Source organism: Labrus mixtus, chromosome 2, assembly GCF_963584025.1.
Source record: "Labrus mixtus chromosome 2, fLabMix1.1, whole genome shotgun sequence".
Taxonomy (NCBI): domain Eukaryota; kingdom Metazoa; phylum Chordata; class Actinopteri; order Labriformes; family Labridae; genus Labrus; species Labrus mixtus.
The window spans coordinates 19872639-19944048 of NC_083613.1; the positions used below are offsets into that span (position 1 = coordinate 19872639).

Genomic DNA, 71410 nt, shown 5'->3' on the forward strand with positions numbered 1-71410 from the left:
GAAATCATGTGATCAGGGATTCTGCGCTTCAATTGCCCGCGGATCATACACTGTCTCCAACAGCTCATTGGAGGCGCCTTTGACACACACACACACACACAGACACACACATACATACACACACACACACACACACACACACACACACACACACACACACACACACACACACAGACGCTGATGGGCAGATACACAAAGAAATACGCACACACATTGGGTGGTATGTGCAGTCGCGATATTATTTAATGGACTCACATGGTCCGGAGTTAATCAGCTTTGCGTAAGTAGCTGCCAGGTCATCCATGAAGATTTTTCCTTGTTTTTTTTTTTATTAATCATATGATTATGACTCACTTTTTTTAAGAGTCTGGAAACTTTAGTGGCTCGGAGCATTTTGTTATCTCCATAATTATTATTAGCTTCATCATCATTACAATGACAAGCAGCAGCAGCAGCAGCAAAACTATGATCTATAATTTAACACCATGTCCACTCATATCATTGACAGTTCTTTATGCCGGCCGAGGCTACAATAATTACTTTAATATAGAAACAGTAAGATAAAACAAAGACCACACATACACACACACACACTCACACACACACACACACACACACACACACACACACACACACACACACACACACACACCATTAACATATTGACTGAGTAGTATCAGTCCTTCTATCTCAAACTAAAGGAATTATTTTTAATGAGAAGCACATGACTGTACAATCCTGGTTAAGATGACAAGGCTTCTTGTTGGAGCAGCCCAAGCGCGCACACACACACACACACACACACACACACACACACACACACACACACACACACACACACACACACATAGGCTACTGGAAATTGTCAAACATCCTGACTGCTAAAAGGGAAATGTCTCTTGTCTTTAGGTTTATTTGCTCAGGAGAAGAAACAGAAGGTCTCCGATGAAATATAAACATATTTCACTTTTAATAAGCCTCTGAATACAGTAAAGAATGAAAACAGGCTATGATGTGAAACACAAGCAGTGAACAAGGAGCTTTTGGTTGACCACACAGTTGGCTGTATCCTTCTTTTGTTCACTGTAAAAAAAAAAAAAGAAGCTATGATGGCGCAGAATCAGAGAGAAAGTGAAGTTCAGAGGTGTGAGATAATGAATGTCCGGGGCAAAAGTGAGAGGATTCAGAGAATTTCTAATAATTATAATAACTGTATTCATAAAGTACTTAATAAAAACAAGTTACACATTGCTTTACAATTAAAACATAGGAAAAACAAATACACGTGTCGATGAATAATCAAACAAATAATAGGCACATAAACTGGTAATTGAAATGAAAAAAGATAACTGTGCCTAATCAACGGACAAAAGCTCAGTAAAGAAATCCCCCTTCTCAACCAGGAAAAGAGAAGAGGGGAAAGCAGTGAGGAGAGTATACTGAGACAAGGCAGAGGGAGTAATAATAAGCACATGAGATTTGGAGTCGTTGAGCTGCAGAATACTTTTTGACATTAAACTCTGCTGAACAGTCATATGTGAAAGATTGGTGCCAGTTTTTAGCAGGACATGCAGTTAAGTGTCATCGGTGTAACAATGAAAGTCTATGCCATGCCTATGCAGGATTTGTTTGGATTTGATTTAGAAATTAACTGAGGATGAGAAGTGTAGGATGGATACAATTACAGAAAAATACTTCATCCAGATTGTCTCTATAAAAGACGTGTGTTTCTTATTGTCTGCCCTGAGAAGAGAAAAATCACTGCCCTCTGTTAATGTTCAAATTCTGTTTTCTCTCTCTCAAACACACACATAGTATTGTCTGTCTTTCACCGTCTCTGCCGCCTTTTTCTATTATGGTGCAACATCCAAAGAGGTCATGTGCTAAATACAGATTCCAACAGAAACATGTCTTTGAAGCCCTGATGAGGCCAGAAGGTAATGAAGAAGAAATGAATTGAGGTGGTTTTATCTGCAGGAGCTGTTTACAAAGTTCCTGAGGAAACTTCCAGTCCATAGTTTCTGTCTACTTAGAGGTCGAATTGAAAGTTACAGCAGTTAATGGGCAAAAAATAGTTGTTTGGACCTTAAATAACCCACAAGTGATGTTAGCCAGACTCTGGCTGTATTACTTGTAATTATTTCTGGAAAGAAATTGAGAAGTGTATTTTTCAAAAAGTGCAGCCATCCCTTAACCTACATTGCACGTTAGAAGTGTTTAATTCCAAATGTTTGCAACTCATCAATTGCCAACTAGACTCTACCACAGTTTATAGCCATGCTAACAACTCTGTGGTTGTTTCCTTAAGTAATGCACAATGTTACATTAAACTAAATGCTTGTGTCAATGTTACCTTCTTGATGTCTAGCACGTAAAATGTACGGAAATCATCCTAAATATTATCATCATTAATATCATTAAGTGCATATAGGTGTTCATGAAAGAGCTCGGTCTTTAATATTTATTTGAAAGTGCAAAGGGACTGCAGATTGGATGGAGTTTAGTAGTCTGTTCCACCACCATGGGGAGAAGAGTAGGTCTCTGTTGAGAAGGTTGGATCAGCGTAGTGGGCGGGAGGGAGTGTAGACCTGGATGAGACAGTTTTGGTAAGAAGGAGCCGATTTTGTTGCTGTTTTGTAAGCGAGCGGAAGTGTTTTTCAATTGATGCGACTAGTAACTGGGGGACAGTGTAGGAAGATGAACAGCAGAGTGAGGTGTTGTTTTGGGTATAGGTTGAAGACCAGTCGCACTGCTGTGTTTTGGAACCTCTACAGATGATAGTACATGCAGGAAGACCTGTGATAACATAACTGAAACGTACCTCAGAAAGTTTGCTGCTTCCGATTCTTTTAACCCCCAGGGGGCTCTGAGGCTCCAAGAAATAATCTGATTATTTAGCGGCAAGAAGTTTTTCCTGACATTAATGGTTTCCATGAGAATCCAATTTCTGTTAATCCAAGCTAACTACAGCTGCCGTCCCCGACAAAGAGCATTTGATTCATACTTAAAAGTAAGATTTTCAGTCAGGTTTCTTTTAATCACAGGCTCAAGAACAGATCAATGAAATGTTTACTGGTGTCTTTCCAACCCAGTAAAGCTTTAATCAATTTCTTTTTGTTGACCGGAATCCCCTGAAACTGACGCCATGATACCCACAAAGCTCTGTGTCAGTCTGTGACCTGTGACATATCACAAACTCCCCCTGCTCCTTCAACTACTTTCCACGCCCTCACCAAGATGTGGTCTCTGAGCGATCCTTTGCTCTGGAGAGAACAAAGGAAGGAAACGTCCTCGTTGTTTGGAAACCACACAGCTCCATGGTTCTTTTTTCTGCAGGGATAACCACACTGAATCAGCGCCTGATCCACTATTAATTTTAATGAGAAGATGAAAGAAATCCAAGAATATGTAGGCTTTTCTTTTCCTGTCTTTGTGTGTGTGTGTGTGTGTGTGTGTGTGTGTGTGTGTGTGTGTGTGTGTGTGTGTGTGTGTGTGCCTGCGCGTGTGTGTTGGGGGGGGGGGGGGTCTGGTTTTGCAGATCGATGAGTGAGAGGAAACCCGGGGAAAAGTCCTGACTTGAGGCTTGGAAAACTGTGACATTGCACTTTGAACCCTTCAACTCATTGACAACAAATACAAAAAGAGGAGAGATGCAAGGAGGGAGGGAAAACAAAGAAGGATGAACGAGAAGAGGTTTGAAAGCGGAATTCAAAGGGAAGGGGATTAAGCCAAGCTGAAAAAAAAACAGGGGATTTCTACAGATGAAAGAGAAGGAGATGGAGGAAGAAGCTCATCTGTTCTTGTATGTTACTGTTGCACATATCAAACACACTCACATTCAGCCAAACAGAATCATCATAAAGCTTTTAACACAGAAGAAAAGCCCAGTGAGCAATACAGGCAGAAGTGACAAGACATTCAAAAGTGGTTCAAAAGTCAGAGCTTTTCCCCCAATCTTTAAAGATGTTGTCTGACTCTTTAATACTCCATATTTCACAAGGATTTACATAACATTTGTCATCCTGTATAGTGTTCAAATAAATGCATGCAGTCATTTGACCGTAAACATTCATGACTGTATGCATAAAAGTCAGTGTTTTAAATTCTGATGAAATATGGTCTCAATGTAATATTAATATACTGTTGTGCTGGAAAATTTGTATCATTGCTGCGACTTGCTACACACTAAGATAATGTAACATACTAGCATGCCTGAACGTGCAGCTCTTTCTTCTTCTTCTTCTTCTTCTTCTTCTGCTTTGAGATTTAATGGAAGTTGGATTCCAAGTTGTTGCCTTACTGGCATCCTCAGGTGAGCACGGCAATTACGCCATTAAACCCAACATCCAAATATACATCAATTTTCAAAACTACACCCACGTCTTGTAACCTTCTAGTTGACGCCACACAGCCAATATAGGACCATATTACTTTCATATGAAACTATGAATGCACTAAAACAGGTCTTTGTGTGGACTACATTCTTCCCACTTCCCACAAGATGAATTTAGTGTAAAGAATTTAGTGTGAGACTGGATATCCCCGTTTCCTCAAAAATTTACAGGATTAAAGCCAATCAGCTTCTCACAAGACTATAAATAGAATCTTCTATCCACCACTATTCAAAAACCACAACATTCTCCAGACACACACACACACACACACACACACACACACACACACATAGCTCTAGCTCCCACTGTGGATACACTGGTATAGTTTGAGAGGAAATTAAAGCCATCATAGAGAGGGGAACTTGTGTGAGAGTGCATTGGCAGTTCAGCTGTTGTTCTCTTCACGGTCTCCAGTAGGATAAAAGTAAAGAAGTTAAGAGGTTTTCATGACAAAGCCAGACAAAGAGGACATACAGGAGAGGGAATAATGAGAGGTCTGGTTTTCATCCTCTTCCACTGATTCTCTTAATATGTGTCTTTCTGTATGATAACAGCACAATTCCTCTTTATGTCTTACAGACTACAAAATCTAACATGGAGATGAGGAAAAAAGAAACAAAGGGGATGTTTTTCAAGGCAAATTTTTATAGTCTCCAATAAGTCCAATTCCAGTTAATTTTGTTGATCTATTTTCAATTATTATGATTTATACTTTTGGGCCCACAGCTAAAATTGAATTAAAACGTATGACTTGAAGCAAACTTGCAGGTCATATGATGTCTTCCAAATACACACAGTAGAACTGCCATGACCTGCCTTAAGTAATGGGTTTAGGTCAGGGTTAGGTTGATCAGGTGGAATCCTGTGAAATCACCCATTTTAAATGCTGGGTGCTCATCAGCATGATGTTACAGTGTAACTCTATTATCCTAAACAGACTTCATGAAGTGTCTCTCTTAGTCACTCCAAAAGGCCTAAACTAACTTATTGGTGGAACTGCTTTTGCATATTTTCTCAAATGTAACACAACACTGTCAGTGTTTGAGGGATCAGCACAGATTACACAGCACAGACAAACTTCACATTATGAGAAGGAAAACATTCCTCAGATGGTTGGCTTGACACGTCTGTCTTTTCTGTTTGTGTAAGTGTGTGTGAGTGTGTGTCACTAGGTGGCAGCACTACAAACAGCCCAATGTCACGGTCATCTTTAACATCTGTCCTCTTTGAAACTGACTCACCAGGCCTCCACACAGACAAACTCAAGTACGTTTCGTTCTAACCAGAAACCAATTCCGCTTTTGCATCTTACACCACCTGTAATGTGTTGACACAGGTTCAACTTGTAACTCATTAAACTCATTAACTCATTAAATATCTGTTTCAAGAGTCCCCCTGTTTTTCTTTTAAGAACTACTGTTTTCTGGGGTCTTGACTCCCCTTGATAGTAGGCCTCAAAAACAAAGCACAAACACACACAAAGGGCACACAAACACACACAAACACACACAAACACACACAAAGGGCAGACCAAGCAACATGAAAGAAAAAAATGAATAGCCTATTAAGCAGATCATGCAACATACCGAGCACTAAATGGTTAATGTAGTATGAAAATGATGAATATATGCCTTTACAGTTACCAGTTTGTGAGATATTATGGTCAGAAATGTTCAACAGCACCCTCCATCACTGTCATGAAACACCCAAACAGTCCATGTGCAGCTCCCCCAAAGAGTAAGAAGGAGAGTGCACAGCAAAGTTGTGTTTTTTAGTTGGTTCAGCATAATGCAACCCTCAGGTATAAAGTAGGCTTTATGGTGGAATAGCACAGCGGTTGTGTCATGTCACATGTACAGAGGCTAAAGTCCTCATCATAGCGGCTGTGGGTCTGAATCCGACCTCAGCCCTTTGATGCATGTCATCCCCCAATATCTGTCCCAACATTGTTCTATATAGCTGGTCTATCCAATATTTGCAAAAATGGTGCAACAAATATTTTGGAAAAAAAACCAACACATTTTGTTTTTGTCTTTTCATGAATTTGTCCCCAATACACTATTTGAGTGCAGACCTAATGCACATCCCACATCGTCAAAGCATTTAAAAACATCTCTGTTCCTTCTGACTTTAAATGTTGTGGATAAAAAGCCTGTACTCATAATTTCCTTTTTTTTAATACCTTCATTATGCTGCTATTATTTTATGCCTGAATTCCTCTCGAAATATCGCCTCCACGCTTACTTTCATACGAATTCTGTTAATAGAAGTAGCCTTTAAGTTAATGTTCTGCGGCTGCCATGTGGACGTTCATGCGGAGGCCTCGCCGCCTCTGTTGGTTAATCCCGCCCACTGAGAGCGCTCAAGACTGCCATAGGATGAATGAAAAACACCGCCCCGCCCACTGGTGGAGTTTCTAACTTCACACACAGTTAAAGTAGACAATCACTCAGTGGGGTCACCCACTCCTGTGCCTAAACCATGAAGTTGCTGTAAACTGAAGCAGACAGTTTCTTAGACTTTCTTAATGGTCCATGAAGGAAACTGTAAAGCCTCACAAACAGACACAATGTGGAAACCCGCGTGCACATTCAGCTCCGCGGTAGAACCACGCGCCGCGGCTGCCGCAGTCACCTGCCTGCTCGTCACCGGGATGATGGTCTTCACTGTCGGACAGCCGGGCAGCGCTGACCCGGCGGAGCCTCCGGCAGCTGCAGAGGCGGCCGGCGGGAAAGTTTTTTCGGCGTATTTCAGGAAGTTGACCCGGGAGAGAAGAGCGACTACGGGCCCCTCGAGGAGAAGCGCTCCCCCACGGCCGATGGAGCTCTTGTTCCCGGAGGACGTGTTCATAGCGGTGAAAAGCACCCTGAGATATCACCGGCAGAGGCTGGAGCTGCTGCTGGACACCTGGATCTCCAGAAATATGCAACAGGTGAGCTACTGCCGAAAGGCTACAGACGACAAGATAGGACTACATGTCAAAGTAAACTAAAGTTTTTACCTCAGAAAGGCCTGTTTTTTTTTTTTCTATCTTAGAAATTCTTAGAAATGTGATTATAGCCTAACTTTAAAAGTATAGCCTCCCAAAACACAACAGCTGAAACAGTTTTAACCCTGGAGAGTCATAAACTACAGCGAGCTTTTTATAAGATTATAAGACAGTATAGTTCCAATTCAGTGTTGTGCTTTATTCGCTGTTTTCAAAAAAAAAAGGTCAAATTGTGATTTTGGATACATGTCAGTTCCAAAACTGGGGAATAAGGCAATCAAGTAGAACCTGAATTAACTTGTAACTCAATGTTGTAGTTGTTGCTGTTGTGTTAACGTGGTGTATTAGCTGATGACTGGTCACCTGAAGGAAAGTGTGAACCAGTAAAACCTGGACTGATACTTTTAAGATCACAGCTGTACTTCATCTGTCCTTGTGAATAGGCTACTTTCTATATCAGTGTGTGTCCCTCATCTCCTGCTGCAATTGCAATCAAGTCATAACTCCCCCCTGAAATGTTCTGGCCTCTTTGATCTCTCCAGCCAGTCAATTGTAAAACAGAGATTGAGGCCTTTTGTCATGCATGAGAGGGAGATCTGAGGGGCTTAAACAGAGCTGACCACACTGCTGCCCATGTGTTGACAGACCAGGGTGGGACATGTAGACAGGAAGGACAATACTTCAGGAGTCAGATGGATAAATGAATTTCAATAGACCCGCCTCTATGAGATGCAGATTTGTCTGTGGTCTGCAAAAACAAAACAATTGTTTAGTGGGGGAGATCTGACTGTGATTTTTGAAAAAAAAACACCCCCATACATCATAAAAAACGTGTAGATCTGAAATGTGAGAGGAGGAAATTACATTTGAAAGTAGTTTGCAATTTCAGAGTTGGAAAGTAAAAAAAAAAAAAAAAAAACACCAGTGCAATTTACATGCAGGGTCATTTTTCCACCAGTAGATAGGGAAGCAGCACTTACTACTCCCATGTTATTTCTGGTACATCTTCTATAAGTGCACTAAAATACCTCTCTCAATATGATGGTATAATCAACCCATTAATTTAAGTAATAAAGGAGTCATTCTTAAGTCTGAGCACTTTCAACCCTGGTACTTCACAGCTTATATTACTGTGTTAAATTGGTGATTTACACAAGTGCTTTGTGAGTGTCTGACTTTTATGTCTAATAAAGTGTTGAACTTTTGTGTCTCTTACACCAGTAAACAACCTGAATACAGCTACGACCAATGATTATTTTCATTTTTTTCTTGATTTATTGCAAATTGTGATATGGCCTATGACCAGTTCCTTGTGTTAAAAAATGCTTCCCAGGGTCTTTATCTCTCTGAAGGTAACACTTTAAAGGTAATACTGACACATTTGAAAACCTGCCCCTGAAATCTTTGTGAGTAGCTTATTCACAAACATCAGGACGTTTTCCCTGTCATCATGGCATTGCGTACGAGTAACAGAGTCTGCAGTTATGATGACAGTTTAATGCTATTATATCAACGTTACGTTGTATAGGACATATTCACTCTATCAAAAAATAAGAACATAATGCCTAACTAAAAGAGCGTGAAGCAGCTTTTAGAAGTGCAGGATGATCACACCAACCGCTGGGATATAAATGTCATCAAATCCCTCCCACTTAATTGTGGCAGTGAATATTTCCTACTGCGTTCACACATCGGTTCCCCAGATGCGGAAATTTTAGTCAGCAGCTGAGTAAAATTTGGATACAGTTTGGAAATTTGACTGTTTGTGTTTCCTCATGCAGCTCACCCTGAATATTTCAGGACATTTTCAGGAGTTGCAGATGTGAACAGGGCTTAACATTGTGTGAAAATTAGTTAAATATCACAGAAGATTTAAAAAAAAATAACAAATATGACCAATTAGAATACTTTTCTTTTTCTGGTTCAAAGAAATTCTTGTTTGATTTACAATTAAGTTGCTTAAAAATGTTTGTTTTGACCTATGAATGAATCAGAAAACCAGCACTCTCCTCCTGCCACTGATCATGTTTTCCAAGTTAAACATTAGACACAGTCTCATAGATAAATATTTCAGATCAAACAGTAGAACAGACAACATTTTGGGTCACTGTGGTGATTGAGTCAAAGACGAATCTGTTGCTACAAAACACATGGGCTTGTGGCAAGCTGCACCCAGCCGCTTCAAAGCTCCTAATAGAACACAGACGTGAGTGTGGCGATGACAGTGGTCGCTCTGATTCCCATTTAAACCTCTGAGAATCGTTCATGTTTCATCTGCTGCAACACACAGACGCGCACACACAAACACACTGTTGACATGAAAATAGAGCTTATGTCGGGGAAATCAGCTGGTGTGTGTGTGTGTGTGTGACGCATTCTTGCATCGGCTCTCACGGTCAGGTGTGTGTAACACTACCTGTTTCCCAGGCACACCTCTATCCTATAAGACTGCTGAGTAATGGAAACACACACACACACACACACACACACACACACACACACACACACACACACACACACACACACACACACACACACACACAAGTTCTCACAGTGTTACCTACACAAACACACATGCCCTGGGAACTCTAGGATTTCTCATTGGAAGTTTAAAATGCACACACACATGCGCACTCACACACACTTTCTCCTGCCCTGATTGTTGTTGTTGCTGCTGTTTCCTGTGTCGTAAAGCTGGTGGTCTACTGACCCATTCCCCCCCCCCCCACTCCTCGCAGCCACATTTTTTTCTTCACACACACACCCTCCCCACCTTCCTCCCTTCCTTGTACAACACAGACAGACACCAAACCAAGAAGCTGACTTCTCTCTAGAGGCTCAAGAGGCAGTAGTGGAAAAAAAAGGCTGACAAAAAATCACAGCTGTTTACCCCCCCACCCCTCTCTCCCCCTCTCTCCCCCTCTCTCTCTTGGAATACAAGACTTGTAGCCAAGATTTTTTTTTACCGAGTTTGTGCAGCTTGGCAATGAAGCTGCAAAGTGGAATCATCAGGGGAGTGTGTTCAGTGTAGTTAGAAAATGTTGAAAAAAAAAAGATTCTCTAGCTGCTCAGATTCATCATATTATAAATTAAACAACGCACATGAGGTTGCAGTGCAGACCTTTACATCTGAAGTGAGATTTATGAAGAGGGATAAATAAAATTGGGATATTTTTTATTGAAACAGCACCAAATCATAACAAGGACAGGACACTTATAAAAGAGCAAGTCTAGAACACATTCTTAGTTATGTTATTTAAAGAGACACACTCCCTTTTGCTGCAAACACCACATTACAGAAGCACAACCAGACTTCTGGCATCTTTCCCACTGATCTACTCCCAGGCTGCACTGCAGCAAACCATCAAGTATTGATCAGTTGATTTGCATGTTCAGAGTTCTCATGCAGTCTCACACTATTCATTTGATCATTTTAAATACTTCAAGGACCCATGCAGCGTTGCTGAAATGAACTTGACTGATTTAATGCCTTAGTGAATGACTTCCAAGCCCAACCATGGTGGTTGCCGTATTGTAAATGCTGTCTCAATATATCACCCCTTATCTATGGTAGATTAGCTTAATTAAATGTTCCACCCTACAATGTGTGCCAATAAAGACATGAGATTTTCAGACAAAAAAAACCATATTTTTTTGGCATTTCTGTTGTAAAAAAAAAAAAGGGTTTTTGGGGTGTATGTGATTCCCTGGGCTTTTGGAGCCAGCCTCAAGTGGACACTCGAAGCATTTCTGCATTGACTTTATTTTCAACACTGAAGGTTGTCTCTTAAAGGTCCCATATTATGCTTTTTCTGGTTTTATATGCCCTTTTAGTGTGTTTTCCAAGTGTCCTGTGCATGTAACGCTCGGTTCTAGCCCCCCTCGATAAAAATTTGTCAGTCCAACGTCATGGTCAGTGCGAGATCACTGATCTAAGCCCATTGTTGTGGCAAGCCCTGCAGCTCATGTTGAAATTTCCGAGACGCGTGCTGAGCAACTGACCAATAGCGACAGAGCGGATCGGCAGACCAATCAGAGCAGACTTGGCCCACGTGGGGTCTAACAGTGTGGGCTCAACAGAGTGTAGCTGACGGACTCAGAGCGTAGAGGGAGCAAGGAGGAGCAGTACATGAAAACAGACACTTTTTTTGAACTTTAGCTATTGTGAACGTACAAAAGTAGATACATAGATTAAATATGCGAACCCCAAAAAGGGCATAATATGGGCTCTTTAAAGAATACAGCTTCTTGTTATCCCAGCCAGTCTTTCTGATCAACCATTGATCAGCATCCAACTTGGACCAACTAAAATAATGACAACAAACTTGGCTCCTTCTTCCCTAAACTCCCTCATCCAGGTCTACAATCCCTCCCCCCCCCTAAGCTCTGCCAATAAAAGGTGCCTGATCAAACCTTCAGAACCAGGCCCCAAGTCTTCTCCTCAGTAGTCCTCCCAGTGGTGAAATGAATTACCAAAAATTCTTCTATTTTAGGACTATTTGTGGCCAAGGAAAAATGTCCTTCACTGTTCTAACAATACAGATTTAGAAAGTCTTACATAAAAGCTGAGATGCAATAGTGTAACCTCATTGTCTTTGTTTCATTTCACATCTATTGTCCTGGAGCCAACACAATATTTACAGACAGTTCTTTGTGTGCACCCGGGGTGTGTGTTCACTTCCTGTGGAAATTTGAGGGGTCTGCATGGCTTCCTGAGTGCGCAGTGACCCTCAACCCCTTCACTCATCACGTAAACACACTTCCACACGTGTGTGCGCACACACACACACACACACAGCTGCTCGGCTGCTGATGAACAAGATCAGAACTTTTGTCTTGGCTTCCATCCAATTTAGCGTCGTCACTTGCTAGCTTGTGTGGTGTTGTACGTAAGCATGTGTGTGAGAGACGGAACAGTGGGATCTTTCACCTGACATCATTAAAAACAATCGTCTACAATCGAAGACGGCGGAGCAATGAGTACTTCTGTGTGACAGTGCTTTTGTTTCCCTGCTGTTCACTACGGGCTGCTGGAATAACATGAACTGTGTTTGTGTTCTTTTCCATAGACGTACGTGTTCACTGATGGAGAGGACGAGAGGCTAAGGAAAAGGATGGGTGAGCAGCACACACACACACACACACACACACACACACACACACACACACAGAAAAAAACATAGTTTTAGCTGAGTAGCTGCAGTGTTATCTGCATAGTGCAGGAACCAGGCTGCTGACTGGGCAATACTGTGTTTCCACGAGGTGCAGGAAGTCAGTCTAATCAGTGGGCCTTTCCTCATCTCAGTAATACAGTTGTTTAACTTCCAATAAGGTATTCTTCTTGAATATCCACATTACAGATTACAGAACTAGATCTGTAATGTGGATATTTAATAAATTGTTATCAAGCAGTCACGCTATAATAGGATCCAAATGTCTGACTTGCTTGTGAAACAAACATTTATTCAAATTTTCTTCATCAAATCCATACAGTTCTTTTTTTAATATTTCCAACCCCTCTGTTTGAAATATTGGTTATTGATTTTGTATTTTATTGATTACTAGGAGCTCACCTCATCAACACCAACTGTTCAGCTGCCCACAATCGTCAGGCCCTCTCCTGTAAAATGGCTCTGGAATATGATGCCTTTATTACCTCTGGCAAGAAGTAAGACATACTTGACACACACGCAGTAACAAAGCCTTGTCCTAAACATACAAGTATTCTTTTACTAACTTTAAACAACCTCTGTTGCAGGTGGTTCTGTCACGTTGATGATGATAACTACGTGAACGTCGGCTCACTCCTGAAACTCTTGTCTCAGTACAGTCACACTCAGGACATTTACATTGGCCGGCCCAGCCTTGAGAGACCAATAGAGGCCATGGAGAGGCTCAGCCCCACTGAAATGGTAAGCTTTATTTGGTCATGTCTCCCAAAACTTCATTGTGAAACTACAATTTCTGGAACTACTGTATTGGATCAATTTGTCATCCCAATGGTTGCCTATATTTCCTTTTAAAAATGTGAATATGTTATTTAAGGGATCATTTCCCTGAACGGTGACTTAATCCTGTGATTAACCCCGTTTGGTAGTTAGTCCCTTGCTTCTGATGAAAGTGAAAGAAAGAAAAATAAAGATGTTTATCTCCTGGGTTTGGCTAAACACAAAGTCAGATCTTCACTGGCCCCGAAGAGAGACACAATACAAACAGCAAAACAAATGTTTACTGCAGCTTTAATAATAATAATAATAATGATAATAATAATATGTTGTCTGTGTGTGTGCAGAAGCAGGTGCGTTTCTGGTTTGCCACAGGAGGAGCAGGCTTTTGTCTCAGTCAAGGCCTCGCGCTCAAGATGAAGCCCTGGGCCAGGTAAATATTCACCTCGATGAGCGATGAGATTGTTTGAGAGCTATTATAGACTCTCCCCTAATGTAACTCTTGTTTTTCTCTGTGTAGTGATGGTTCTTTCATGACAACAGCTGAGCACATTCACCTTCCAGATGACTGCACTGTAGGATACATTGTGGAAGCTCTGCTTGGTGTGAGCCTCATCCGCTCAGCGTTGTTCCACTCCCACCTGGAAAACCTCGGACTGGTTTCAGATGCACACAGCCAGGTACACACACATTCACACACACACTCACACAAACAGACTCCCTTATCTGCCAAATGTTTAAACAGCTTGTGTATTTGTTTGTTCAACCTTCTTTAGGTGACACTCAGCTACAGCACTGTAGAAAACAGCAAAAACACGGTGAACCTGAGAGGACCTTTGTCATTAAAAGAAGATCCTACAAGGTAAAACATTTGTTTGGTGGAGCTTTGCTTATATGTATTTATGTAAAATAGACCGCATTAAACGGTTGAACACCCAAGGCTACAACTAGCATCATTTCATGGTTAATGATACATTTTGGGGGGGGGGGTCACAAAACAGCCAGACAATTTTCAATAGCCTTGGTTTTTTTTCTGACCATAACACAAAAGAAAGCAAAAGATACTCAAAGCAATAGTCAAAGCCTGAGTGATCTAACGACAGGCTGAGAGCTGAAGTTTTAAGCCTACAGACATTTTTTTTTACGTCATTCCCACCTGTCAATCAGGTAAGCTGCGCGCCTCCAGCTATAGATAACATGTTTCATTCATAAAATCAAAACGGATGTGTTATTAAGAAATATTCACCTCTCGTACAGTGGGTGCCCAGGAGGACAACAACTAATCAGACCAATATTGTGTTTTGTACCATGCTGTGAACATGTTAAGTTCTGCTGTAAAAACAGGCTTTTTTGAATGTGGTGTGTATGTGACTTTTGGGGATCTGCAGGGTTTTGCACTTCTGCATTGGCTTCATTTTTCAACACCGTATGTTGCTGCTTGGGGAAAGACATATAATCCAAAAAGGCAAACAAAACAAAACAAAGAAAAACCTGATCTTATCTCCAGGCTTCCTGATATAAAGCAGGTTTATTTTTTATTGGTCCCTTCTTTCTTCTGTTTGGTGTTGTTCTCTGTTCAGTCATTGTGTTATTGTGCAAAGAATCTGGCTAATTGTCATTCTTGCGTACCTTGACACTGATGGCATTGTGCTACAGGGAGGGATGGAGGGTGAGATGAGATAATCAGCTTGTAATAAGCTTGTTGACATATTGGCATGTAGGGGTTAATTGAAAAAGAAATCATTGGTACAATCAATAGTACACACTGTGTGTTTTTTTTAATTGTCAGTTTCAGGAAAGGCTTGAGTTGTGCAAACATGTACTACAGTCCTCCTTTATGTAAGGGCTTCTCGTTGTGAATGTTTTACTACTACGACAAGTTTCCTGGCTTTGTTTATTGTGTGTTTGTTGATGTATGCACAAGACTATTTGTATTCATGATCTAATGTTTGAAATCCCCAGTGGGCAGCTTCCAGGCATTGTGACACTCATTTCCCTCTTTTTCTCAGGTTCAGGTCGCTCCATTGTCTGCTGTACCCAGACACTCCTTGGTGCCCAAGATCCCAGTGACTTTAACACCCATCAAGAGAGACACACAGTCTGGTGGAGGACAATTATTAAGTGCGTGCCTTAACTCAATATTCTCTTATGCTGGGGGAATTCAATGCAGACTTTTAAAAAGAGAAGAGGCAAAAAACACAAGTGGGATTTTGATGGCTTTGTAGAATCCAGACTCCATATCTGAAGTTTTATGTTGTCAGTGTTCAGTATTATCCTTTCTCTGATATCATGATGACTGAGCACTTTGATGTTTTATTTCTGCTGCATGAAATTTATCATGTGATACAAAAACACACAAGAAAAAAACATTTTTTTTTTAAAGAAATGTTGAGAACAAGCATCTCAACATTTATAGTATTAAGCTAGCAGTTAGCTTTGCTAACAGGAAACAGTTAGCTTGGAATTTGTCCAACGTAACCTCCTGTAAAACCACATATTCATATATGTAAGTGTGTGTAAACTAACAATGCAAAACATTTTAATAAGTGACTTAAATCAGTGCTGGATAAAACAAGATAATCCAGACAAAACCAAGCTAGCTGTTCTCCTGTCGCCAGTCTTTTTGCTAAGCATTGGATCAAGCTTTGAAGCATCTAAGTTTTGATAAGAAGGCAAATAATGGTATTTTCCAAAAATGAACAAACTTTTTTTTAATCCTCAGGTTTTGCATTTTAAACCATACCATTAGGCCTCTGTGACAAAACATTCTTCCTTTATCAATTTAAATGGGTGGATTATGAATGTGTTATGCTGTTTGACATTTAAAGAGTTATACAGTAGCACTATAACAGATATAAACTAATAGGTTTATTAGAGAAATGACTCATGTTGGGTTGTCCTTAATCTTTCTGTGCTTTAAAAGCAGCTGTTACAACTGAACGCGAGACGTTGAGTTACATTCTGTACCTAAATAAATAAATGTATAATAAAATTAAGAATCTGAAATGTTCATGATCTTTCCAGTATCTGGACTGTACGTAGATATCAAATTTGGAGTTAATAAAAACAGTTTTTGGTCAAATACTTGATTGTGTTCCTGAGATTGTGTTCTTGTTACATTACATACATACTAAGAAACGGGGCTTTGACCTTTTGTCTTTGACCTTGTTTATGAGCTACTGGGTTCCTGTCTGGAGACAGAACCACCACTGAACTCATAGCCTTACAAATTCCAAAACACACACGCACACGCACTAAAACAACAGCAGTCCTCTTATCTGATCGAGCCTAAAACACGGCCCAGTAAAGATAAAGGCAAAACACTAGCTAACAGCATGACTTTCTATGTGTGGGTACGACATAGCCTACTTTCAAGGACATTTTTCAGAATAAAGACCAGTCGATTGGGGTTGGCCGTATCCCATCAGAGAAAAAACATTTGTGGACTTGTTGGTGACAGTAGGGTAGGGTTTAAGGGTCACGGTTAGTTCATGTTAGTTAATGAAAATCTTTATGTGGGCAAAAGTGACCTGAGTAATCAGTGTGTTAATGTGGGCTTGTTTTACTCTTTTATGCTGTGGGGACTCAACTTCCTTAACGGAACAGACTGAAGTCCCGATGTGTACATGTTTGTGTAATGGCCTCTCTCCCATTGTGCAAACCAAGTGTGACATCTGCTGGCTGCATGCAGTAGTGCACAGACTAGCAACAAACAATGGGTGTATTTAATACAGTTATACAGTGAGAGTAAAATGACACATGTATCTAATACAAGCAATCGTCAAGATTAATCCAAAAACAAGTTCGCTATATTATATTACTATATAGATTTTGTGAGCTTTTGCCATTGATTTGAAAGCTGAAGATCAACAGGGAATATGAGGAGAAATAGTGGGAATTATGCACCAATTACTGACAGGACTGGGAGTTGAATCTGTGCCTCTGTAGATGGGGTGCCTGTTTCACTGTCTAAGACTTGCTAAACCAGTGCCCTAAGATGCTGATTTTAAGAAAATTTGGAGAGGGAACAACTCAAAATATTATTCCAAGAAATGCTGGTTTCTCATCTGAAACATAAGTATTCTATATATACATTTTTTTATCTCAAGATACCTAACAAAAAGAGTGGGTATAGATTATACTCTTTATTATAATATTTATTTAAAAAGACCCAACATTAATCCACCATGAGCACAGCACTTGGCAATATTTAGCAAATTAACAATGGCAAACTAAAAAAGCCTTTCAACAGACAGAAGCCTGTTGAACAGGCATCAGTCGAATCTGTGCTGCTTGGAAAGTGGGATAAAGATGCCGAAAGAAAAGACGCATACAGTAGAGAATAACAGAGCAACAACAATAACAACTACTACAACAACAACAATGAATAAGATAGATTTATAGCTACAATGTCAGTGAGAACGTGTTGTATTAGTAGTAACAACAAAGTATGATAATAGATTGATAATTAACATCAGCAACTATAATGACTATGAAGTTGAAGTTGAGCAGCTCTTAGATTCATATTAACATTTTAAATGATAATAGAATAAGGCTGATATTAATAGGTGTAGCAGTTGGAGTTGGGCAGAACAAAAACAAGTAGTACCAGAGAAAATCATATTTTTGCGGTGGTCCTTTAACACTCCCCCGAGCTGTATGATCATTGCAGATTAAGAGTAATTGGAGCTTAATTGACACTTAGGAGCACTGCACCCTGATTGTGAATTACAAGTTACATCAAGACAGAAACCTCTTGTCTTTCATCGGAAAAAAACACAGCTTTCCTCAGTATGTTAAAGTTGCTTTAATTCCTTTTTTTAAAACATTTATTCCAGAATGATATCATAACCACAGTTTTGACATGTACATCATTAATATCTTAGTTAATTCATCAGAAAATAAAAACAGCCATAGAAAACATTGTTTGTCTGACACATCTGGACCAAGGTGTATTGGAAGTCCTGTAATACCACATATACACGCAAAAACATGACTTTCCCTTAAACTTGAGTGTTGCTGTTATTTAAGACACACTGTATCCGATGGGTTTCATCCCAGAATTCATTGCACAGGATTTAAAATACAACCTCTTAAGTCAGGTGTACAGACGACACTGGAATAGTCTTATTAAAACATTGCAAGACAGAGTCATTCACCATTAATAAGAGAGGAAAAACGCTGCCCTTGCCTTTATTCTCCTACAAAACAGCTAGCTATTATTTTATCTTTAAAGTTTGATTTTTACAAGACAGAGAAAAATAAAAAAACATGTTGCGATATGAAGTGTTGTAAGAGTTTAAAAACATTATGAAAGGCCATTAATCAGTGACTAGTCCCACAGATCTTAACATTGTTTCCATCGACGTTGCAAAAAAAAACACTGTAAAGTTCTAGACCATAGGTAGCATTGTTACCATAACATGGACATTTTCTTTCTAGTATAATCACACAGGTAAGATTGTCTCGCTAATACGAGAAGTGGTCATTGATTATTAATAGTAACATATTAAAATGCTGTACAGGAATGGGTGGTTGACATGTGTTTGAGAGAATGTGCTAATTTCTATATTCCAGGTTTTTCTGAAACGATGCCTCTACATACTACATCACCCAGAATGCAAACAGATACCAGTGTGATGTCACAGTTGAGTAAGGGGCTTGTAGTTACTACCTCTCTAGAAGTGAATGTAAACAGGTAAAAAGTTGTAAAGTTGTTGTGTGTGTTTTTAACGAAGATGCCTGTACAGCAGGTGTGTGTGTGTGTGTGTGTGTGTGTGTGTGTGTGTGTGTGTGTGTGTGTGTATCTGTGTGTATTATAATATGCGTGTATGAGAGCATGCGTAACGTCTGTGTTGTATTGACTCAGGCTAGATAGGCTGGCCCTTGCTTGCTGCCAGTCAGACACACTGACCACTGTACTTACACACAGTAACACTGAGATAGAGCAATAGCCAATCAGGCTGCAGTGATGTCACACACACAGGTTCACGGATACAGTTTTTATACACTGTACAGAGAGCTTTATAGCGGGAGGAAAAAAAAATCCACCGGCAGTGTCCCAGGCAGTGTGTTTTTACTTCTCCATCGTGCAGAGTCACCTTGAGGAGAAATTGTGCTTGTGGGTTAAAAAAATAAAAAAAATTATAGAAACAAATGAAATAATAGTGGCTTAGGGTCAATCAGAGGCCACCATTTGAAAAAAAAAACACAGGAAGTAAATAATAAAAACAAAACACTACAGTTTGTCACAGTTTCACATCCCGAATTCCAGCTTATGATAAAACGTAAAAAAAAAAAAACCCTCCTCTTACTTGACTTTCCCTGTAACACTTTTATGTAACATTATATACCAGGGACATTAATTTTTTTCTACAGTTTTCTGCACAAATGTTCCATTAAGGATTGATTACGTCTTTTCCTTCATCTGATTACATCCCTGAATGAAAACAAAACATTAAGGTAACAAAAGAAAATCTGCTCTCCTCAGACCTGATCATCTCAATGGACCTCAACTGGCTTATTTAGCACCTTGCAAAATGTGTAGTCGCAATATTTCTAGTGAGTCTTATTCCACTTCTGTCCATCGTTTTCCTGTTTCAAGTGTCTTTTCCTGTTACAGTCTGAGGGAAACATTCCAAGTCAGTATTTTTTTTCCCTTTTCTGAGACATTGGAGTAGGAGACGAGGACAGAATCAGGCATCTCACAGTTTTTTTAGAGTTTTTTGGCACAGGTTGAGCCTTCTTATGCCCTTTATCTCTCACTTGGTTCCCACAGTCCACTTCAGGATTCCTGGCTCTTGTTGGAAATGCGTTTATCGACTCATGTACTGCATGTGCACCTAAACAATTATGAAGAAACATGTGGGCAAACTTTTCAAGCTCACAATTCAAGTCAACTTAGTTCGACTACAAAGTTAGGCTATAGAGAATGTGTATGTGGTGATAACTTTTTTATCTAAACATGGCTTTCTGATTCACTGGCTTGTTAATTATACAGATGTGTGGTCGCCTGTGTGTGTGTGTGTGTTTGTTTGTGTGTGTATAAGAGATACAGCAAAGGTTTCCATGATAAACACACAGCTCACCACATCACCAGTAATGAATCAACAGTCTACTTTTTATGATATCAGAGTAAAGAACATGTTTACTATTTACAGCTCTGTACAATGTGTGTGTGTGTGTGTGTGTGTGTGTGTGATCTTGTTTGTGTCAGCGTGTGGTGGGAGTGACTATCTCCATTTGAGGGCAGTTTGCGGATCCCAGTGGACGAGATGAGCATTGAGGAGAAAAAGAAACTCGAGGCGGAGCCAAGGCGCTCTACCCACAGTGCATTGTGGGTAGGACGAGGAGAAGAAATTGAATTTCTTCTGTCTTTTTTTTCTTCTGATAAATGTGGTTGAGAAGTAGAGTTGGACCATCAAAGTGTAGTCCCTTGCTGAGGCGTTAGGTTGATGAGTCCTGTGTTGTGTGTTGACAAACTGTGTGTTGCTTGATACTCTCATCGTTGTTGAGTTGGACCTTGTGTATTGGCTTCAAGAACTTGATTTAGGCAGTACTGGGATGAACTGGTGCGACTCTGGTCTCTAGTGGACTGAGGACTGTGGACGGGCAGTGGGGTGAGGTCGGCTGGCAGGGTCCAGTTGGTCGTTGGGTACAGAGCGTCGGTTCTGGTCTGGTCGGTTGGTTGCCAGGTACTTTGCTCTCATACTAGAGGTGTACTGAGGAGAGGAAGGACAGTGAGGAAATAAAAGGTAGGAGAGGGTATAGCGAATGAGTGACGGAGGGGAAATATGATGGGGAAGAAGACAACGAGGGGGAGATATGAACGTGGGAGACAATTAGAAGCAGGAAAAATAGTCAACACCATAAAACAAGCATTCTGTATACAGAAGAATACACAGAGTAATGTTTAAACAGTCTCAATAATCATCGGATCAGAAAGTGAGATAGTGATAGAAATTAGAAAAGAGAGATAGAGAAAGACATTGATAGAGAGATATAAGGAGATTGATATATATGACATGGAGAGAGATAGATGGAGATAAAGAGAGAGACATATAGAGATACACAGCGGTAGATTCAGCTAGAGAGGGATGGAGAGATAGAGAATTAAAGAAAGACAGATAGGCTAGAGATGAAAGGATCGATAGAGAGAGAGAGAGAGAGAGAGATGTGGTGTGAGGTGATGTGAGAAAACACGTACACACAGGTACAGCAGAATTACTTTGACCAGTCATTTGGACAGCCGGGGGTTTGATTACAACAATCACTCAACAGCTGATTAGGTCTGGATGATGTTATTGTAAATTAGCAGGTATGGTCCAAAGTCAGTGGTTTGTAGTTAGTGCTCTAGTTCTGATGTAGTAGGTTAGCCTGGTATGAGTTAGTGGTCTCTCGTGAGCAGCTAGCTAGTTACTGTTGGAGGTCTGATGTGGTCTCTCTCTAGTCCACATCAGTGCAGACCCTGATGACGGCTGAGCACTGCAGCACAGGATGGAAGGCCAGGTCGACACTAACAATGATGAATTGTGGCCATTTTACAGTTCATCAGTGGAGGTGGGAAACATGTGCTCCTGTGACTGTTTAATGGTGAAGGGTGAAGGGGCAACAGAAACAGAGGAGACGTGACACCTTGACAAGAAAATGCAAACAGAGACACATTGTGGGAACAAGGGAGGGAGCAGGAACTTTAGAGGTTTGGGCTCAAGATTACTCAGGGACAGAAGATTTTTCAGCTGCAACCGCAAAGGACGGCCAGGTTACGTGGAGCAAGAAATGTATCGCAAAAGGTGTTAACATGTATTCATTATCATTCTAAATACATCTTTGGAGTTTACGGTATTTAAGTCCCAAATGCATGCAGTTGATACTGCATATAATATATCCACTGCTTCAGGCACAGAAGCAACTTCTCAAAGGTAGATTAATCAACCTGTTTGAGACAAATATAAAAAAAAAAATTAAAAAAAAGTGAAATACAGAAACCTGCAAGACTGGCAAATGTATGTAAATTGGTATTGAAAAAAATCTTCCAAGAGGTTTTGCAAATGACGCTTCTGAGCTGTTCCGTGGTTACATGTTCCCCTAAGCTCTACCCAACCAGACTTTTTACATCAGAAATAGAGGACAGCTTTGTGTCTACCATAGCCAAACAATCACACTTATTAGAAGAGGGGTGGCTCTCTTTTGATGCAAATTCATATAACATGTACAACAGGCTTCTTTTCAAGCTTCCAGTTATCCCAGGCTGCCAAAATGACCTTCATAAAGGCGACCCGTGATCACAGTCTAGTATGAGCACAGAGTACACTTGCAGTGGTGTAGGGATAGGGGGACTACCTTCCAATATCCACACTAGCATGCTATAAAAGCAAAGGATATAAGATCCAAGCACATTTCTCAACACCATGCTTCTTTCATTACATTTTGAGATAATAAAATGTCATCCCTGTGGGTTCTGCGTTTTGAATACCAGATGCATTGTGGGTATTGGAAGGTAGTGGAGGGAGAGTGTGTTCTAGAAAGTGTGCACTTACAGAGGGTGGAGGGGACTCCCTGCCAATCAGGGGGGTGTTCTCACACCGAGGGTTCTGAAAGTTTGCGTTCTGGCTCCTGCATTATAGAATAAGAGGTTACTGCATGTGGTCACCCTGCCACTGGTGCCCAGTTGTAGCTGCTGTAGTTGATCTGTGGTCTGGTTGTGATACGGTCTTAATGCCTCTCTGACAAATGACCTCAGTAATAATTAGAGATCAGAGACTAAAGCTCTGTGGTGCCTTATGGCCTGGGGTCAAACACCTCTGCCTCAGTCCAACATACTTAACATTCCTTCTTAACAATGAACAAAAAAGAAACATTTCCTCACACAATGGGACACAGAGTCAGTAAATAAGTAATACTATCAGTATAGGGATTCTCAGAAAACTGATATTGGACATTAAATTTTAAACCTGCATATGAGTTATTCAGCTGCCGAAAATATAATAAGATTTAAATTAAATATTTTTTATTAAGCTACAAATGTCTTTGAAAGGACAAGTTAACCAAAGTAAGACGTCATTTCCTTTCATTTTGCCATTTTTAACAATGCGCCTGATCACAATCCCTGGGTTCATATCAATAATAGAGCGGCCTGAAAAAACGCAGGGAATATTGCAAATTTACAGTATCAATGTAAAGAGATACAATATGAAGAGTATACTGTAGCAGGTAGCTTCATGTAAACAGCAAACATTGCTAATTTTTCAGTAAAAACTCTGTTTCCATTTAAAATATATTTGAAAAATTATATTTGTTTTAAAGTCTCCATAAAATCAAAAAAACATGTTCCCAGCGTATATATATTATCTGTCAAATGTATCTAAATATGGTCATTTCTACACAAAAAAAGCTTCTAAAATAAGCTATGCCAAAGTGAGGCTAGCAATCCAATCAAAGTCGTCCCAACATTATGTCCCGCCTTTTATCTTGTGATTGGTTCTATCCTGTTTCAGTGGGAAATACGTCAAGACACGGCAATTTAACACTCTCTAAGTTCCATTTCATGGGGACTTTAAAGACTAGTTAGTGGGTTTCTATGTTTGATCCATGAACTGTATATGTCTAGTTTATATTACTGCCAAGAAATGTTCTACTGTTAGATATTTAGCTAATTTCCAAAGAGATTGAACATCTGATCATTTTGCTGCTAACAGCAGACTCTTGATAATTAGATTCCATTAGCACAAATAGGACAATCATTTTCCTTCCTGAATAATAGCTTAACTTGGACTAAGAAGCTAAAATGACTTCAACTTTACTGTTAGGGAGTACCTTATCAAACTGACCAAATCTGACTACAGGGCCAAGGGAGGTAAATCTCTTTTAGACCCGTTGTACCCTTTAGACTATAGACAACGTACTGCCAAGAATGTAGGATTTGTTTATGCCCTTAAAAATAAAAAGTAAGTCTTGAATTGTCCAAAAAGACAAAAAAACAAATACTTAAAATGCCACAAGACTTTCAGAATAAAGGCAAGATGTATCTCCTTATTTCTTGCTGCAGAAGTGTAGTTACTGGTATTTCTTCAGCAGCACTAGCACATAGTCTATAAGTAGTGCTCAAACAGAAGCAAGCAGTGGCAGACTACAGAGTTATATATGATTGTTTCTTTTGTTTGTACTCATGGCAAACAAGACTGTGGCAAACTGTAACACATAGCAAGCAGGGTGAACATTTGACCTTACGGTATGGCGAGTGCAAACCTAAATCATCTTTAATATGGTTTTGGTCTAGATTGTGGACTGAAACAGGCAGGCAAGCTGATACAGCAAGCAAGATTTTTATCAGCATCAAAGGGACAGCTAGTGAAGGGCTCTGGCTCACTTAGTGAAAATAATGCTGACTGTGTCACAAAGGACATGCAGACTCTAGCGGAATACAGTAAAAAAAAAACAAAAAAAAACTAACTATTCTAACTAACAGTATCACAGGCAGTGGACGTTGCTATACTGCTGATCTGGGTCAAAGGGGCAAGCAGCTACCAATAGCAAGCAGTGTATTGATCCTGCTAGCCTCTAGCTAGCAGGGGATGCTAACTCACATGTATTCAGTGACGGGGGCATTGCTGACAGTGTGGGCTGTAGCGGGCAGGCTAGCTTCACTACCGTAGCTGGAGCCACAGCTGTAGAGACTGGGCATGTGAACACGGTACAGGTTATCGTGCACACCGCCCCGTGAGGCACCCGACTCGTCCTCTCCGTCTTCCTCATCCGTCCTTCAATCGATCAGGGTTAGGGCAGGGCACGAGAGGGCACGATGAAGGGGGAGGGGGAAAAGGTAGAGGGGAGTGAGATCCAAGAGAGACAAGAGAGTGTAAACAAGTGGCTGAAGAGCAGCTTAGGAGAGGGGAAGGTGCACTAGTACTATATGGAGTCCCCTGATTAAAAAGATTGTGTAAGGCCACACCTTCAGCCTCAAAGCAGCTAAACAGGAAGACAAGGACCATGGGCAGCGTTCATCTACAAAACAAAAACAGGTCCTTCTTTAACTCAGCAGAATCTCTGTTATGTCTACACAGCCTAGAGTGGACCCGTGAAGCTGTATTTTATTGTTGTGTACAGTTACATGTCAAACTGTATAAAGATAGTTTACTCTTTTATATCATCCTAAAGCTCTCCAGTAACGTATGAACATGCAATTATTTTCTTCATGCAGACAGCTTTTATTGACACACAGAATTTGCTCCCATTCATCCATCTAAATGTCCTTTTCAAATAGTCCAAAGAGAATCAAAAGTCAAAGGTCCATTTTCTTCAAAGTACTTCATGCATTACTGAGCGCTCCATGAAACTCAAAGCAAAAAAATCAGAAAAGAAGGTAGATAACATGGCTTGTTTAAGAACCATTTTCAGGCATAAAATGGTTAAAAAATGTAAAAAAAAACCAAAAAAAAAAACGGCCAGCAACGTAAGAGAATGAGGCATCAAATAAGATATGTGCTGATTTGGAAGGTGAATCTCTGGCTACAGAAATGTTTTGGCTTTTCAAATGCTTTAATAAACCATAAAATACATTAAATGTGCATATGCAGTTCTTATTGAGTACTTTTAGACTACTTTTGTTCTTCTTTGTTGTTTTTTTAAGTCTAATCCAGCTGTTCAGTTGCTAACAAAGTCCCAACAAGCTGGCCATGGTTCTTAGAAGTAAAGAATTGGGCAGGGTGTATGAAGAACACTTTAACAGAGCCCCTATGTTTACAGAGACAAAAGACACAGAGAAGTTATTGTATTGACTGGCCACTAGATGGAGATGTTTCACTCAGGCAACCAAAGAGGAGCGTAGCTGTGCAGCCCATTAGACACAGTCAGACTTATAGGCAACCGAACCCCATGAACATTTACATTGGCTTAATCCAGGGACTTTATTTGTTTACTCATGCTTGGATATACATAAACATCAGTGGTCATGCACACACAACAAATCAGTGTACAAAACGTGTCATTATGGCACCTTTATGGCAGCCTGGTTTCGTAACTCAAATCTTTCCCCCAACGATTAATTAAAAAATAAAATAAAGGGTTGTTTGAACGGGCGCTTGAATAGACCATAGGGTCCTTTAACGTCCGATATTCACCATCATTCGCTGAAGCCCAAAGCATTTTCCAAATCAGGACAGGGAGAGAGGAGGAAGGGACGGAACAGAAGGAAGAAGTGGGGCACACAACAAAAAATAGAAAAAATGGGGTGATACAAAATCTAACACAACACTGGTTCTTCAAGTCCACAGCGGAGAATAGAAAATAAGAGATATGTACAAACATAGAGTCAGCCAGACTGGCAGTGCTGACGGAAAAACAATAAAAGAAACAAAAAAGTTGCTGAGAAAACCGGATGGATGCAAAGATAGGCAGGAAGACTATAGAAGGATACAAAGAGCTCAGGAGGCAAATACATTTAGAGAGTGACATGCATGGGCACAGAGGAGATTCTTGATTGGCTTTCCCGGTGTTCTCGGGCCATAGGATGGATTAATTTAACCATCAAGGAAGTGGAATTAGCATCATGTTAGCTGTTAGTGTACAGATTAGCTAATCAGATAAGCGAATGTAACAGCTGTTAGAGTTTTTCTTGTGTTTGCGAAGGAAGCTGTGTGTGTGTGTTTGTTTGTGTGTGTGTGTGTGTGTGTGTGTGTGTGTGTGTGTGTGTGTGTGTGTGTGTGTGTGTGTGTGTGTGTGTGTGTGTGTGTGTGTGTGTGCTACCTCTTGCCAGGCCAGGTGTGTGGCACGCTGCACACAATGGAGGAGAACATCAGAGCAGTGACAAAAGAGAAGAGAACCAGGTAGATGACACCTTCCACACCATCATAACAGAGCCCGGTCAGAGCCTGGACGTAGTCCTACACGTCAGGAAATAGCAGAGGAGTGAGTTGTGTAAGAAAGTGTTGGATTTTAGGTTTTTCTTTACCACAACACTCAAAGTGACTCACCATGTGTAGGCTGCGACAGTCCACCAAAGCGGTCAGCTGGTGAAGGCCGACCTCAGTGGAATTGAGCACAGACTGGATTTGCTCAAGACTCCCCTGCGAACACAAGGCAACGCTTAAATATGCATGCTCAAATATCGATATCCACCTTCACACACACTTTATAAACACGTGTGTTTCTAACCGCCACTTTCATCTTTCTCCGAAGGATGCAGCTCCACTCATCCGTGAAAATAAAGACCTAAAGATCATTGCACACAGGAACAGCACACAAACCTTGGTGTTGGCATAGTCACGTGCTGCTGATCTCAGTAGCTCTGCCACATCATCCTGCATCTCTACCAATGCTTTGTGACTCCCTGACAGCCTCTACAGAACATACAGAGACACAAGTGAAACAAACAACACACACACACAGACACCAACACAAGTCCAACTTCTGGTTTTCAATTTAAAGGGTGCTGGTTTAATCAGGTAAATCAGCTGAAGCTGAGAAATTAATACAGAGAGCGGTACTTTACCTGCTGGAATGGGTTAATTTGGCCAGAGCTGCACCTCAGGTAATACTGCAGGATATCTGAGAATGCACAAAAGAATACTTATTAATATAATGATAATAGATTTAATATAAGCGGATCATTCACTATATGTATAACTTTCTAAGATCATTACTGTTTATAGAGCGGTGTTAAAAAACAGATAATCGTGTATGTGTGTTTTGATGTGTAAATGTGTGTAACAGAGGCAACATCTGCGTTCTACTGAGCGGAAACAACTGACAGACAGCAGGAGTCATTAGACAAGCGCAAAGAGGGAAGTGAAGGAGGCAGGAGAAGAACTGGAGCCGCAAGAGAAGTAAAGAGGGATATAAAAGGATGAAGAGAGAGAGAGAGAGAGAAAATCAGATAATGATCCTAAGTGAAAAGCGAAAATGTGCTCTGAATATTTCATTAATTAATTTACTTTTTTACATCTGGGAATGACAAGGAGGAAGAGCAAGTGGGGGGGTGAAGGGGGGGGGGGTGTAGTTGCAGGATTGCTGGTGCATTGCAGTCAGCAGAGACAGAGTAAGAGCTTTTGGAAACCAAAGTGTCAGTCTAACCCAATCCCCTTGGATACACACACACATTCATACACACACAAACACACACACACACACTGGTTTCTTAAAATAGAAGCAACATGTCAGGGTAAAGGCAACTGTCAGTGGGAAAAAGTTTATTAAAGATGCTTGTGCTTGTTTATAAACCTAAAGTTCCATATTAATTGCCTTATATTTGTTGTTTTTAATACTGATGCTTCTAAATTTTCTGCTTGCTCTTGCAAGATTGATGTTTCAAATGAAAAGTGTGTGAAAAATAAACGTTTTATTATTACTAATACTGAGATAATAATCACATGTGTGTATGCAGGTAGAGTCTGCTCTGTTTTTATGCTTCAAAGTTCTTAAGGTCTTCTTCGCCCCCATCCCCACCCAAAAAATGAAATTAAAATTAAAAAGGCAACTAGCAGTTCACTTGTCGTTCTTTTCATCCTTTATACCTTGGTTGATGACAGCATTTTCCTTGGTAACCCTGGTGATGTAGGTATCCGGGGAAACACAGAAGTCGCTGGCTGACTGTAAGAAGTAAGCACACATGACACATCAAGCTACAGCAACATTTGTGCTGCATACACTCACTCCCTTGCAGCAGTGGGAAAAAAAAAGATTACATCATTGCAGAGAGAGAGCCAGAGAGCCAGAGAGCCTGGCGATGTTGCCATGGTTATACTTACAGCAGCGACAGCCAGTTCCAGGCCCAGAGACCCCCAGCTGATTATCAGAGTCAAAACCCCAAGCAGACACACTCTGAAGGACAAAAAATACACGATTTTAAGTCCACATTCTGCTGAAAATCATGACGTGCAACATGCAGTTCAATAGAGTCCATAGAAGATATGACTCATCCAATAGGAGGATTTTTTAGGGTGTGATGTAGAGCACCTTACCCAATCAGAGTGCCTCTAGAGTTGCGTATCAGGCCGAACAGCACCAGAAGGCAAATAAGGACATCAAACAGCAGCAGGCTAAGATACCCCAACCACCTGTGAAAGGACACATTTACCACTGTTTTTATACAAATAGAGAATATTTCATGATGGTTTTAATCACCCTGGGAACAAACACTTACCGGTAAGCCAACAACAAGCATTGCCTTGTTGGGACAGTGCTAAAGAAACCTTTTACATAAAATATAAAGGATGCTTAAAATATACAAAAATGGCAGGTAATAAAGCAAAAAAGGAAGCTATCAGTTAATTTACTCAACATGTTTTTTGTTTCAGTAGTTTTCATGCTTAGTTAAAACGTTATGTTAAAACAAACGTAGGTGATTAGGTAAGGGACCATGTACAGTGAGTGGGATAATGTAGAGCCAGGGTACATGCCTGACCCTTTAAGGGATTACTTCAGCTATAATGACCTGTTCACTTTATATAATCCTGTTTAATATATATAATGATTTAAAGGTGATCTTACTTCTTCTGCTAGAATATCTCGTTAGATTCTACTTTTCTTTACTTTGTCCAATGCAATAATAATACATTTGCAACCTTCTTAAAATGAGCCCACTTTGTTACAACACATTTAATTTGAAGGTGAAGTGAGACAAGGTTAACAGGAGCTCAAACATGACTGTGACTGTGAATTTTTATCCTTATTAAAGTCTTTTATTCCAGCTTTTGTGTATTTCATCCCTGGCTTTTCTGCGCTTTCAAAATAAAATTGTGTTCTATTTTAAATTGCACTAGTGCACAAGTACTTTAGATTGGTATGATTAGACTTAGTTCTTCAGGGTCTGTGGTCATAGCTGGGTCCATAGCAGATCTAAATTATTCATAGTAGCGGTATACTAAACAGAATTTGCAGAAAAAGAATGTCATGATTGACCCAATCAGAATTGAGCAGCCAACACCGCAATGTAATAAATGTTAAGTTGAAGCCACTAGTAGGTCCCAGACCATCATACTATGCATATTATACAAGACCTACTGTACCTGAATATGTATGATACAGTAAAAAAATCAAACACATTTATGTAGAATAAAGTTACATTATTTTGTAAAGCTTCTTTGTTAAACTTGGCTTTCCTTGTTTAGGCTTGAGAGCTGTTTCTGTTCTTTCTGTTGACATGTTAACTGTTCTCATAGCAATGTATAACGTTGAAGGCCATTTGAAACTGGATTCTATTTCTTCTACACTTATTTGGCCAATAAGGCTTATTTTAAATATCTAGTTGATCTGCTTAGTTTCAGATTCTGTGTAGATACTCACCTGTAAAAATCAAAAGCCTCCGTCTTGCGAGCCAGGTCCTCCAGTGAGATGTCAGTATTGGACCAGAAGGGGATATCCCTCATCAGCCTCACCAGCTCGTCCAGCTGTCCCTGCAGCTTTTGGACTATAGAAACATAATCTGTCTGCTCCTGGAAGGCTGTTTCTAACTCGACCAGGTTCTCCTCCACTGTCTGGTTTAAGGCTAGGGCGCTGTCTGTCACCTGACATTCACAGGAGAGCAAAAAGTTAACAAACAATAAAAATGCCGTTTGACATATTTTCTTATTTTTTTCTTTAAGGCAAGTAACCCACCAGTTTCTCCACCCCAGATACTGTGCGGTTGGCATGACGGAGGGAGTATGCCAAACGATTGGCTCCATCACTTGACTCCCCGTTTCCATAGAATCCTACAGCAATACCAGCACTGGGTGGAAGAAAACATGAAGGGCCAAATGTTAACACATTGATTAATTCAACAATCAAATTACATCAAGTTAATTGAACATGGATGAATTTCCATGTTCAACACAAAGAGAAAATAAGAAAGTTGAAGAAATTCTGGAACAGCCTGCCAGAGGAGACCAGACTTGCAGAGTCAGTCCCTCGTTTTATTTCTCTACTCAAGGTATTCTTTTACAAAAAAGCTTTTAATCTGTGACTTTATATATCTTTCATATTTAATTCTATGTGTCTGATTGCTTTTATTAGTTGTTTCTTTTTATTGGCTGCTGTGGAGCACTTTAACTGTATTGAAAAGTTATTGAAAAAAGTTAAGTTATTTACGCAGTTACACTTTTAACCAGCAACAGGCAGCACTGAGCACTTTGTTCTTTGCATTGGTGTCACCGTGGGGCCTCAGGCAAGCACAGGACAACCAGGAGTGATTCACACACACAAACACACACACACACATTCACACACAGGCAGAGGCTACACAATAATTGGGTCACCAGACTGCACATAATATGATCCTTATGCAGCTCTGCTTCCACATTCACACACAACTCATGCTATAATATCTCAGGTTCATGGCCCCTTCACCCTTTTGTCAAAACAACAACTAATACCAAACTCTTCCAAATCTAACACAGCCACTCATTTGAAAAAATCTCATCTGCACCCCTTACTTGGTTGCATCCCTCCTCTCCCCCCCCCCCCCCCAATCTATGCTTTTATTTTCTCACTCACTCTGTAAAGCTCTAGTATCCCCCTCCTCCCTCTCTTTGTACTGTATGTGTGTATGTGTGTGTGTGTGTGTATGACTGCACTCTTTGTATTGATGATGGCTCCGTCTGCACAGTAGCAACAGACGGGTTTGTAGAGGGAAATTTATGGCCATTGTTAGGGCAATTCATTCTAGCCCATTAGATCTTGAGTACCCCCGTGTTACAGTGGATTTACACACATACAGTTCATTGTGTGGATGTGTGTGAGTGTGTCAGAGAGCTCTAAAGTGGACTTTATGTGCACATTTGTCTTGAAATAATAAATACAAAGAGGAACAACTTTGATAAGAGGAGCAGAATAAAGATGAACACACACATGGAGGTTGCCCATGGTAGATTCTGCTTTTATCTCTCCATTTTCCTGCCCATCCTTGCCTCTTAACATGTCCCTCCATCCTCCATGTCATCTCAGGGTTTCCAGTTAATCATCTCGCTCCTTTCCTGTTTACTCATCCTCTTACTCTCGCCCTCCCCCCGTTACTTCTCCCATACCTTTCTCCCTCCAATTCCCTTCATCACTATCATTTTCTCCATTTGTTTATTCCTGCTGGTTTAACACTTGCTGATACAATCATTATTTTGGTTCACGTACAAAAGGCTATAAGGGGAAAGTTTAGAAGTCTAAACAAATATGAAATTGTTAAGCTTCGACTGCTGCTTCAATCCATTTTCAGCGCTGGGCGGCAGTGGCCTAGAGGTTAATCCGTGCACCCTATGTGTGAAGCAGGCGGCCCGGGTTTGAATCTGACATGTGGCTCCTTTTTCATAAGTCATTCACCACTCTCTCTTTCCCTACTTTCCTATTCAATGATCTATTGTATTATTCAATGAATATCCATTCACTCCAGCGCCATCTATCTAATAGTTTTGATTATTGCTAGCGATGTCCAGGCAGCTGTGGCTCAGGAGGTAGAGCTGGTAGTCCACTAATCAGAACAATAGATCCCTGGCTTATCCAGTCTACATGTTGAATTTTCCACTGGCAAGAAACTATATCTCAAAGTGTGCAAGAATGTGAATGAGAAATATAATAATGTAAATCCACATCTTCACAATCAGTGTATGAATAAGGTGAATGGCAGTGCAAAGGCTTTGGTCTGCTGAAACTCTTACAGAGCATTTCAGAATCACCCGGTTAAACCTTTCTGTACTCATGACATGTCCTACCTGCACCCCCAGGGATCGTGAGTGTGGCAATTAAGAAGGATTAAAAAAAAAAAAAGAACTAAATGTTAGCAGTTAATTTGAGTTGATCACTACCTGCAGCAGAACAAGTCCTTTTTGCAACAGCATCCAATTGCCTCATGTGAACTCACATCAAATTTAATCAAATCAATGTGTCACAAAGAGTTTAAATACATTTGTTCAAATCAGTTATTCGGGTCTTGATTGATATATCCCCAATTATTTATATTAGGAAATTATTTTGAATTTTTATGTTTTGTTTTAATGTAAAAAAAATTGAAAAATGTCCTTTTTAAGTTCAATTGCACAGGTCTACTCTGAAAAGTATATGCATATGGTAAATGTCCTTTAACCTAAACAGACTAAACTGATTAAAGGCTAAAGCTATAACAATGATTTGGTTGTTCTTGATAATTTACTTATGTATTAATGGAACATCAAACATTTTTGGTGAATTACATTTTGTATGGTCTATATTTGTATGGACTTCATAACCACATTCACAACCACAGCTTCTTCTATTCCTTACACTCTGCACCTGCACACAAATGGAGGATGTCCACATGTGGTCGGTGTTGTGCCAAAAATAAGAAATGACGTCATATCTGATTGTGAACAAAGAATCACACCAGCATGCCTGCACTCACATTTACACAAACACAGGCACATAAACACACACACACACACACACAAACACACCCTCAGATTCATATCAAATATTCAATAAGAAATATTATAGCTAATCATAAAATATTAAAACCTGCAAAAAACACTCTTCAGTTCTGAGTCACGCACACACATGCACACAGCTCCCCCCCCCCCCCGACTGTATAATTTATTTCTCGTCTCTGCATCAAATCTGCTTCTGTCTCCATGGCAACCTTTCTAGGCCAGGGAGAAGGACAGAGAGAAATGATAAATAACAGAGGGGAACTCACAAAGATGGAGAAAGGGGGAGAGGAGAAGAAAGTATGAAGAGATGGGAGGCAGAATTGTGTATTTTTGTGGATGTTTATGTGTTTGTGTTTGTGTTTGTGTTCCAAAAGGAGCAGAGTCCATGTTGCCTCGGTATCACTATCCTGCAGAGCTCAGCATGTACTGTAGCCCTCAGTCACATTAACACAAACAGAAGCTCTCCTGCTTTAACCCAACTGAGTGAAGTGAATATAGATAGATTTAAAGTGTGAAGTGAAAACCTTGAGTCTGCAAAACGATGACATTGCCGTGAGAAAAGCAATAGAGAAAAGCCTTGTAGATGTGTCCCTGTTTACTGAACCAAAAATATACACAACAACACTTACTTAACAGATTGTCAGGAGGATAAATTATTCCTGACATTTCTTCAAAGATTGCAGAATTAACTGGGCTTCAAATAAGGGATTTGCACTTTTTTTTGCACAATTTTGTTTTTCTTTTTAGTTTGAATTTTTGTCTGTTATAAATTACAATCAACCTATATGAGCTTATTGCTGATAATATGAAAGAGAGAAGGGTGACATGAAACAAAGGCTTGCAGTTAGGCTCAGAGTGAACACTAGAATAAGCAAAAGTAAGTATGATGACATCAGGGCTTTTTCCATCAGCCATTAAGGCATTTTTACCTCACTGTTGAAGTGTGACTCTGGAATTTGAAAGGCTAAGTTCAGATCCAACACAAAAAAACACACAAAGGTAATGGTATAGGTTGACAAGGAAGTCCTTCAAAATGACAATTTTTGTCAATGGTCTCAGGTTGCTTTGAGGAAGGTAGGTACTATCAGCAGCTATGTCCGATACAGACATCACTTGGCTTATATGACTTTCTGGACCTGCGAAAAACATTGACACCAATAACAATACAGCTTGACGTTAAGTCGCAAATTGTTATGAATAATATCTGCAGGGATGTTCCCTCAGCTTCTCGTGCCGTCCCTCTCTCTTTTATCTTTTATTAGCTTCGTCCACCACTGTCCTCTTCTGTCTCTTGCCCTCAGCCTTTATATCAAACAGTATAGAGACAGGCTAACTGGCTAGTACCATACACATTTCTGGAGAGAGAACCGCGGCCTGCTGCCAAACTTACATAGAGCTATAAACAGGTGACAGGGCAATCTGTGGAAATGGGAGAGACGCTATTCTCAACTTTGAGAGTACTATTTTAAACTGGTAAAGTTCCATATTGATACATAAACAAAGCGGCTGAACACCTTTATCACACATTAATACTAGTGTATTGAGATGTTACTCTGGTGGGGATAACCTCTCACCTGCAGACGAGCGTGGCAATGATAACACACCAGGCGGTGCAGCAGCAGTCAGCACTGGGCTGCTGGGAGTGCGAATGGGAATGCGAAGAGTCTTCACTCTTGCGTCGCCGGCAGCAAAGCCAGAAAGAGTAGAAGAGGAGGAAGAGGAGGTCCAATCCCAGACACAGCACAGCCACAGCACCCAGCAGCAAAATGGACTGAGGACAAGAGGGATAGAGAAATACATAAACAAGTTAGTGGCAGCTAGACATGTATGCTTTCAATCTAATTTATGGTACACTTTCACTTTTGGCTTCATCATTCAGTAAACAAATATGAGAGAGGTGACCTTATCCTAGGGAAGGGGACAATTTAGGAAGCAGGATAGATATACAGGAAGTGAATTAGCTGATATGAGCAGAAACCAGATACACAGACAGACCACATGATGTGGTTTTTCCTGTGTAGACAGAAACTACTGATACACAAACTGTGTTCTTCTCTCCAGCTATTTGAGGCCAGAGAATAGTAGCTGTTATATTGGTGTCTGATGGATACCATGAAAAACACATTTGCACACCATCAAACACGCACACCTCCATGGAGTGAGCAGAAGCAATGCTGTTAGGGAGCAGTGTGCCTTAGAGACCCACCACACAGATCACACACCCTCTTAAAGCTTTGAAGTGTAAAAGAAGGGAAGGAGGGGTGGGGGCAGACAAAAAGAGGGAGGAGATGAAGATACATTTGGAACAAAAAAAGGGGCTGGAGAGACAGAAAAGGAAGAAAATGTAAAAGAAGATGAGTGGAGTGAACACTGAAGTGGGGGAATGGAAGAGAAATGACAGCGATGAGGCAGGCTGTTTCAGCAAATGCCAAGAACAGATTAAATCCGTTTTACGATGCACAGACACTGCAATGTTAGTTTTTCCTCCCCCCTGTGGAATTGTCTGGAAAAGTCATTGTACTGCAGGACCCTGGAGAGGCAAAAGGCATGTTTCTGGATCACCAATATCTCCACCTGCTAGACTACTTACAATAGACAAAGGAATACTACAGTTCTTCTGCACAGGCAGAAACAGCACCAGTGGGATTCTGGGGACTCCTCCGTGGATGATAACAAAATTTGGCTCCACCTCAAGGATCATCACAGACTTCTTGGCTTCCCAGGCCTTCAAAGAGCTAGTCTTTCGTGCTGACCTAAATTTTTCCTTGCTGCCAGCCAGCATTTTCCTCACCCTGCAGCAATCTGTGCACCTCCACTGTAAATATGCATGTGAATTCTAAGTGTGTATGTGGGCCAAAACTGACATCATATTTAAAAATGCATTACATTTGATGGTTTTTGGTTTCTTAAAATATATCAGAATGTGCAGTGGGTCCTATTTTAGACCCCTCAGTCTCAGCTGGGGAATGAATGTTCTTCTATTGTCTAAGGTCTAGGGGTACAACCCTGAAGATATGAAGTGCAAGGATTTAAATTCACTTTGAATATTTATACTGCCCAGGTAGAAATGACACTCTTCAATATGACAAAGCGACTTTTTCTCTATGCTGGTAAAACTTAGGTTTAAACTTGCACAACAATCAGACCTAAATGACCACATTTCTGTGTTTCTTCCATTACCAGAGTTTCACAGGAGGAAGCAGTTGGTAAATTAGTGCTGAGGGAGAGGAATTCAGTTGATTGCTTTTCCCCAGCTTTTCTCCAACAGGCTAAAGACGAAGAGCAGAAGCGAGAGGAGAGGATCCTGAAGGGAGAGGAGGGGGAGATAAGCTCTGTAGATGGCCTGGCATTATCCTGTGTTATTATCTGTGGACTTACTGCTAGAGACGTCGTGCTATGGTTCAGGAGGACTGGGCCTTGCTAATGCATTGTTTGATCTTTTGTGCCCTAATTCTTTAAGCTTTGTTTTATGAAAGTGAAACCTCCCGCTATAAAAAGAAAGGTTTTCATGACACCCTGTCATCACATATGATGCTTTCATGCTATTAGAATGCAATTTGGATGACCCAGATTGATATGCAGAGAGGTGAAATCTTTTCCTTTAGATACCAAGCTTTTATTTATTATATTTAATATTCATCTCTGTACATGTATGTTTTTTATAACTGTTGGTTGAATACATTAAGCCAAATAACCTTTGACTTGTAGCATGAAGGCATTAAAAAATAACAATTATTTTTTTATTCTAGCATTTTATGTTAAAAGAAAACATAACCTGATAATAATAACCAATAGTTAAGTTAACTGTTGAAGTCGTATAAACCAGTTGTAGTCCATTCATTTAACAATTATTTATGTATTGTGAATAAATGCTTATCATAATTTAAAGTAGAATGTTATGCCAATGGCAGCTAGTCACTTTGCAATTTACATCCATCAGTGTTTCCCATTGGATGAGAGTGTAGCTGTGGACTGGATGAGAGATATTTTTTTATATTTAAAATATCTGAAGGAATAAGTTAAGCTTAAAACTAAAAAGTGCTACTAGTAGGCCTGTATTGAAGAGAGGAGGTTGCACCACAATCACTCACAGGAGGAAAAAACACTCGCAAAGAACGGACAAAGGCAAAAAAAAAAAGTTACATCGGAGGGTAAAGCTAGAGAGATTGACCACTATTTGGATGCAGATAGTCTTGTTAACTAGGACTGAAATGTTTAGGTCATTAGATCACATTGACCTTGACTTTTGATCAACTATAAATCAGTTCATCCTCCAGTTCAAGTGAAAAGGCCCAATTTGAAGCAATTCCTTCAGAGCGTTCCTGACATATCATGTTCACAAGAATGGGACTGACCAACAGATGGAATCAAAAACATATTATTATATTATATACATGTTAATATACATAAAGTACTGGGAAGACTTTTTATTTTGCTTTACCCTGCATCTTTTATAACTAAAACAAAGACGAGGAGATTTGTTATTTTTACTGTACAAATGATTTTAACCATTGGTAGACACTAAAAACTATAGATATATACATATAAAACAAAAAGCAACTGATCCAGGACTGTCGATGGCCGCTTGATTAGCTGTTGGCTGTAGGCTGACAAACCATGAGTGCAGATTACGTGTGGATCAATTAGCTACTAATAAGCATGGTGAGCTTGGCTGTGGAGTTGTTTGTGTGTGTGTGTGTGTGTGTGTGTGTGTGTGTGTGTGTGTGTGTGTGTGCTTAGTAGTAAGTGAGTTTGTGTGTGCACATCTACACTACTGGAGATCAGCTTGCAGGCTTGGAGGAGGGGCTAAACGTTAAACACCCAGGCACAGTGATCTACTTTCAATCTGTCCATTTAAGTGTGTGTATGTGCGCGTCTGTGAATGCGTGTGCATGTGTTTGAGCTGACAGGATCAATCACTTCCACTTCAGCGGGTTGTCCTTGCACTCTCCCTGCCCGTGTGTTACTAGTCCGGCCTTGCCCACAATGATCTGAACTTATTTCCCGAGGTGCTGACTGACCTGAAGTTCATTCTACTGGTATTTATCTGTATCACAGGGTCAAAGAACAACCAAAACATAAATAACAAAATGCCTTTTTAGACGAGGGATGGCATGTAGTCGTTTTGGACAACAGTAATTGCTCAACTGCATCGCAACAGTTACATTTAAAAAAAAAAAAAGTTAAACTAAACAGCTAGAAACTTTGATCATTCTCAATCAGACATTACTTTATCCATCTTGACAGGCAGATTTAAGGATAACAGGCATCAGAGTGAAGTGTGAAAGGAATTTATTTCACAAAGAACACATATGATAGTGCCAGTTGAGAATCACTAATCTAAATGTTGCCCCTTTTTTTAAATGGAAAGGGTAAATAACTACCTTTTCTTTGTGTGAATGTGTGCAGTTATAAAACTTCGGGCCACCCCTGCAGAAGTCCGTGGCCTGGTTCAGCCACCCGAGTAAAAAAAGTCTGGCTACCCCACTGATGCTCACCAACGTTAAAATCAAGTTTATCACAACACTACTTACTACTTTAAAGATAAACTGTTCAATTATAAGTACATACAGCTGAAACAAATAACTGGCAACTTCTCACTTATCCCTGCTGACTAAGCATAAACCATTGTCATTTTTACCACCATGGTGAACAGCACAAGAATCCATCTTATCCACAAGAGAAGTTCAGATGATTACACACCACATTCCAAAAAGCCAATTTTAACAGAATTAACATGTTTACAGCCTGGTACAGAAAAAGGATACAGGTCTGATTATTTATTGTCCTCACTGGCACACACTGTACGGAGGGTGATTTTGTTTTATAATGCATCCGTTTGATTTTACAAACGATACGTGTTAGTTAGGCACGTAGCTGACCTGATTGACAGGTGGGCCTGATGTAACGGTTTGTCATGAGGCCTTAAACTCGCCTCAGCTCCAGCTTTTAGCCGGTCATGAGGTTGTCTGAAAGTTAGGCTGAGACAGAATTTCCAGCAAGGCGGCTGCCGCCGATAAACCTCCAGAGCCCCCTGCCATTACAGATGGGTGATGTCACTCAGGCTTCGTCCAATATTTACATTGTATGGAATTCACACAGTACTCACAGTGAGTGATGAGGAGAGGCTGCAGTATGAGGAAGCACCACCGTTCACTGTAATTCATAACTGTCGTCAAGCCTCGTTTTACATGTGTCGCCTACTCAAATAGAAACACTTTTGGAGTTTGGCCCAGTTTGCAGCAACAGAACTGTAGCAGGCTGTAACGTTAAGTAAAGTTTCTGATAGTTACACACATAGCCACCAGCTAAGACCTGCATGATGCAGACGGGGTGTGAGTGAACAGACAAAAGACGAATCAGTTGTAACAAAAGTTAATGTACACAATGAAATATCAATGCTTTACTGTTGCTGTTGCTTGCTGTTTCTGTCAAATTTGCCTAAAACTCAAAAGAATGGAATAAATTAACACTCCAACAACCCAGGCCATCAGAACTGAACCAAACTGAAAACCGTGACCAGAAAACCAAGGTTTTTATTTAACCAAGGGCTGACTGTATTGTTGCATCACTAGTCATGGACAACGCCACATTTTATCAAACCAGTAACTCCTTTTTGTGACTACTGGAGTACTCATTTAATCAGTTAGATCTCAACATCAAATGTGAAAATAACTCAAAATGCACATCCTTTGATCAGTAAGGCCCTTGATGAGATGTGGGCATACATTTTAACTTTAAAAAAAAAAAAAGGAAGAAAAAGAAGATTTCTTTAATTAATCCCTTGAGGGGTGATTCATTTACATTCTGTTGTTGAGACATGCTACACACACGTAGGCTCAAGTTCACACACACACACAAACACACACACACACACACACAAACAGGATCCTTTGGACATGATCCACTAATGCAAAGACGTCCAAGTGAGGGTTTGCACATGAAAGAAACTTTAAAGAAACTAAAACGTTTCAAAAGTAGCCTTTTTTTTCTTTTTGATCCTTTTCAAAATGCTTTGAGTTTATGTCTTCCATTGTGCAAACCATCCAAAATAGCAATTACAGACTTACTTTCCACAGCTCTGGATATATGTGTGTGTTATTATAGGTCACATGATTCCTCTGTAATGTTCTGCAGCTGTTTTAACTGTGGCTGGTCGCTGACTCTGCGATTCTGCCATAATACAAACACATGAATACACACACACACACAGACAGACACACACAGACAGACACACACACACACATGCACGCAGAAGCTACTCCATTGCCTTCAGACCCTCAGGATAAGAGCCCCTGTTTCAGCTCACTAGGAAAAAAACAACACAGTTTTCTTGAACAAAGCCATCGAGTCAGCATCCCCAATAAAGTCAGAGTCATCAGAGACCAGCTGCTCTCATGAATGAATGCTGAACAGTTTTTCCTCATTTGGTTTGTTGAAGAGAAAAGCTTCTTGCAGTGAGTGTACAAGTGAGTGACAGTGTGTGAGCAGAAAGTTTTGAGCAACTTCAGAGCTCCAGAGTTGAATACAAATGAACCTGTGCAAAACCACATCAGAAAGAAAAACACTACACAGAAGAAATGTCCCTCTATTGTGTGGGAGTGTGTGAGAGTGTGTGTGTGTGTGTGTGTGTGTGTGTGTGTGTGTGTGTGTGTTGCAGTGACGGACTTAGTGCACTGAAGGACACTGTTTAGGACCTTGTTTGTGTGTGCGTATGTGTGTGTGTGTGTTTCTCAGCTGGATGAGTGGATGCATGAAAGCCTTTGAGACAGATATACTGAGCCAATCTAAAGACGGGCTCCAGTGAAAGAGTGAAAGAAAGAAAGAGAGCATTCTTTCACAACAGACTACAGGACCCCCCCCCCACACACACACATACACACACTCCTTCCAACTCTCTCTCTCGACCCCTCCCCCTTCTCTCACTCCTCCCTAGTTCGTTCCTCCCTCCCTCCCTGCCTCAATCCAATTCAACCTTCTTCTTCTTGTTCTTCTCACACACAACCCCCCCCCCCCCCCCGTCTAGCCAGAATTAATGATTTCACCCTGAATAGAACCCCTATATTCACTCTCACACACAAACATCCCCTGAGGGAGATCTGTGACCTCACCTTAACAAACAACACTAAGTTCTAAATACGCACTGACACAGAAAGTGAATCTGCTGTATGTGGCATATATACATACAGCTTATAGCACAACTACTGCACAACCAGATAATGTACAAACAAACATGTGATCATAGTGGTGAATGCTCAGTGACATAGAAACAGCCCCATCTGCTAAAACATGTCAGGATGTAATTAGTCCTAAATGGGGGTCCTTAAAATTCCAGTGGTCACACACATTGACACACACACATACAAAGGCCCTTAGTTAAACATTGAATAGCTCGCAGGAAGTGGCTATTTGGCAATTTAAAAGCACCTCCCATGGCTCATGGAGCCTTCTCTCTCTCCTCTCGCCTCCAATCAGTCCCTTTATATCTTTCTCACTCGTTGTCCTCCTCCTCCTCTCTCCCTGCTTCTCTCTCCGGTTCCCATCTCCCTCCCTTGTTCATGGCCGTGGGTGCCTTCCCACGCTCGGCTCTTGAACTCGCACGTCCTCCCTCCTCTCCCCATACATGTCAGCAGACTGCATTGACGGGTGAAAGCAGTGCATGAATGCGGGGTTCTAAACGATGTGTATTGGCTTCATGTGTGTTCATGAGGCTGTGTTTTTTTTTCTGGTGCAGAGACCTGAAAGTCACCTTGTTTGAGGATTCAAATGAAATGCAGCAAAACTCGGCCAAAGCCCGTCTTTTAGATGGAGCTAGCTCTGCCGACTCAGCCAGTGTTTCATCACACAAAGACTGCAATTTCTTTTTTGCTTTTCACTTGTTTTTTTTCTTAATTAGTATTCTTTTCAAATAATAATTTATCCAATGACACCAAAGTCATGAGTCTTACCTTTAAATAGGCTAAGATGGAGTCCTCAAATTACTTACTTTGTCCATTCAACACTTTAGAGCCAATAGGTATTACATTAACAATGATAATCAAGTGAAAAATCAGAGAATGACTAGTGTATTACTAATCAAATCTTTTGACTGCCATTTTCTGTTCACTGAAAGTACATTTGTTCCCCAACTTAGAGACTGTGACCTTTTCCCCACATGACACATTTCACATGTCCAGAGGACATATGCAGCACTACATCCCAAGATTGATCCCCCCCACCCAGACTGTGTTTGTTTGAATTAAATAGAGTTCTATAAATCTATCCGTATCCTGTCTTTAAAATCCAAAGCCAACTTCAAAATTATATTATGTAGTTAAAAAGTTGTCTTTTAACTGGATTGCACTTTCGCAGACCTTCCAAGAGAGCTGAGTTGACACTTTGAGATTGTGTGGTCACAATGCAGACCACTGATTGGTTGAACAGGATAGTCACTGGAATGGCAGTGCAATGAAAAAACAACCTCAATAACCAATCTCACCATTTTTTAAATTGGTTGAGCAGTCTGCACAACCAACTTTGCAAGAAGTGAAATAGACATACTCAGCTCCTTTATACTGTTCATGGAGTTAATAACTTCATGTAAAGTTTCTGCCTTTGTTTGTGTCACGTTGGAGACACAATCATGGGTGACACTTGGCATTTTCTCAGTGTTGCTCTGTAGCTGACCTAAGGAACTGAATCAAGTGAGTAGGTTCTATGTGCGTTGGAAAATAAAACAGTGTAAGTAAACGCACCAGTTCCAAATGAGTAGTGTCGAGTAGAGACAATAACTTGCTGTGTGGGAAAACAGCTTTTTTCTTATCTTGCTAGAAATGATTTCCTTAAGATTTATACAACAACCATTAGGGATCATGACTTCTAGGTTGCTAACCACATAACTAATCCATAATTTGACTGACGGTTTCTTTAAACACTGTTCACCTATAACGATGATGGAGCAGGCAAGGGGTCAGTTACTTGATTCAAGGACATCTCTCTCTCTCTCTCTCTCTCTCACACACACACACACATAGTATTGATCGATGCAGAGAGGGAACCCACAACTCTGTGGTCCACTTGGCCACTCTGCTGTGAAATGACAGTGTGGGCAGGTGGCAGGAGGTTGGATATAAGGTGTCTCTAAACGCTGAAGAGGATGAAGAATCCTGAGTGGGATGTAAATTATTCCCCTGTACTTGTCTTACCTTCTGATACTCAGAGTCTTCTGGTCTGAAATCACTGCTCACGAGCTGGAATTCAATGTTGAAATGAGGCAACCGATGGAGCAGATTCACCCACCAAGGCGGGGAGTAGTTCACTACGGCCGCCATCCCGATCCAGCGACCTGCCGGCTGTCACTTCACTCCTTAACCAGTTTCCTGACACAGGCACTGTAGGGAAATATACAACCGTTGTTTGTTAACAGGGCAAAGAAACTACTTCATGAACAACAACACAACAGTAAGTTTGGATTCTGGATTTCATGAAGACTGACACTGAGTATAACAGCACTTGTTGTCAGAATCACACCTGCAGCAAAGTATCTGTCACATGTCACAGGATAAAAGTTTATATGAACATAACACAATATGGCTAGTTTTGGGTTTGAGGAAACGTTTTATGTTGTTGAAAAAAGACCAACTCAAGTTTCACAATTTCAAGTTGCACAATTTGAAATTTGAAAAAATGGAATTAATGATAAATCAATCATTATTGTTGAGGTTTTCAACTTTGAGCACAGAACTGTGTTATAAAAGCAATATCACATCAAGGTCATGCTGTTGTACTGATTTCAGTCCGACTGTTGTGCATTTTTGCACATATTACAGCAACTGTCCTGTTAAAATATTACAATTGGCTGAAAAATGATCATGTAAAATGATTTACCGTATTGTTTATTAAAGGTTTACTTACTACCCTGAGCCACATACCTGTTTTATAAATGCAATACCACGCTCAAAGTTGTGCTGCTGTTCTGAATATAAGCATGGATTTTGTGATTTTTTTGATTACAGCAACTGCAATGACTGGCAAGGTCAAAACATTTAGTACTGATGTCATTTCATTGTATGTTTTAAACCAGATGAGTTTCTGCAGTCATTGCTGTTGATGCTGGTTGCAAGCACAACTTGGACTGAAGGAATTACTGAGGACTGGTTTTCTGATAAAAAGAGGGTTTCCTGTGTTTAGTCAGAAACATGTCCTGAACAAACTACAATAATAACACATCAACATGCCAATGTACACTGCTTTGACATTTGTTAACAATTCACATAGGACATTGTTTTTAAAGATTGAGTAGCCTACGAAACATTTTACTTACTGATTAGCCTTTTTATTTTTTTGCCTTTCAGCAGTATGACATCCCCAAAATTATGTTAAACTACAGGTCTGCAACAAGGAATTTGTTTTCCATTACAATTCATCGTGAATTGTTGAATTTTCTTGTTCTGTGTGGCGTTAATGTGCTCGCCACTGACTCCAATAATAATTAAATGCCATGTAAATAGTCCATTTAGTTAGCAAATTTGAAAAGAATGAGATGAAGATACTGAATAAGAATGACGGTATGACAAAAGCATGGCTGACAGCGACCCCGCATCACCTCACTTAACGCCCATACCGCAAAACAGACTTCACGGGATAAGCGTATTGTTGGGGAGTGAAATGGCCGTACGCACGACTATTTGTATTTTACTGCCTTTACTGTACCAATACATGTAGGTCAACCAAGTCGAGCGTATCGTCGGGAATTTAGGTCTGAAGCCTTATTTATTCTCACAAATTGAGCACATACACTGTAAACATAGGTTACCATTAACCTGCTTTGTCAGTTAAAAACTACCGCAGTCTCACATAGTCGTCAAGGCAACAAGGAGGAGAAAAGGCGAGAACTCGCTTCAGGACTTCGTGTCTGTGGATTTCAAAGCCTCCGTTTCAAAGGTTGGTTATAGGAACAGTGTCGCAACCTACCTAGTGCGAAGCCGAATCGGATTCAGACCCTCGTCTAGTGTAGTCTTGGGAGTCCAGGCCGGCGTATATTTTCACCTATTGTCTTTCGAGATCCGGTGGTGGATTTTAACCCCTCAGCCGTGCGCTGCTGCATCAACGTAACGAGCGAGCTGCAACGACCGAGTCCCGACCACATTGAAGATAACCGAATAGCGGTCACATCTCACCGAGTCCCCCCGCTTGTTTTGGTTACCTTCTCCGTGAGCGACAATGCTAAAGCAGATTAGGCGTCAGACTCAATGACCCCCAACCCAGTATATTTCTATCGCTTTTTTTTTTTGACGATGCCTTCGTTATTTGTAATTTATACCATAACAGCTGGTGCTCCTAGGCGCTGTTCCCACGATGACCGTCGGTTCAGTGAACTCAGCGTCGCGGCTCTTCGGTTGGATGATATTGTTAGAGCGTGAAGCAAACACGGTGTTAAACAAGCCTTGGAGGACGGGGCTTTGCGGCAGCTCCAGCTCTGCAAGTGTGTGTGTGTGTGTGTGTGTGTGTGTGTGTGTGTGTGTGTGTGTGTGTGTGTGTGTATGTGTGTGTGTCTCAGAGAAAGAGAGAGGGATTGTGTTGTTGGGGGAAGAGAGCGCATTCTGCATAGAGGACGCCCCCTAGTGTTACAATGATGGAAGTGCATGTTGCAGTAGGCGGCAGCTTTACTGTCCTTTAAAAGCAATGATTGAACGAGCATTTCGACCTTTAGTTCGAGCCAATATATCATTTTAACGTTGTTAAATTCCTGCAGTTCAAGTCCTACATAAAGAGTGGTTATAAAGAATAGATCACTCTAAATAGACTCTGGAAAGTTTACCTTAGAATGATTACACTCTATACTTCAACCCTTTTTAAAACATGTCATTATTTGGTTATTGATGTATAACAATAATAATAATAATACATTTTATTTATATAGCACATTTTTTTTGTTACAAAGTGCTTCACAAATAATACATAAAATGAAAAGGTAAGTAGATTTGGTTCAGAAGGCAGCAACTTTTTTCCTAAATAACCAAAGATATATTTATGATGTATAACAATCATTAAATATAAATCCATGGAAAAAGCCAAGCATAACATATTATCGACAGAAGCAACTCACAACTTCAAAATCTGAATCATTATTTATAAAGTAATTAGCAGTTAGTTGCACCTGGTAAAAACAGAGTTATTTGGGAAAAATTGGCGTAACTTTGACAAAGCATTTGATTTGAAAAGCTTATCGTAATGTTTTGTATGTAAAATCTTCATCTCGTAGTGCCCAAGGAAATCAGTCGGGTAAATGTTATTGGATTATTTCCAGCATTACATGCAGAAAAAAACTGACAGGAGAGGGTTTTTTCTTTTATCAAAAAGCATTTTTATTATTGAAGCCTCATGTATTAAGTAACACACATCATGTGGGAAACCTGCTCTCAGCCGTTCACTTTGTTTCCATGTGCCTGTTTACACAACATTGTCATTAGACATACTGTGTATCCTCCACTGAACTGACTGTGTGTTCTGTATTGCTGCAGACTGATCTATAATTTATTCACAGTTTGGCTCAAAAGTGCATCAGTTGAGAATCAGCCCTTGATCATACCTTAGAATCAGATATAGTTTACTAAGCATATATGATGGATTAGTGATATGTATGCTATGTATTACAAATCAAGCATGTCAAAATATCATTCATTAATTATTCCAAAGACTTAAATTTAGAGCAATTTGCAGTGACTGTTCATTTAGCAGAGTCACATTAAGAGAAATATTACGGTTGTCTAAATATCCATGCAGAAGGCACTTTTTGTAAACAACAGAATGACGGGATTCACACCACTCATTGAAAAGGGTTATTTGGCTCAAATTATAATTCATAAAAATTATGGCTTTAAATTAAAGGTAATTTCAAAATTATGAGCATGTGAGGAAATATCGAAGGCAAATCCGAGTAGTCTCTTAAATCAGATTTTTAAGACACTGTCCACACTGCAAGTCATGAGATTGGAATTGTGTAATCAAAGTGAGGCGTTTAAGTGCCTCTTAACTTCAACTCTTAATGTCTGAAATGTGTTTAAAGACCCTGCAACCACCTTCCGTGAAAAAAATGGCCTGACAAGTGCAAAAAGACAAACAGCGAATATTGTGTGTGTTTAATGTTATCCTGACTACAATGGAAACACCCTAGCTGTCGTATGCAGGTTCAGTAAGAACCCAATTTATTATGAATCAGAACAAACTGACTCTCACACACACACACACACACACACACACATAAACACACAACCTAGAAAGTCTATAAGAGTAGGACTTCTCTGCTCCTCATAGGCCGAGACGGAGACACAATGATGTCATCAGAGTCGTCAGAATCACCTGCAGCGGCTCCACCAGACTCAGTTGTGCTATGAAGCTCTGTTTGGACTGAAGGAGATAAACAAGTACACACAGGTACACAGGTTGAGCTTCATCATCTTCACATCATTATAAGCTACAGTTGGCAACCTTTTTTTATTACAACTTATTATAACTAGTTTTGGTAATTGCACATCACTGATAAACTAAAGCAAAACTTTCTTTTAAATAAGTGTGTGTCTGATCTGTGTCTGCAAACCCCTGCCCCTTTGGTTGTTTTGTATTCGGACTATATTCTTAAAAAAGTACATTGTTAATTTGCACATCATCAAGCTTCAGGCACACAGAGTTTCTACTTTAACTTCTTTTTTCAGATGTACAGTATGTTGATCGACTGTTGGTGTTTTTCTGCATTGAGAACAGACTGTTACAGTGACAGCAGTTTGCTTGTATGTGTGGTGGGCGGGGCTTAGCTTAGCTTTTCCATTGTAATGTTCCTTATGGCCACTTTTATATTTATCTTAGATTCAACCTTAATTTAACCAGGTTCGTCCCATAGACATCAAACATCTTCTTTACAATGAATACCTGGCTACGAGTAGCAGCAACACACAGTTTCAACAGTAGTCAAGCAAACGCATACAGTAGATTTATAAACCATTAAAACTGATCATTTATACTCAAACAGATTGGACTCAGAAGATTTAACTTTCACGAATAACGATTTTGGAAGATTTGTTTTTTATCCCATATTATTTTTTCCTTCCACTAACAAACATCTTAGGATATGGATGAAATCGACCAGAGAGCTTGTGTTCTTTCAAAAGACAAATGACATGAAAAACTATTTGTCTACTCCTTCTCTTACCTGTTGTGGGTGTCTTCTTAGAGGAGTCAATCCAGGGGTCTTCTACCTCACCCTGTTTTTCCTCACCTTTATTGAGCGATTCAACAACACACACAACAAAAAAATGTAGTCATTATTACTCAACCATTAAGACACATCCTCGAAATGATATGTCTTGATGATGATCCAACCTTTGCCAGATCATATTTCAAGCAATTACACTGTGCCATGGAAAGGATTGAATATTTTAACCAAAATTGCAGCAAAACTTTATATTGTCTTGTAAAAACCTTTGAAAAAAGATCAGCAATTCAAGCTGAAAATTCGCCAGCCTGAAAAGACTTTGTGAAGCCCAGTACTTGAATGCAGAGCCAGTCTTGTAAGCATTCTTTCGAAAATAATGCTGACATTGCTGATCTGCTCCATGCACCCATCTGCTGTCAGCTTGTTAGAAAGGCAGGAAGACAGAGGAGAAAGTTATGGGGGAGGAGTCGGCGTCTAACGGGGTCATTTAGGCGAGGCAGACGTTCAGGATTAGAGCTCCTGAAAAGCAGAAACTTCAGATCTTTTAGGGTCATGTGAGGTGGTGAGTGGCATTATTGTTCCACAGAGAGGCTGAGTGTCCTCATCAATCTCTGATACAACTTTGTCACAGCTCTGTCTGCTGCAGAGCACAAGGGCATCCAAGAATTTGATCAGTGTGCCTGCAAAATCCATCACCACTCATAAAGGCGTCAGGGGGGGACACGATGAGTGATTTGGTCGTTGAAAGCAGGGCGATGCCAACGTGTTGTATAGCCAACAGACATCAAGCCTGAACCTCCTTAGACTGGCACACTAAGTGCCCTTACCAAGGCTTTATAAGATCTGAAGTTTAAAGAAGTCCCACTGTCACAAGCTCTGTGTATCTGACAATTAATCAGGTCGTAGTTAAGCCCCATATTTGAATATTTAGTGAAGACTTGCTGAAGAATGTGTAAACTGTATTATTAAAAAAAAAAAACAGAGGTCGACACTATCTGGATTTCAGTGAATCATTTCCAGTGATAAACATGTAGGCCTTACTTGAGGAAGCATCAGAGTCGATGCTATGACGACAGTTTTTGACTTTGTATCAATGCTTTGTCTAATAGGATATATTCACAGTAAAACGTAAGAGCGGAGAAGAACACATTGGATAGCAGGAAAAACGGAACAATTTTTGTTACATGCACGAAGATTACACTTCTTACAAGCGAGTCGTAGGATATAAACACAATCAACTGAATGCATTTTCCTAAATATTACCTGCTGCTTTCACTTCCTTCTTGTTGAAATTTTATTTCGGGGCTGGAAGGAAAAATTAGCGATAAAGTAGCTGTAAAAACAGTTGTCTGTTTTTTTGTTAAAACATTTTCAGGAGTTTTGTGCCTGTGTGAAAAGGGCCTTAGGATTCTCCACTGAGACATAGCATTTAAAAGAAGTGGATAAACATGACGTCCATGTTTGCTTTGATCTGTTTTTGATCTGTTCTGTTTGTTCTCAGTAAAAACGCAACTAAATACACAAAAAAAAAAACTATGTTAACCTCACCTGTTCTGCTTGGTTTGTGTGCTGATCGAGCTCTTCTTGGTATCAGTATGGGCAAATCTCTGCCCAGCAGAGAAGGCACAGACAACTCGGAGCTAAGGAACACACAAACACACACACACACAGACAATTAGACAAGACATGGTGCATGATGAACAAGATTGGATATTTTTAACATTTTTCTGTGGAAACGTGTCTGTGTCATCACCTCTCTTTTGCAAATTCACAGCGTGCCAGGTGTCCCCTGAATGCAGACTGTATCTTTGTTAAGGCAACTGCATCCAGCCCTCCTTCTGTGGAGGATGCGAGGCTGTTTATTGCTTCTTCAGCCTAAGATGAGGCAATGAGCGAGAGAGATAAAAGGGTAAAAGGATAAAAATATACATGAGACATAGCGGATGTTCCGAGACAGAAAAGCAAATGTGGAGTGTGTGTTTTTACAGTCTGTTAGGCAATGAGGCTTGGATCTCATTTGTTTGGAAGTACACAGAAAGTGCTTGATGTCCTCACAGGTTCATATTTGTTCAAAATCTATCTTTAATTTTGTCATCCTGCTCTTTTCATACAACATTTTCAAAAATAACTTGTAACCCCATTTAAGAATTTTTGGTTGTTATTTTTCCATTCAAATCAAATGTCTCGATGGACCTGACCGTTTGCATCTTTTACTTCAAGAATAAACTAAAAAGAATAAACCAAGTAAACAGCCCAAAACAAATTCTTATATTGACCAAATGTGGAAAAAAAACACCTGTGATATTGATGCACAATGATTAGCACAGCTGAACAGGATGATTCAGTAACAGGACTCTTGCTGATTTTAAATTAAACATCAGAGTGACTAAGTCAGTATGGAAGTGTTTGTGTGTGGGTGAAACCTTTTTCTTTCTGTCTTTTTGCAGGTCCTTGAGCTGTGACTCTCTGAAGAGGTGGCCTCTTAACGCTGACTGCAACATCACAATGTCCTTAAGATAGAAGCAGAGGGATGCAGATATATAAAGGAGACATCTGGGTTTATGTCAACTTTTCTCTCACACATCAATAACTTCTTTACATAATCGTGCTGTTACACACCCTTCTCCTGTGCTCCCTCCAGCTAGTCTGGATTACCAACGCTGCTTTCTCTCTCGCTCTCTTCTCCTCATCTGTTCTTGATGCTTCCTCTTCTCGCTTCTTTGTCTCGTCTTTACCTCCAGTGTCCCTCTCTTCTTCAGAAACCAGACCTGAAGCAGCAGGAGTGTCCTCGTTGTCCTTTTTGTCCTCTGGTGATGTGGCGGAAAGAGCCAAGAGCTCAGCCTGTGCAGCTTTACTTCTGTCCTCCAGAGTTTGGATCCTCGCCCACAACTGATCCAGCTCCTCTCTGTGAACCCGTACACAGATGTTAAAACATGAATACAGAACAAAAACAAAGGGGAGTATCTTTTAACAAGCTGTGGCTTTCTAAATCTGGGGAAATTATTCGAGAAAAATTAAGTTGTTACTTTTGGGGAGGTTCGAAGTAGGATCTGATTTGGGTTTAGGCTATTGCAATACACTCCATTATCACAATAGTAATAAGGCAGCATGCTTACATATTATCCACTGTATGTTCATTTCAGGAGGAATATCAGTTTCTTTGCATATATTCGGTAGAGTAGTTGGCTAGTTTGTTTCTGTCTAAAAATTGAAAACATGACATTTTATTAGCTAGACATTGGTCACTAGTGTGATGTGTAGGCAAAACTACATTTGTATACAACTCCTCTTCATGGCTTTAGTAATTCTGATTCGGCCATCACCCACACTGCCACTTCTCTAACAGGTCTTTTTTTTCACCCCTGCCTGTTATACATAAATATCTCCCGTTGATTATTAATGATGTCAATGATGATGCCAACAGTGTTTACTGGGATATTTTTTTTAAATATATAACCACAAAGAACCGTTATAGCTGTTTCACACATGCACTCCTGAAAATGTCATGACAGCCAGCCCCTGAAACCATCCTGAGTTGCTTATTCACAAATATCTGAAGTGTGTTTTCCCTGTCAGACTGGGGGATGGAGTCGGGGGGGGGGGGGGGCTCAGGAGGATAGATATGATGTAAAATAGATGCAGATTTTGAGAACTTTCAGGAGTTATGTGCATGTGTGAAAACAGCTAAAGACAGAGGCATCACCTGGGCACAGGTAGATTTCCTTTATATATTTTCAGATATAAATCAGTTGATGACAGAATGTGTCTTTAGACATCTTCTGATTCAAAAACAACAACAATAAGTTATATATAGTTCTATATTAAACTCACAACCAGGAGATGTTTTGGTGTTACACACATATTTTGGTGTGTTGAAAAGTCAAATCAAGGATGCGTCACGACTTAAACATACTTGTGCTGCTCGCTCTCTTTGTCCCGTTCTTTTGTCTGCTCAGCTTTCCATAGCTCGGCCTCTTTCTCCAGTTCTTCTCTTCCTGTCCTCAGTTGTTTTAACTCATCACTGAAAACAAACACAAAACACAGATGCAGGCCTAAGAACAAAAATCACCCCCAAATTCAATGGCTTTGTGTCTACATCTCCTGTCCCACAGATCACAGATGTGCAGCTCCACTTACTGTCCAGTAAACCATCTTTCTTTTTTCTATTTAGTGTATATCATGAAATTAAATAATATACATAAGCATGGCATAAAAAAAAAAGATAAATACGTATGTCATGTATAATACTGACTCACTCACTCATTACTTGACAGCTTCTCTTGAAGCTCCGCCTTCTCCTTCTCTAACTGGCTGACGGCCCCTCTCAGATCAGAAACCTCCTCCCATTCCTCAGTTATCATTCCCACGGAGACCACTGCCTCTGTTGCCATGGTAAACCCCAGAATCTCCGTGGGCGAGGCCTGCACCTCCTGATCCAATTGGCTGCTGCTCTTAGGCGAATGGGCATGTCTTCTGCTGTCCTCCAGCCTCTGATTGGAGGAGAGAGGAAGTCAGTCTGTGATGAAGCTGCTGTCTGTGTTTAAAGATGACCCGACACACATGACCACACACGTTTAACAACAGTTACAGTTTCCAGCTCACCTTCTCCACTTCCAACAGCCGTCTCAACAGCCTCTGTTTACTCCACTCTCTGTAACCTAAGACACACACAGACACACACAGTTCTCACCAACATGACAGCACAGATTAGACACCACAATGAGTGTTTTTAATGCAGAGAAAATGCTAAATCACATGCGAGTTAGCTACCTTTGAATGGTTTTCTAATGCTGTGTTTTTTATTTTGTTTTTTTATTACTGAAGTTGCACTGCTCATGAAATACATCTCACCCACTACCATTTGAAATATTTCAGTATTTGTTAATGCAGCAAAAAAAAAGATATGAGAAATAAAACCCTTAAATACTCAATAGTTTCTCCTAAATTCTTAAGATAGGGTAATATGCTGTTGTATAAAGACATACATTTGTCAAGAGAGAAGAGGTATATACTATTTCTGTGGGTTGAATGTAGGTGTATCTATTGGAAGATATTGTGTGCAAAATTCACAAGAACTCTTTAATGTATGTATAATTATCCCCAGTAAAGAAGCAAAGTGGAGCTTTTGTAGCATTAGCACATAGCAGATGAGGGAAACCAACAAAGCTGTAGAGGTTTAAGCAAAAGGCAACAAATACATTTCTTTGAATTTGTTGTGGTTTAGAGCAGTAGGAGAACAGTGTGATTGTGGTCATGTTGTGTGATTAAAGACCTTTGACTCCACCTGCAGGACTGTCCATGTTGAGCTCCTCTCTCAGTGCCATGTTCTCCTGCTGCAGCTGCTTCAGGTCCTCAGACAGACGGTGAACCATGGAGCTTAAAGCTTTCTGCTGCCTCTGTGAGCATTTACTCTCTACTCGGTTACTGTGGGCACAAAGACAGAGGGACGGACTTCAGGATTTTGTGAGGAAGATGGAGAAATGAATGCACAGATGAGAATATTTATTTATTTATCCCAAAACCTGAAATACTAAACTTACTATCCTCTAACGAATCGTTTTATAACCTTGTGAAAAGTTAGGGAAATAATTGTGTGAACCAGCTTAGTGAATCATATTCCTGAAGGTTTATTCAGGTTCAGCAGTTCACCTTTTCTCTGCAGCTTCTAGAAGAATCCTCAGCCTCTTGATCTGAAAGACGAGACACACAACGCATACACTTTACAAGTTGGATGAGAATTCCCTTTCTTACTGCTAAGATCACACTCTGTTTCCAAAGTTAGCGTGACAGTAACAGAGTTTATAACAGTAAGGAAACACAGTCAGAGATGTTAGGGAAAAAGTCCAAACATCCCTCCAAACTCTTGGAAGATTTTTTTTTCTCATTCCATTTGGTTTTTGTTTCAGTTTTTTCACTCTGGGAAGTCTGTGTGCCCCGACATACAAAAAAACAACTCCAGTAAAAAAACAAAAACATTTCTGACTTTTGTTTCCAGAGGTGAAGATACTACCTCTTCAGAGTAGGTTTCTACTGAGATCTTTAGCTCCTCCAGGTTGGTGGTCCTCAGCTCACTTTGCAGCTTACTGTAAAAAAAAAAAAAAAAAAAGGCAAACAGCATGGACAGAATGCTAATTAACACATAAAACAATAGGGGGTTTATAAAAATATGTGAACTATCTTTTACCTCAGGGCATTTTCTTTCTCTCGACACTGCTGCTCCAGCCTCAGGATTCTCTGTTTTAGCCCATTCACAACCTTCATAGACAGAAAATAAAAAGTGACTTCAATCCTGCTGAAGGTTCAATCCGGAAAAAAAAAATACTTTAATCAAGCTTTATTCAACAACATTATCGACATACTCACCATACCGCTATCTTTTTTCTTATCCACAAAACTAAGACAATACTGAGATCCCTAGAAAAAAGAAAGGGGGTATTCTTAAAATGTGTTGAACGTTTCTATAACATAAAAAATATGCAATGTGGTGATCATACTTTAGTAGGATCCAAAAGCTCTTCTATCTGTTTCTCTCTTTTTGCGTTATCTTCCTCTAAGCGGCGTAGTTTGGCTTTCATTTGCTGGTTGTCACACTTCTGTGCGTGCAGATTCTGCAGAAGGAAGCAGTAGCAAGTATTGACGCATCAAAGAAGTATAAAAGGAACATTTCTACTTATTTAGAATGCACATGAAAATCCTGAGGTGATCATATTTTATGAAATGCAACGCTTTGTCTGAAACATACAGTAGGTCTAAAAATCCTCTTTTTCATTTAACAGAAGAATAAAAGATTAAAAATTGTATACATTTGGTACTTTTCTCAAGGCCTTTGCAGCAGAGATGCACATGTCATTTTGATTTTTTTTTTCTCAATACACTGCATTCATGATGTAACTCATCTACCTTCTTGAGGCGAATAATCTCATCATACATGTCCTCCTTATCTCTGTAGTCACATGCATGCATGGAGAAGCCTGAAAGACAGAAGGACACATGTGAAGATGGTACATTATCAAAAAAAAGTCATCTACATACTCATCTTAAAGGGAGGAATTGTCAGATGGGATCGCTATCATACCCTGGTTATCCTCCAGCGTGTTTTGTGATAGTGTCTCCCAATAAAGAAGCACTCTCTCTGCTCAGTTCAGCAGTTTTGTCTGTCTCTGCTCTACCACACCTACACACACATTTTCTTACCATTGGATCCAGAGTTCAGATGTTTGTGTTTCTTCGTGCTAAGAAGCTCGGGTGTGACTTCACACTCTGATCTCAGTTTCTGTGATGCATCTGAACGAAGACACAGACAGAGAGAGAGAGGTGATAATACAAGATAATTAGAAAACAAAGTCAACACTTCATCTGACGCTTTCATTAAAAACTTTTAGGGATAACTTCCTCGATGTATTTTTTCTAATCTAATAACAGAATGCATAATGCTGTTAAGTACAGAGGTAATGCATTTATGAGTTTTCTCAACTGCTCCATTGATTGTTTGGTCTATTAAGTCACAAGACTATGAGACATGTCATTCAGTGTTTCCTGTGGGGCGCCAGTGCACTAGTGGTTGGAGCGCGCACCCCATGTGAGGAGGCTGCAGTCCTCTAGGACATGAAGTCCGCATGTCGTTCTCCACTCTCTATCTCTTCAATAAAGGCATAAAAAGACAAAAAATTAACCTTTTTTAAAAAATAAAAATGTATTCTCTAAAAACAAAGATGACTCGCTCAAATGTCTGGTTTTGTATTATACTTAAAAATATTCAGTGAACTGTCACACAGGAGTGAAGAAAAGAAAATATTTCCATTTAGGAGGTTGTAATCACATTGTGTTGACTTCCTCGCTGTTATCGAAATGGTCAGCTTTTCATGTAAAAATTGACCACAAATCAAATAAGCAATGACTCTTCATTCTTCAAGACTTGTCAGAAACAGCAGGCAGCAGTTTTTTCATAAACTCTGTTGTGTTTGAATCAAAGAGGTGGGCTAAATAATCAATCCCCCTCTAAGTAATCATAAAACTAAATCAACACCTCAACAAAACCGGAACATTATCACCTTCCTAAAGGGAAGAATAGTAACAGGAATTCTGTGTTAGACTGAATACGTTTTAGCTACGTATACCAAACAAGAACCTGAGGTTTTTTGCAAACATGATAGATATAACAATATTGTCTGCTGACTGGTTTTATGCCTCCAAAAATCTATTTTATTCACCTAAATGTTTTGAACCAATTTTCTCCCAATTTTTTTAAGCTAAATGGAATATTGTTCTAACAATTTCAGAGAAGCTTCTCGTTCTAAAGATGTGAGCATTGATCAGAACACCTACAAAATCAGTAAACTAGTTATATCAGAAGACAAATCTGAGTCTGTGATTTCTCTCTCTCTCTCTCTCTCTCTCGCTCTCTCTCTTTCCACCTGACCCTCTGCAGCCACTCCCCCCTCCCGAGCAAAGACTATGACTATGGAGCTTCAGCTGTGTTTGCACGTTTCCTGCTTACCATGGCCGTTGCTGAGGGATATGAGGCGAGCTGAGACGCCCTCCCCTGGAGTGTCCCCTGTGGTGTCCCCAAGGGAAGCCCGCGGCAGCTTCCAGGCCGCCACCGCCGCTTTTCTGGCGTTCACATTCAGACTCGAGAGGTATGGAGACCCTACAAATGTACATACTGTTTATAAACAATCATTGCACATGGACAGTGTCTGAAAAGGCTAAGAAGGTCTTACTTGGAGACGGCGGCGGCTTGCCAGTGGTTATCTTCCTCCTTGTTTTCTGATTGTAAACAAAGACAAGGGAGGTATTTTATCAAACTAACCCAGTGAGGCAAAACATATCTGTAAAGAAAAAATGAAGTATAAAAAGATTTAACTTCATCAATGAATTTCTTTACCTTTTCAAATATATCAGCAGAGAACGAGAAGCTGTCATCAACCTGTGGACAAAGGAGTGTGTGTCAGTCAGAGAGAGATTGTGTGTAATGTTGGCAGGAAGAGAGAGAGGACATTCAACTGTAATATTTCAAGAAAATGCAAGTTTGTGACAAAGGTTTACACTGTATTAAATAACGTGAGATAATTTACCCTCACAAACCATTGGCTTCTCACCACAGTCATCGATCACTAATTATATCCAATTGGCTTTAAAGGGATAAAACTAATAACTGTTACACAAAATCTTTTTACACGTTTTTTCGTCTTGACTGGTTTTTGTGAGTCGGAATCTGAGACAGACTTATTGTCTAGTTATTGCTTTTATCTGTGAACCCAGGGGAGTGGAGAATCCGACACAATACAGTATAAGAAAGGTAGAATATAATATGAGCCTAACTTATGCACATTTTTTATCCATGTGGAAAACATCCAGAGAGGATACCTATACCTATATACTCTACTACACCTCAAATGTATTCAAATGGGTAAACTAAAAGTCAAACAAAAAAGGATTTGTTTTGAACACATATCTAGTCTCAGAACTTTCAAGTAGACTTGTTTTATTTAAGTTTAAAACAGCTTTGAGTGATCAGGACAACTGCTATGAACTATTTGTTAGCTGCTGTTTAGGTTTAAATGCTCTACATAACAACACATAGTGAAACATAAGAGTGCTAAATTCGAAAAGAAAGTCTAAACAAATCAAATATAAAGACTTAAAGACAGAAGTATTCTTGACCTTACTGAAGCTAAAGACTCACCAGCACCTCACAGTCTTCATCTGTTTGTAAATCACTCGCCTCCTGAGATATCTTGGTGGTTGCGCTGAACATAGCTGCTCAGCTAATGTCACATTAAGTTACAACGATTGACTTTGACCGTGTCTGATCTCAACATGTTCTCCTAGTCAGAAGGCGAACTTCAGGTAAACCCTATTGCTAGTAACGTAGAAGTAAAACATGGGAAAACAAAAAACGACGTCCTCCAATTTCTGTCCCCTGCAGAGCGTAATGTCCACAATATAAACCCTTCATGCGTTTAACAACAATGCTGAACAAAGCTTCCTGAAATCCGTTGAACTATTATTGTGTTTTGAATCAGAGACACTGTTTTCACATCAGTGTTGCAGCTTGAGTCGTCTAGCAACCAGGCAGCTGTTAATGAGCTGTTAAACATGCAGGAGAAAGTCAGGAATCAACCGGACACTGTCATAATGCCTTCAACATAAAAACATAAACCGGATAAAGGAAAGGTAGAGTAAAGTGTATACAACTTTTAGTAGTAGTTTTAGCAGCAATATAATTTACCATAATTTGCCTTCACGTGAAAATTAAAACATTCAAATATTTGTATTTCTTCAATTATCATACAGCGCGGTTTTTTAAATCAATAATTTATTTTGAAATGTGAAGCCGGATGTAGATTTTTTTTTAGCACAGTTAAGCGCGACAAAGCTAATATCCAAGCCAAAGGTTGAGTGTCAATAGTTTCCTGTCGATTGGTTGAGAGCAGTTTAAAGGAGGGTTTTGAAATGTTTTCCTCCAGTAGCATTAGAGTAGGAGACGAGGAAAGGGAAGGTAAAGGAGACTTGTATAGGAATATTCCATGTTCAGCTCGAATATCGCAAATGTGGGACCATGTTGCACATATTAAACATGAGAAGAATATAATTGTAAATGTACATTTGCATATAAAAACAGCATAATAAATGGCTAACAAATGTCTATTAACAAGTAGAAGAACCATATATTTTAGTAAATGTAATATGAACTTTCTCCTTCTCTAATGTCAAGTGCTCTTCTCTCCTTTTGCTTTGTTCGTCACTCTCTTCTTCTTCCAGTCTCTGTAGGGAGGACCTTGTGTTTTGGTATCATATTCTCCTCCACACTGACACTGTTTATACAGGTGGTGGACCCTCAGAGCTGCACAGCCAGGAATACTTTTCTTCAGGGCAAACAGACCCAATGCAGATCTCACATACAAAAACATACAGTTGTCCATTTTCTAATAAGAAGTTAAACTGTTTCAACATTTTCTGTGAGACTATCTAAGTCAACACCACTTTCTCTGTAGGCTTTAAAAAAAAAGGAGGATTTCATCACATATTTGTCATGCAAAAGTACAATGTATGAGTTCATAGGCCTTTTTAGACCTGGTTGTGATGTATGTGTGATAAATAAAATCATCTTAGAAAACATCAAATATTTGTGGACAATGTTCTTTCATAAGAAATGGATTGATTGTATTCAGAGGAAGTTAGGCAATGTATTTCTCTGGGTCATCTTGAAACACTCATGGCCATCTTCAGTCAGGGAGAGTGCCTTTCTCAGGAGCGAAAGGTGATAAGTGACAAAGACTTCCGATCTGAGGCTGCACACACAATAAAATAACATTTCAAGTTTACATTCAAGGTTGATAACAATAATAAAATGTGTGTTCATACCGTATGACATGCAGATCCATGTCCTTTCTGTTTTAACCAGAATGCCCAGAAGGGGGCAATGTGAGCTGAGTGATATCAAACATCAGGCAGTCGAGGCTCAGGCCATACATTCTCGAAACTCTCCACCTCACCTGTTTCCTTCAGGGTCCTGGCCCCTGCCATCGTCTGCGTGATCTGATTCTAAAATCTAAAAAGTCATTCTTCTGTGCTTATTATGCTATCTTGATCCTACTTGTCTCCTTTCCTTTAATTTCACTGGCAATTTATAGGTTACAAAATGTTTTGTATGATTTCATGTAGCTCTTCTTAAGACTGATACACACACTGACTAATGATGACCAATACAAAAATACATCTTAAAGTTTCAATCAACTTTATTTCAACATATTTCAAAATGGCAGGGAAAAAAAATCTTTCATAAATTGTAGAAAAATAAACTAGACACCTTGTTATTTCAATAGAGTAAACTAAAGACTACATTGAACTATATGATTTGATGCAAACCAAAAGTTAAGAAATAGGATGCGCAAAAAACAATGACTTCTGTACACAGCTCTTCAGCCGTGTCTGCTCTAAAATGAACATGTAGACGCTTTTTCCCCTCCTACTTGATGAGGTGTGAACATTGCAGGAGAAGGACTGCAGATGACTATTATTTTCATTATGAGGTAACCAAATATATGAGTCATTATCTATATCATGCTAAGACTTGAGGAAAAAAATGACTTTACCAACTATTGCTACACTGATTTGAAAGAAAATCAAACATCAGGAATAGTTTTTTTTACTTAAGTTTTGGCTTCAAAATTGTATTTTCACTCACAACAATCACTCTGCACTCCCCACATAGCCGATGGGCATTGCATGACTGGTATTTGCACACAAAAATTACACAATGATAAAAAATGTACACATGCAAACCTAAGCAAATTAGCTGTTGACTTCGTGAATTTAGACTTTGACCCCGTGGTGTAACAGAGCACAAGCTTCTCAGATTAAATTCAACTGGAAAGTGAGTGTTCATTTTTCAAAGGATTTCTAAGCAAAACCAGTCTCTTTTTTGGAGGTGAGGATTGTGGTCATTATTGGAAACAACATTGGGACTGTTAGCAGCTCCGCATTGAAGATGATAACCTTTAATAGAGGCTGCCGTTTAAATAACTCTAATCATATTAACATAATCAGATTCCTACTTAAAGACTGCCGCAGGCGGAGAAACTAACTACAGGCTAAAATGCTTAATTGGATAAACTTTGGGGTTTTGTCATAATACCCTGATTTTAATTATTGCATTAGAAGAAAGGCTCAGTGCAGAATTGGTATCTCTTTTCACTGTATAAATGAAGGCAAATGTGCAGGCAGGAGTAATAATAGAACTCAGGGGAGGAGGAGGAAGAGGAGGAAGGAATAGGCTGACCAGACAAGTGGGAGGAAACAGGTGAAATCACAAGGAAGCCAACGAGGTCAGGAAACAAGTGAGAGTAACAACAGAAACCCACACATTAGATTCTGCTGTGGATGATTCAGAAACAGTTTTGAATGACCTGTACTGCTACAGATCTATTGATTAAACAGAACTGTGGACATTGTTTTTAAGTGGGGTATTTAATAGGGAGTTTAATGCAGTATTTAGTTTGGTGATGTGTTTCAATAGCACATCATACACTGGAGAGTATAGCTAAAGAGAGGAGAGAGGGGGGTGGGGAAGAGAACGTTATAACAGACATACCCTTTCACCCTACAGCATAAATACGTTACCATGACAAGACTTAACCTGGGGCGATTAAATGCACAGAGACAGGAGAGAGAGAGAAAGAGCAAAGAGGCCTGTTTGCTGCATCAGGAGGAGATTCAGTTTGGTTTAGTGTGTTTGTAATGTATCCCTTCTTACTCATCCCAAAAGTGACAGATTAAGGACTCAGACTCTAGACCCTTGTGGACTTGGCTTTTTGCAAATCATGCACACAGATATACAAATATATATACTTTTCTTGTCAAATACTAATTCCAATACCTAGAGCTTAGTTTAGGAGATACAGGGAATCTCTCCAATATAGCCGAAGTGAATTTTGGCAGTAAACCACTGATGCCTGCATTTTATATAGCTCTCAATTAGCAAAACTGTAGTTCTTTGTTATTTTCATAACTTTAGGAGGCTTAAAGTTTCCAGTATGCGTGATCAATGCATTGATGGTGATGCCCAAATACTGCATTTCAGGGAGTATACCGGAGGCTGATACAGGTACTTGTATCAGTATTGCCACAACTCTACATGTAAGGGAAAGAAAGTGGCCTTTCTCAATCTCACAAAAACACATGTGATGTATATCTATCAATTACTCCAGACTAGGAAGAACATAGAAATAACAGTGAAGCAACATCTTTTGGCCATGTATAGATTGTTGTGTTCTGTTGAACTGAAGCTCAATTTCATCATATCCAGCCCAGTAGACCGCTTACACACACAGCCCTGCAAACAAACAGTGTTCTGTCACTTGATGAATGGCTCTAGCCATGTGGAATTGTGGCAGAACAGATCTCAATTAGAGGGATGGAAAGTAGGACAAAATTGCATGAGAGGGGTATGAGTTATTAATAACAGTTTGGATGACACTGTAGGTTATAGACTATACTACAATGTACATTTCTGTGTGTGTGTGTGTGTGTGTGTGTGTGTGTGTGCGTGCGTGTGTGAACAAGGGTGAGGTGCTTTGCCAAATTCTCCCTGCAGCTCCTCTGCATGCATGAGGGGCGTGTTCTGCTGTTATAAAACAAAACTCACAGTCCTGCAACTCCAAAGAGAGGCGGCCTGAATATACAGTAGGGGACATTCATCATTATCATCAGTCAGAGCATCTCTCTCTCTCTCTCTCTCTCTCTCTCTCTCTCTCTCTCTCTCTCTCTCCGTCCCTCCCTCAGACACCCCCACACTCAGTCAATCCATCGCTCTGTCAGTCTGTCCTTCCCTGTAAACACCTTCATCATCTCCTTTTCTTTCCTCTTCTTGACACACACACAGCATTATGTCCGCAAACGGCGCAGACGGGGACTTGCTGCGGATCCCTCTGGGGCTCATCAACAGCGCGGGCAAGTATCTCACTGCGGAGACTTTCGGCTTCAAAATCAACGCCTCTGCCAGCAGCCTGAAGAAGAAGCAGACATGGACCCTGGAGCAGACCGGGGAGGACGGCAGCGCGGTTTTCCTGCTGACCCACCTGGGCCGCTACCTCGCCACAGACAAAGACGGGAACGTTACCGCAGACAGTGAGACGCGCGGTAAGGACTGCCGCTTCGTAATAACCGCGCACGAGGACGGGCGGTGGTCCCTGCAGTCCGAACCCCACGGCCGGTTCCTCGGCGGCAGCGAGGACCGGATCACGTGCTTTGCGCAAACCGCCTCACCTGCAGAAAAGTGGAGCGTGCACCTCGCCGTGCACCCCCAGGTGAATCTGTACAGCTTCGCGCGAAAGCGCTTCGCCCACCTGAGCGTGCAAGGGCAGGAGGTGTCAATAAACCGGGACGTGCCATGGGGAGTCGACTCGCTCGTAACTCTGGTCTACAGAGACGAGCGCTACCACCTCGAGACCTGCGATAACCGCTTCCTCCGCAATGACGGCAGCCTGTCCACTAAAACAGACAAGGACACCGGCTACATGCTGGAGTTCCGCTCTGGAAAAGTGGCATTCCGCGACTGCAACGGCCGCTACCTGGCGCCTGCGGGCCCAACCGGTACTATGAAGTCTGGGAAGAGCACGCGAGTGGGGAAGGATGAACTGTTTGGCCTGGAGCGCAGCCACGCGCAGGTCGTGCTGACTGCAGGCAACGAGAGAAACGTGTCCACGCGGCAAGGTGAGGCTTCACAGACACTCCGAGCCAAAAAAAAAGTGTGAGAGAGAAAAAAAAATCACATTTTATCTTCATGTCACTGCTTAACTGGGCACACACAGCATGCAGCTGTTGCATGATATCCAGAACAGAGTTGGAGTTTCCCGTTACTTCATTTTACTAACACCATGTGTTTTTCATTACCATGCTCTCACTCCCCCCCCCCACATCCATTTCTCTCCCTCCCCTCCCTTTGGCCACACTCTGCCTTGCTTAACATTTTTCTGCAGTAATTCTACCCCTGCATTGTGGCTGCTGGTTCAGGGTCAGCTCCAGCCTACAGTCAGCTGTCATTCTCTGTCTCAGAATAGACAGAAAACTAAGGAGAGGAGAGTTAAGGGGACAAAAGAGGCTGGGAAAAAGAGGAGAGGCAGGAAAAAAAAAATGCTTTACAAAGAGGGAGATGTGACTCAAGAAAGTCCTGCTGAATGTGGATCTTTTGCTGCCGTGCACATGGGACTGATCATTTAACCATGCAGTCGATATGCTTTAATGCGGGAGGAAATGGCTGTGTGTGTGTGTGTGTGTGTGTGTGTGTGTGTGTGTGTGTCTGTGGTGATGGATTGTGAAAGGAGGAGGATAATTTGTAGGTATGAGGTCAGTGTAGGGCAGTGACTCGTGACCTGGTCGTTCATTGAGGTTATAGCCAGTGAAGGATTAAGAGACAGTGCTGGACATTCATTCAACGCATTATTATCAAAGGCCCAGCCCTTCTTTTCTGCTGAATCTGTAGCCAATAACTCTTACTGTTGCAGCAGGATCAGTGTGGGTGTGCAGCGTAGTGGTAAAAAAAATTAGGTTTTTTGTGTCAGCCTCCAAATGAAGAGAAAGATCTTTGTCACATAACTGCAATTTAAACTGCAATTTAGGTCAAGATGGTAGAATTTCACTTTTTTTTTTATTAGCATTAAAGCATATTAGCAATTTTTGTGTCAACAGTGGGTCAAATGCCAACTTGTAATGAAAAAGGTGTGGCATAGGCTAACTCAGCATCAGGTTCTGCAGTTCCCCTCAGTTTCAAAGTGCTTAAGCATATTCCAGCTCATTGTTTTGGTTTTAAGACCTGCAAATTTTTATTATTTGGTTCATTTGCACCATATTCACCAGTGGGTTCATCAGGCAACAGTTTTTATTTAAGATTGGTTATTGGTGTTTTGATAGGAAAGAGGAAATTTGGGGAGGATAGGGTAGGGATGGCATGCATCAAAGGGTAGGGATGGCATGCATCAAATGGTTGCAAGTCAGGAGTTGAACCAGCAACAAGGACTTTATCTTTTACTGGCGCCTGCTCTACCAACTGGGCTAAACCACCACCCCAAGGCAACTATATAAAAAGAGCAGTATGTATCTCGGAGACGTAGCGTTTAAAATTGGTACTGCAGTCCAAATTCAAAACATTGGAGAGAGCTGTTTTCCCTCAATGATATAGTAAGGTCATTTTAATTCAGTAAATATCATACATATTGGTCGTTTAAGGACAAGTATCTGATGATCAGACTGTATGCTTTTTGTCTAGCACTTAATGGAACAATAACTCAGCAACTATCCAGAGAATAGGATAGCAAAGAGCCAGCCGTTCCCTCCGGAGTTGATGGAGAAAATAGAGCAACGAGCAGAGTATTTTGACTGATAACTGAAACTCGCTTGATCTTTTTTTTTGTCATTTTAGCCATCACACCCTTCCCTTTTACTGTATGTAGTTCCTTTCTGGACTTGGATCATCCTGCAAACTGGTGTTGTAACACTGAGAGTCCTGCCCCTTTAAGAGTCTATCTGGGAAACTTGATGAATTAGAGGGTAGAGCAGTTTCAGACAAGGACAGAAACATACAGAGACAAATGAAAACTGACGGCTGACTGCCCCACTTTTCCAGGCATGGACCTGTCAGCCAATCAGGACGAGGAAGGGGACCAGGAAGTCTTCCAGTTGGAGATGAGCCGTGAGGACAGGAAGTGTGCCTTCAGGACAGCTGCTGGAAAATACTGGACTCTGACAGCCAACAGTGGACTGCAGTGCACAGCCTCCAACAAGTAACCACACAGACACACTCACACAAATGCTGCATCCAATAGAATACTGTATAACACAATTTAAACTTACGTTTAAACAGATCCATCCTTAACGGCCTGCTCATTGAGATTTTTGATGTGTGTCACAGGTCTGGCAATAGTTTCTTTGAGCTGGAATGGCGTGATGGTCGTGTGTGTGTACGTGCAGCTAATGGCAAATATGTGGTCGCTAAGAAGAACGGGCAGCTAGCTGCTACTGTTGACAACACAGGTCAGTGATGTTTCAGTTTCTTCTGAACATGACTGAACTCATGAATAAGGAGCAGGAGTGAAACATTCTGCTCCGTAATAACAAGTTAAAAAGATGTTTTCATGCGTATGTTTTGAGTGTATTGTACAACTGTCCTTGTAAAGTGATATTAGAGATGAATCTGGATTTTTCTGTATTTCTTCTCACAAAGGATATCTTAAATCTTCCTCTCTCTTCAAGATGCTGGGAACAAAGGCCCAGACCTGTTTGACACAATCCATGATTTGCAGAACTTGTGCAAGATTACGTATGCCAAGGGTTTACGCAGAAGCCTTTTGTGCATAAATGTTCACCGTGTCTTTTCAGAATCAGAATCAGATTTATTGGCCAGGTATGCTTACTAACACAAGGAATTTAACTTCGGTGAACTGTGCTCTCATATGTACAGGTACAACATTAAATACCAACAATAAACATAATAAGAAAAGACTAATATTTACATGACTAAACATGAAACAGTGCAGTGGTGAATAGTGCAAAAGATGCTGAAGTAATATGATAAGTAAAATGCAGTTATGTGACAGATGGGTCAATTAACATGTCAATTACAGTATTTACATAACAGTATAAACAGTATAAACATTTACAGTATTTTCATAATTTCTGATGTTGTGGGAATATTAAAGCAAAACATAACTTCAATCAGCCATCAAAATATTTCAAACAGTGTCCTGCGTTTTCAGGGGCACAATTTAAGGAAAAAAGTCAAATGAGCTGGCCGAAGTTTGGTACATCTTAGAATAAAAACTGAAATCTGCCATGTAATTAACAATGGCTGGCACCTCGCTCTTAATGGAAATGAGTATGAACACTGATTGAGTGATTGGTTTGATTTATGTTACACTCATAACACATCTATGTACAGTATACTCAAGAGACTTAATCCAACTTTTTCGCCCCGCACCTCACTTAGTGCCCGTAATGTGCACCTTGCAACGAGCAAAATGCAGTCCGACACGTCCAAATCACTTTGCGCCATGCACTTTTGAGAGCTCGCTTCACGCCATCAAAGTAGGGCCCCAAGTGTGCCTGGTCACAAGGTTTGAAAATCGAGCGTCTAAACATAACCTTTCTCTTCAGGGGAGGCTGAACAGTTCCTGATGAAGCTGATCAACCGTCCCCTCATCGTCCTTCGTGGAGAGCATGGTTTCATCGGGACTCGTAAGGCCGGAATAGCAACCCTGGACTCCAACCGTGCATCTTATGATGTATTCCAGCTGGAGTTCCACAATGGAGCTTATTCCCTTAAAGGTAGGCAATAATGTGAAAAATATGACTTAACAGTTCTGTGGTGTTCATGCATGTTTTAGTTATTCACTACAAGTCACAGAGTTTACATGACGGCAGCCCAATATAGCTGGTTAAGTTTGATGTATTATTCCGTAGAGAACAAGACAGTATGCCAGATAGTCTTTTTTGAGCACTTGCTGGTCTTCAAAGTAGAAAGGTTCAAAGCTCACGCAGTGTTACTACATAAATATATTTATTTTCCACTTTGTGGCAGCAGAATCAATTAAAAAAAAGTCTTAAAGAAACTATGAAGTAGGTATCGTATTTATTTATAGTTACGTTTCTGGCCACGTGGCAAGCACTCAGTCAACTTTAAGCTTTTTTTTGGTCTCCACCAACTCCAGTACGAAATAGTACATTCTTTAGCAGAAAGCCCTCTACAGTAAGCAGCTAGAAAGGCAACTTTCTGCTGGTGCTGGATATGTTGCATCTAAAATGCCCATCAGCAGAGATAATGCTAATATTAGCTTAACTTGTTTCAAGGTGCCCTGCTTGATAATGGTTTCAGATTCCTTGTGTGCTGAGCCAAAGAACAATCATAGTAATCTTCATACATTCTTGCTAATACACAGTTATAATTACATTATATATGAAAGTTATAATAATAGGTATATATTTGTATAGCATGTGTAGCAGAAGGCTACTTGGGATAGGCCATTACTGAAGTCTAGGTATTGGTATTGGAAAACAAATAGGTATCCAATCATATTTAAATATTGGTTTCAGGTTTACATTATCTTCTTCAAATAGGGCTATAGTTTTCTCCTGTCTTTGTTCTTAGCCTTAAGAATAGTGCTCACCAAAGGCCTGTTAAACTCTACATTGCAGTAGAAAAAAATAAAAGTAAACTGAAACATGCGTAATAAATATATTATCACTACATGGATAGGAGGAAAAGATACTAGATGGATAAACATATTTCAGAAATCTGAAACTGTTATCATTTCAACCAGCACATTTACCTGACCAACGAGCCAGTATGACCTCTTACCTTTGTATGTGTGTAATATTTACAGAAACTGTAAAGTCTTTTGCATATTTTGCATAGGGAGAGAGACAGAGACAGACAGACAGACAGACAGACAGACAGACAGACAGAGAGAGAGAGAGAGAGAGTGAGTGTGTTAAGTGTGTGCTGTTTGTCCAGACTCCATGGGGAAGTACTGGTGTGTTGGAGACGACACGGCAGTGGTGTGCGGCAGCTCCACACCCGTCCAGTTCCTGTTTGAGTTCTGTGACCTCAACAAGATGGCCATACGTGCTCTGGGGGGGAAGTACCTTAAAGGAGACCACGCTGGAGGGCTAAAGGCGAGCGCCGACTCCCTGGACAACGCCACCCTCTGGGAATATTAAAAAAAGCACAGTCAGACTTCTCAACTGTCCGACACAATGCTTCAAACTATTCATAGATACTTTAGGTAGCTGTTTTTATTTGCATATGTGCGTGTGTGTAATTGTGAACTTGTCTGGATGGATGTGTGGTGGATATTGACGCTGATTAACTGGAAGTCATGGCACCAAAGCACTACAGGTGTTTTTTATTTTCTCAATGATCTCTTCTTACTGGAAATGTGTATGTATGTTGTTGCTTGATGAACGAATCAAAGTGTGGCTCCACATTTAAAAGTTTCACTTCCAGTCAAATTTACACAAACTGTACCTGATATATATATCAGGATGATTATTGTTATTGGTTGTGCCTATCTATATGTGGAATGATATAACTCACAACATACGATATCTAACTTTCTCCTGCTAATTGCTGACTCTATTGTGCTGCATTCATATTTTGCTTTCAGACTATAACACATTATTAGATACATCAGATAATAGGGTGTTGTTTCTGCTGTAAATAAAGCTTTCTGTTACAAAACGCAAAAACACACAATTATGGACACTTTAAGTGCATGATTGTGTGAGACTGCAAAAAAAGGGATGTGATTGGCAGATCTATTGTGCTTTGCCTGTATACCTCGAACTGCACCTTGTTTCCTTTCCCTTTCTGAGATGTGCAGGCAGAAACATCTGTATTTAGACTGAGGCATCTACACACAATAGTTAGAATTCAAAGGAAATGTATATTCCATTAAGTTTTTCAATAATACTTTAAGAGGAAATAAATGAAAGAAGGTGTCAAGTTAAAGGAACTCTCTTTGTTAAAATGATCCTTTTTGATCAAAGGAGTGAAGGGGGCAGGGCTGCTTGTATGTACTACATACTCAAATGCATATGAATATACAAATACGCAGGCGTATACAAAATTCGCACTGTGACTTAGAATCTGCACAATGATGTAATGTCCAACTGCTAGCGACGAAAAGCACATTTTTGGAGTGTAAAATGTCTGCCTTAGTTTGGGTGCTGCTAGATGTGTAAACATTTGGAGAGAGTCAGTCATTTCTCCGGCTGTTACTGTGTCTGTGCCTTCCATAAAGTGTTCAGTCTTCTTCTTTTTTGAAAGGTCCTACCATTGATAACAAACCGCAATAAAGTTTTCCCTCCAAACAGTGGACATTCTCATGGATTTTTTTTCTTAGTTTGTTCATCCAGAGGCCTGACTCACCATGCATATTAGCATGCTGACACTAGCATTAAAGTACAGTGTTTCAGAGTTGCTGTGTGACTGCAAATTAAGGATGGGACAAAATATCCAGTCAAGCCTAAATTGTGTGATTATTGCATCTCTGCCAATTTGACCCGCCCTTCTCTACTTCATGACTCCTGAGTTGCATATACATGAGAATAGAGTCCGACCGATTAATCGACCAGCCGATAATAGCATATCAAGTGACTATCAGTGTCGGCTAATTTTATCATAGATATGCGCCAATATTACTAGATTTATTCACCAGTCAAATAGCATTTCATTTGAGTATCATTGTATTACACTAGCAGTTCTCTTTCACTAGCAGTGTGCTTTATGGATTGCAACAAGTATCATCACTCCAGAGTGTCAAAATTGAACACGTGATCTCAGAAATATATCAACCGGTTTATCTGTAACAGATTCTTATTCTCTCCCTAATATGGATATCGGTATCAGATCGTTGCAAACTCTTATAATCTTTTTCTCTTTGTGTTTGTAACAGCCCAGAAAACGGTGACTTGATGGATAAATTGAATGCCAAAGAGCTTACATATGGTATTGGGTGTCATTTTCCTCATCTTTGGTGGTGGCTTCATAGCTTTAAAGGGTTTATCAAACACAGACACCATCTTGTTCTGATAAGAAAATCTTTGTCATGACTCTTTGCAAACACTGGTGTGTGTGTGTGTGTGGGAGAAGGAATAAAAGTGCTGCATCATGTTCCCTTGGGATTTCTCCGAGCCAAAATTGTACAAAAGGAAGGAAGACGAGGGTGGAGATAGGTAACCTGCTCCACTTTCTCTGTCCCTCTGCAGAGGAAACTCAGCTCTCCTTCTTTTTATAAAAAGCACACACACACCACCATTGTTATCTGTGATAAATGTACCATCTTTATTTAAAAAGACAGAGACAGGAACAAGCCAAAACACCTTCTTCATTCTGCACAATAGGATTTCAGCTTGTTGCCATGGTAACGGGTAAGGGCTGGAGAAGCATGAATGTTCAAAGATGCAACAGACACACGGATGACTGATTTTATTAAACCGTAATCATAAAATTTAACATCTACAGATGCAGTTTC

General features: G+C 40.3%; 4 protein-coding genes across 6 annotated transcripts; 2 read left to right on the forward strand and 2 right to left on the reverse strand.

The window, feature by feature from the left end:
* The first annotated feature begins 6834 nt into the window (after nt 1-6834).
* LOC132987910 (beta-1,3-N-acetylglucosaminyltransferase lunatic fringe-like) lies at nt 6835-16338 on the forward strand. Its single transcript, XM_061054905.1, has 8 exons — nt 6835-7326; nt 12453-12501; nt 12949-13051; nt 13142-13295; nt 13676-13761; nt 13849-14008; nt 14105-14190; nt 15338-16338. Exons 1-8 carry the CDS (start codon nt 6922-6924, stop codon nt 15396-15398), a joined length of 1104 nt encoding a protein of 367 aa, XP_060910888.1. The 5' UTR covers nt 6835-6921; the 3' UTR covers nt 15399-16338.
* Nucleotides 16339-18120: 1782 nt separating this feature from the next.
* Nucleotides 18121-46176, reverse strand: LOC132987917 (protein tweety homolog 3-like). 2 transcript variants are annotated; one of them, XM_061054927.1, is made up of 15 exons: nt 45993-46176; nt 43876-44061; nt 35266-35462; nt 30921-31032; nt 30609-30829; nt 29285-29380; nt 29072-29144; nt 28838-28913; nt 27817-27872; nt 27572-27664; nt 27299-27391; nt 27072-27208; nt 24914-25087; nt 22868-22943; nt 18121-21049 (listed from the first exon to the last, which is right to left on the reverse strand). In XM_061054927.1, the coding sequence occupies exons 2-15, from the start codon at nt 43999-44001 to the stop codon at nt 20915-20917; spliced, it is 1665 nt and encodes a 554-aa protein (XP_060910910.1). In that variant the 5' UTR covers nt 44002-44061; nt 45993-46176; the 3' UTR covers nt 18121-20914. The 2 variants fall into 2 exon arrangements, with proteins under 2 accessions (XP_060910910.1, XP_060910901.1); XM_061054918.1 differs by having other exon boundaries at nt 45644-46176.
* Nucleotides 46177-47016: 840 nt separating this feature from the next.
* Nucleotides 47017-58990, reverse strand: iqce (IQ motif containing E). Of its 2 annotated transcripts, none has more exons than XM_061055028.1 (21): nt 58567-58990; nt 57766-57807; nt 57602-57647; nt 57379-57528; nt 56076-56165; nt 55782-55852; nt 55376-55489; nt 55245-55295; nt 55066-55136; nt 54892-54964; nt 54531-54571; nt 54166-54305; nt 53484-53539; nt 53142-53371; nt 52795-52902; nt 51501-51786; nt 51305-51391; nt 50635-50756; nt 50425-50521; nt 48879-48939; nt 47017-48079 (listed from the first exon to the last, which is right to left on the reverse strand). In XM_061055028.1, the coding sequence occupies exons 1-21, from the start codon at nt 58636-58638 to the stop codon at nt 47955-47957; spliced, it is 2133 nt and encodes a 710-aa protein (XP_060911011.1). In that variant the 5' UTR covers nt 58639-58990; the 3' UTR covers nt 47017-47954. The 2 variants fall into 2 exon arrangements, with proteins under 2 accessions (XP_060911011.1, XP_060911002.1); XM_061055019.1 differs by having other exon boundaries at nt 54154-54305; nt 58567-58989.
* A 4094-nt stretch (nt 58991-63084) lies between these two features.
* On the forward strand, nt 63085-70252 carry LOC132987929 (fascin-like). The gene is made up of 5 exons (XM_061054940.1): nt 63085-64097; nt 66007-66163; nt 66292-66413; nt 67533-67703; nt 68890-70252. Exons 1-5 carry the CDS (start codon nt 63272-63274, stop codon nt 69093-69095), a joined length of 1482 nt encoding a protein of 493 aa, XP_060910923.1. The 5' UTR covers nt 63085-63271; the 3' UTR covers nt 69096-70252.
* The last annotated feature ends 1158 nt before the right edge of the window (nt 70253-71410 follow it).

What these genes read in the sequence shown, in the direction of transcription:
- LOC132987910 (XM_061054905.1), top strand. Translation starts at nt 6,922, where the DNA reads ATGGTCCATGAAGGAAACTGTAAAGCCTCACAAACAGACACAATGTGG. An exon ending in GGCTCAGCCCCACTGAAATG is followed by an intron (nt 13,296 to 13,675) that starts GTAAGCTTTATT and finishes GTGTGTGTGCAG; the next exon opens with AAGCAGGTGCGTTTCTGGTT. An exon ending in TTTCAGATGCACACAGCCAG is followed by an intron (nt 14,009 to 14,104) that starts GTACACACACAT and finishes AACCTTCTTTAG; the next exon opens with GTGACACTCAGCTACAGCAC.
- LOC132987917 (XM_061054927.1), bottom strand. Translation starts at nt 44,001, where the DNA reads ATGGCGGCCGTAGTGAACTACTCCCCGCCTTGGTGGGTGAATCTGCTC. An exon ending in ACTGTCGCAGCCTACACATG is followed by an intron (nt 27,209 to 27,298) that starts GTGAGTCACTTT and finishes CCTGACGTGTAG; the next exon opens with GACTACGTCCAGGCTCTGAC. An exon ending in CACACCTGGCCTGGCAAGAG is followed by an intron (nt 25,088 to 27,071) that starts GTAGCACACACA and finishes GATCGATTGAAG; the next exon opens with GACGGATGAGGAAGACGGAG.
- iqce (XM_061055019.1), bottom strand. Translation starts at nt 58,638, where the DNA reads ATGTTCAGCGCAACCACCAAGATATCTCAGGAGGCGAGTGATTTACAA. An exon ending in CTGCTGATATATTTGAAAAG is followed by an intron (nt 57,648 to 57,765) that starts GTAAAGAAATTC and finishes GTTTACAATCAG; the next exon opens with AAAACAAGGAGGAAGATAAC. An exon ending in TAAGAAGACACCCACAACAG is followed by an intron (nt 48,080 to 48,878) that starts GTAAGAGAAGGA and finishes TATCTCCTTCAG; the next exon opens with TCCAAACAGAGCTTCATAGC.
- LOC132987929 (XM_061054940.1), top strand. Translation starts at nt 63,272, where the DNA reads ATGTCCGCAAACGGCGCAGACGGGGACTTGCTGCGGATCCCTCTGGGG. An exon ending in TGCTACTGTTGACAACACAG is followed by an intron (nt 66,414 to 67,532) that starts GTCAGTGATGTT and finishes CTTTCTCTTCAG; the next exon opens with GGGAGGCTGAACAGTTCCTG. An exon ending in TGGAGCTTATTCCCTTAAAG is followed by an intron (nt 67,704 to 68,889) that starts GTAGGCAATAAT and finishes CTGTTTGTCCAG; the next exon opens with ACTCCATGGGGAAGTACTGG.